The following is a 72,089-nucleotide window of genomic DNA, read 5'->3' as shown; positions in this document are numbered from 1 at the left end:
TCAGCCCAGATTTCACCACTTCCCTCTCCAAACCAGTCTGATCCCACAACAGACACAGCAATCCCACAATTCAGCTGTCTACAGAGCACACTGGCAGCTCTCATATCCCAGCATGCATCACACACTGTGCCCCATTTACTGAAGTACTGACGTTCAACTCGACCAGAACAGACGTCAGGACCGTTGACCAGTCTGAGGTCAGTGTAACCTGGACAAAGAACAGAGAGTTTAGTTAAACAGTATATTCAAATAAATGTTTAAAAAAGCTTCTTTGTGATTATCTCAATAAGTTGAAATCTTTCTGCTTCATTACCAGAACATAACAGTCCAATGTCATTCTCATGGGTACAGTTGTATTTGAGAGAAGATGATGTTGGACAGAAAGATATATAAGACTCATTTCCTCTGCACTGAATCTCTTGTATCCACATCTGAGCGTCTCCTTTTCCAAAAGCATCTTCTCCCAGCACCTGTACAGGAGCCCCACAGTCCAGCTCTCTACACAAAACCTCTGCATCCTGCTGGTCAAAGGCAGCGTCACACACTGAGACCCACGACTGATCATCAAGTATCTCTAACCTCCCAGAGCACAGGTGAGATCCATTAACGAGTCTGAAAGCTTGATGACCTGTTAATATGACAGTGCACAGCAGACAAAGACAAATGCTTGATAGTTAAATACAATAAACATATAAACAGTTTTCCAAAAAAAATATTATTTATGTCACAACAAATTAATGGTCAATCAGTTAAATTATTCACCCGAACAGATGACACCGGCATCATAATTGTGAGTACAGTCATGTACGCCCCATCCTGTTGACCCACAGTTCTTCAGTGTAGACTCTGATCCAGCACATAACACAATAGTCATCCAGATTGGTCCTGATCCTTGTCCAAAATGAGCATCACTCAGAGCATCTACAGGTTCTCCACAGTCCAGCTCTCTACACACCACTGCAGCTTCAGTCATATCCCAGCCAAGATCACACACTGTTCCCCACTGACCTCTATGAAGAACCTCCACCCTACCAGCACAGCGACTGCTGCCACCAACCAGCCTCACATTCTTTTCATCTAAGTGACAGAAAAATACAGATAGAGACTGTAGGTGCACTGGTAAAGCACACTGGCTCACTACACATTTAGACACTGATTTTTCAATTCACGGTGATAGGTGCTTGTGTCATAAAATTTCACCACTGGTATTTTAACAACACACAACATCTTTCAGACATTTTTTATGCTGTTTAAAATATGTTATGAAATATACTTTGATTGTTGTTATATATATATATATATATATATATATATATATATATATATGAAACATTTTAGCCAAATTATAATTATAAACAATTACTACACTGTTCACTACCTATCTACTGATGTTTATACTGACATATAATTAAATAATGATTTTTCTTTTCAAATCTTCTATCACATGTCATGATGATATTGTGTTGGTTTGTGCGATTTGTTTTGAACCTAACAGAATTTCCATTAAGGGGAATGTAGTGAGCATCTAGTTTTTGGAGTGCATTGTGGGATTTTTAGGGAGTGAACATTCCAGTGAACTTGAAGGATTTTGTGATTGAGACAGACCTTAAAATGGCTGGATCCTTGGTCAGTGTTCTGACTGTGAAATATGAAGCTGACTGAGATGCGCCCTATTAGTAAAAGGTATGATATTACTATATTATTTTAACTCACCAGCACAGATCAGCCCCTGGTAATGATCATGTGAACAGCTGTTTTTGTGTAAGGATGTTGGACAGAGGTGAATCTGAGACTCATTTCCTCTGCACTGAATCTCTTGTGTCCACATCTGAGCGTCTCCTTTGCCAAAAGCATCTTCTCCCAGCACCTGTACAGGAGCCCCACAGTCCAGCTCTCTACACACAACCTCTGCATCCTCCTGGTCAAAGGCAGCGTCACACACTGAAACCCACGACTGATCATCAAGTATCTCTAACTTCCCAGAGCAACTTGAGTTTCCAATAAGCCTGACACCTGAAGTAGCAAGAGATAAGAAACGTTTCTATTTTGTTTATCTAAAGGTGTGTAATTCTTGTCATTATTGTTCTACCATAAAGCACCACTTATTAATGTGAAAGGAATAAAATAGTCAAATTACTCAATTTCTCATGTCAATCCATATCATCTGACTTTCTTTTTTATGGAACATAAAAGGGGAATTTTACAGAATATCCTGGTACTCTTTTCAATATAATGAGAGTAAAATAAGAAAAAGAAAAAAAAAACATTGTGTGCTCTACAGAACAAAGTCATAGAGTTTTGAAAAGACACAAAGTAAATGATGACTGATTTTTCATTTTTGTTTGAACTTTCCCTTTAAGGCAGTTGAATTATCAGTGATGTAAAAACAGTGCAGGGTTTGGAGCAGTTTACCTGAGCAGATTACTCCTGCATATTTAGTATGATCACAGTTATAAAAACCCCAATTTACTGTTCCACAGTTCTTCAGTGTAGATTCTGATCCTAAACATATCTTGCGATTTGTCCAGATTGGTCCTGATCCTGGTCCAAAATGAGCATCACCAAGAGCATCTACAGGTTCTCCACAGTCCAGCTCTCTACACACCACTGCAGCATCAGCCATATCCCAGCCAACATCACACACTGTTCCCCACTGACCTCTATGAAGAACCTCCACTCTACCAGCACAGCGACTGCTACCATTTACCAGCCTTACTCTCAAATTGTCTATAAAATAAATAAAGAGGGAGTGAAGACATATGGACAAAAGGAAATGAGGAAAAAAGCCTCACAATAAGAGAAAAAACTATGATAAAATTTACTAATATTTACTATAGAATTTGGGAACATTAAATATGATTTCAGTTTATTTAAAAAAGGCTCAAACCTGCACACACCAGTCCAACATCATTTTCATGTGAACAGTTGTTTTCATGTGATGGTGATGTTGGACAGAGGTGAATCTGAGACTCATTTCCTCTGCACTGAATCTCTTGTGTCCACATCTGAGCGTCTCCTTTGCCAAAAGCATGTTCTCCCAGCACCTGTACAGGAGCCCCACAGTCCAGCTCTCTACACACAACCTCTGCATCCTGCTGGTCAAAGGCAGCGTCACACACTGAAACCCACGACTGATCATCAAGTATCTCTAACCTCCCAGAGCAGCGAGAACCTCCAACCAGCCGGACTTCTGAAAGAACAACACAGGAAAAAAAAAAAAAATTAAAGTTAAAGAACTTCAATAATGAGTCAGTCATATAATCAATATATCAATCAACGAGAAATCATATTTTCCTTTATCTTCTGAAATAAAATATATATTATGAAAACATATTATAAATGTCAGCAAAACTTTTTCCTAGTCCAAAAGGACTTGAAAGTAACCTACAAAAACAGCTCATATACAAAACAGTGAATAGTTATTGTTACTGTAAATGCATTACATGACTGCCCACATTTCAACATTTTCATGTCAACAATGTTTATGAATGAATCATATCAGGGAATTACATTAGAATGTTAGAAGCAAGTTAGAAACAAGCTTCTAAATGTTATTTTTAACAAGGTCTCTGATTATTTCAGTCTGACCTTAACAGTTTGTGCTGTCAAAAAGAAGCTGGAAAATGGTCACAAAAAATGAAATTATGACTGCTTTTGGTGCAATTGTTTTGTACATCAAGACAGGATTTTTAGCTTTAGCTTACCTGAACAAATGACTTGAGCGCTCTTATCAAGACACACATTAAGATCAGTTGGTTGTATGAATCCACATTTCTTAAGTGTAGACTCTGATCCAGTACACATTGCATTTTTCATCAAAATAGGTTTTGATCCCAGTCCAAAATGAGCATCACCCAGAGCATCTACAGGTTCTCCACAGTCCAGCTCTCTACACACCACTGCAGCATCAGCCATATCCCAACCAGCTCCACACACTGTTCCCCACTGACCTCTATGAAGAACCTCCACTCTACCAGCACAGCGACTGCTGCCATTTACCAGCCTCACATTTATTATGTCTATGAATGTAAGAGAAAAGGCTATTGTAAATTTAAATTGTTATAATAAAATGAAATGAAATGTGCTTTGTTGTAATTTGAACTGTTACCAGCACACAGCAAACCAATGTTGTGCTCATGAGAACAGTTGTTTTCATCTAACGGTGATGTTGGACAGAAGTGAATCTGAGACTCATTTCCTCTGCACTGAATCTCTTGTGTCCACATCTGAGCGTCTCCTTTGCCAAAAGCATCTTCTCCCAGCACCTGTACAGGAGCCCCACAGTCCAGCTCTCTACACACAACCTCTGCATCCTGCTGGTCAAAGGCAGCGTCACACACTGAAACCCACATCTGATCATCAAGTATCTCTAACCTCCCAGAGCAGCGAGAACCTCCAACCAGTCGGACTTCTAAATAAGACAACACAGATCAACAAAAGCATGGCTTATTTATGGGGCTTCAAGATAATGATTTGTACATCAAAGCCATTTTATTTTTAGTCTTATAATGAATAAAGTAAAAACACAAAATAAAAACATAACAAATATAAATTAGAATACCCTGAATATTCTTTAAAAATTAGAAGCCAATCAGGAAGTGCATATGAATTTTAATGTAAAATACTTTACCTGAGCAAATGACTCCAGCATCTCTACTATGATCACAGTTGCTTTGACCCCATCCAAATGATCCACAGTTCTTCAGTGTTGACTCTGATCCAGTACACGTGACACCACTCAACCAGATTGGTCCTGATCCTGGTCCAAAATGAGCATCACTCAGAGCATCTACAGGTTCTCCACAGTCCAGCTCTCTACACACCACTGCAGCATCAGCCGAATCCCAGTAATCATCACACACTGTTCCCCACTGACCTCTATGAAGAACCTCCACTGTACCAGCACAGCGACTGTGACCACCAACCAGCCTCACATTCACACTGTCTAAATATTAAGCAGTAACAAATGAGAGATGAAAGATGAAGGGATGAGAGTTCAATTTACAGCATTACAAAGTGGGTCAACTGGGAAAATGGGACACATACGTCTGAATATTTAAAATGAATATTCAGAGTTCAATACAAGTTTAGCTCAATCAACATCATAGATATGTTTAACAAAAAAAATAATTATGCTGACTCCCTTTTATTAAAAAGAAAATTAGGGTTTAAATATTATAATTTTATAAATCAATTATCCTAAAATGCATTATTGTTTCAGCTGTTAAGAAGTAAAAACAATTACTGGGTTTATACCATTATGTTGTCATGGAAACAAAGTTTAAAACTGGAAATAACTTTGCCCAGAAAAGGTTAGTAATAATTTTTTTCCACACTATAATCATGTTAACACATATTTGTTTACGTCTTGTTTCTATATTATTAAGACAGTAAAGTTTACGTTGATTTATGTTAATTTTGATAACAAAATTATGTTGATTGAGCTTAAACTATATTGTATTTTTTTAATATATATTTTCCCTCTATATAGTTCTTCTGTAGCTGAGGTCTTGGCATTGTTTAAGACACTAAACATTGTAACCCTATAAAAGGCCTTGTTTGTTGTTGTCTTGATTGTCATGATCACAACTTCTTGACATAACATCATACAGCATTTATCCTGCTGGATTATGAATGAGTGATTGTTTTTCTTTTTTTATGAAAATGTTAATGGGACTTGCTCAAGCTAACATGTCTGTCACTAATATTTCCAAATCAATGTTTATCAAATCAGAACTCCAAATGTGTGATCAATTTTACGGCCACTCAACTCGAGGGACAGAGATGCCTGCATGGTTATAGAATAATGTTTGACGCATGGCGATTAAATCGTTTTCAACCAGAGAAAAGGTGATCAATGTATGATTTTTTAGATAACAGAAGATTGAGACAACATTTACAATGTTGATATCACATGACAAATTTAATTGCAATCAAAAGACAACAAGACAAAAAAACTACAATAATGACCTCTTAGGGTTTCAATTAATAAACATTAATATTGTTTTGATAATGATATATTATATTGAATAAAAAAGAAGACACTCATGTAAAACTTATTTATAGCTCTTTATAAATTGACAGAGAGAGAAAGAGAAAGAGATAAACTGCCTGTTAAACACAGGAGCACATTCAATATATTGTGACGATGTGATTACACGGGCATCTAAAAAAACACATTACAGTATAGTTTAATTTTAAGATCTTAAATAACATAGCATTTAACCCATCATTTAAAAAAAAAAAAAATCATGTGTACTTACCAGCTGTGATGAGTATTATAACTGAAGACAGTAAAATGAGTGTCAGGCATCTCTCCATCTCTCTCTGCTTGATTAATTCAACATCCAGTACAAGCTTCTCCGCACTGATGATACAGAAGTACAGGCGTCCTCTCTCAGCCCCCTTAATGAGAGAGAAAGAGGTTCAAAACCCTCCAATCACACTCGCTGTTACCTTATTAGACAGAACAGAGGAAATCATCAAACAACTTCAGTGACAAATCAGACCAGGCTTTTATGACTTTCTCCATATATATATATATAACTGTGAACTCCTCCTCCTCCCCACCCATCAAGACTGAGGGGATGCAGAAATACACACACACACACACACACACACACACACACACACACACACACACACACACACACTTGACTTACAGGAGACAGGAAACTCTCCAGTTTATTTACAGCATCAAAGCCCAACACCTGCAGAGAAGAGATAAAAGCACTGATAAATAACTGTGATATTATGTTAGCATGATATTAACACGTAATAAACTAAACTATTTAATTTAAATACCATTGCCAAATAGCATTTTTTTTAAGTTAAAAAGAGGCAGAAAAGACAATCTCCTTAAAATGTATATTTGTGAAACATCTCATCACTTTCTCATATTGCACCAAAGTGGTTTGTTTCAAATGGCCCACAAAAACCCTCTTCATTTTGTGTCCAGCAGAGTGAGCCTGTGTGCTTCATTACTAAAGCGCACTTGTAGGGGGAGACCAGGGACAGTTGCAACATGGGGATGGTTGTCCCCAACATGTAATTTTTCTCCAATCAGAAACAAGCTAGAGTGATGACACTCATACTGTACATGCACAGTTAGACCCTCCCCCCACTAAGAAGACAGAAGACATATTCAACATCTGCTGCTGCATTTATTGAACAAAACTTGTTTTGGAGGTATGAAAGTACATTTTTTCATGAGATATATTTTTGTCATACTGTTCCTGACATTTTGTATGAATTAATCAAAACTTACTTAGTTTGAATTATTGTTCTGTTGACTTCTAAGTGACATGGTTAGCATGTGTCAAAGTCAGTGTGTCTAGCAGGAATATGATGTTCTGTCATGGCTGATAGGTTTGGGGACGGCTGCAACAAGTTATAAATTGCATGTTTAATAAAGGTTTGTTGCATTGCAAATTGTTCAATTCTTCGTGTCTAACACTGAAATATGGAGAGATTGAATAGCATCTGTAACACCTGCACACTGAATCTATGTAGGACTATGTTCTACACATAAACAAAAAAAAACCTCAATAACTGTTATTTGATAAATATGACTAAATAAATAACTTATAGGCTACAATAATATTATTGAAATAAAATAATACTATAATATTATAGTAGGCCTAAAACAGTTAATATTTTCAGAATTATATGCTCATTGAGACAAAAAGCTAAAATTAATTAGAGAAATTTAAGGTATTTTTAATGTGTTGCAACCGTCCCATGGTTGTGTTGCTACTGTTCCCTGGGTCGGGGTCAGTTGCAACATCTGACTTCTTCCATTCAAATAAATACTGTGAACGATATGTCATATAATCATCTTTAAATGGTATGGGTAATTAGCAGACAGATGCAAGTTTAATATATACAAATTTGGTTGGTCTAGTCCAAATAGTCTCTGAGTAACTGAGAGAAATGCAAAAAGTGTTGCAACTGTCCCCGGTCTCCCCTATAGAGTGGTGAAGGGATGATGTATTTTTGTAGGCCAAAACCTACGGGTGACGTCACGGACACTACGTCCATATTTTTTTACAGTCTATGGCCAAAACCCAGAAACATATTAAGTCAATGTTTTTTTTTTTTTTAAATATGTTTCTGGTTAAATGCTTGAAATAAGGCCTGTGGTTAAAACAAGCTCAAGATATTTTCACGTTTTATTTAACAATATAAAATACATCAGTAATATGCTCTTGTGATTTAAAAAAAAAAAGCTTTTGTCTTTTAAAATGCTGTTGCTAACAAGTGGCTAAATGGGAGTAAATAACGGTTCTGTCTCTTTGGTTTATATTGTTCTTGGTTTTGTGATAGAGCCTGACACTCCTGTATTTTCTTGTCTTTGCCTTTTGCTCAGCACTCATGTCATGTTTGGTATCGCTTCTGTGTCGGGATTCGGACATTCATGCTGTGTGTCATTCATTCAGTGTTTGACTTCTGTTGTGAGTTCATGGAATGAGCATTCGCTCATCCTCGTGCTGCTGTCCGTGTGTTTTGTGCTTGTGAAAAACGCCACAACTGCTTTTTCGCAACTTTCAAAAAGAGTAAAAAATTAGAGAGAGATTGATAATGGCGGTCAGAAGAGAGAAATATGTCAACTTTACTGTCATAGTCGCTGTATTAGAAACACACTCACAGCAGTATTAACAAGAATATAATAGGCTACAAATAGGGCCCTTTTTTAAGGATCTAAGCGCATGGTCTAAAGTGCATGGCGCAAGCGCACTTAGTGTGTGTCCGAACCCACTTTTGCTAGTTTAACAACGGGAAAAATGGTCGATGCAACCGGTCCATGGTGTAAAAGGGTCTTCCCAATTCTCTTAATGAGTAATGTTTTACACTTGACGCCGCATTGCGCCGGGTATATAGGGCCCATAGTGTTATATGTAGCCTACATACATTTAAAGGGATAGTTCACCCAAAAATGAAAATTCTATCATCGTTTACTCACCCTCAAGTTGTTCCAAACCTGTATGAGTTTCTTTGTTCTGCTGAACACAAAGGAAGATATTTGGAAGAATGTTTGTAACCAAACAGATCTCGGTCCCCATTGACTACCATAGTATATTTTTTTCCTACTATGGAAGTCAATGGGGACCGAGATCTGTAGCAGAACAAAGAAACTAGAAACGTGTAGGCTATCTAACTCCACAGTTACTCTCGCACTTCAAATGATTGTAGCCTACTTTTTTTGTATTTTTGTATTTTCAAATTACTTGTATTTTAATTAAATACTTTTTTCACAGCAGTATTTTGTATGTTTTTTAAATACATTTGATGAGTAAGTAGGCCTATTTGTAATTTGTAATTAAATACTTTTTGATGTATTTGTGTCCATCTCTGCGTGCCGTGTAGCAAGCAGCTTGTGTTTTAGACTAGCTGTGTGTGTTCATGTTGTCATGTTTTGTGTGAACACGTGGCTTATGAGTGTTAGCTGCCTGTTCATGTCTTGTTTTGTTTGGGCACATGGCTGGTGATTGTGGGGGGTGATATTTTGAAGCCCAAAAAAATGCATCCATCCATCATAAAAGTAATCCATACGTCTTCGTACAGATACTGTAAAAAGAAATTCCAGAGAAAAGGTCTGATGGGGGTTGATCAGATGGGCTGCAGTGTTAATTTTGTGTGAAATTGCATTTGTGTTTTTTCTGAAAAATTAAATTTCATATTGTATTTAAGTCAAGCACTTTTCAAGTACCTCTTCGTAAATATGGCTATTTTCAAGGGTTTTCCAGGACTCCAAAAAGTCAAATTCAAGTATCAGTACTTTAAGCACCTTGTACGAACCCTGGAAGGAGTATCGTAAGCTGTCCTATGCGCTTCCACATTCGTCATTGTGTCATGAGTTGGGTCAGGGGTTCCTCTTCCACCGCAAATCGCTGCATACAGCCATCTTCTTACAAAAACCCATTGCTTCGCTTCAGAAGACCTTTATTAAACCCCTGGGGCCATATGGATTATTTTTTTATGATGAATGGATGCATTTGTGGGGGGCTTTAAAATCTTGTTCCCCTTTCACTACCATTATAAAGCTTGGAAGAGCCAGGGTGTCTGAAAGAAGATAGTCATATACACCTTGGATGGCTTGAGGGTGAGTAAATCATGCTATCATATTCATTTTTGGTGAACTATTCCTTTAAATCAAACAGAGGCATGATTAACAGACTAATGTTGTGTTTCAAAGAAGACACATGGTTTACTCGGATTAAGTCAATGAAGATCAATACACACACACACACACTATAATTGCAACTCATCTTTATCCATAAAATGGCTGTAAAATTAGAAAAGATAGAATGGCTGTAAAATTGTGCATCAATAAAAAAAAAATAACCATGTCATTCATTTAAAATAATTGTATAACATTATAATTTGAAGACTGTTTTTGAAACACGGTATCAGACCATCTAAAACAGTAAAATTTGAAACCCACATATTATTGGAACACATATTGTTAATGAAGCCGGAGAGGTCTGCCCCTCAGTTTAACAGTTACAGGTAATCAAAACAATCAAAAAGGTAATTAACGCAAAGTAAAATTAATTTATCTAATTAATCTAAACTAATCTAATTGAGAGGTTTAATTCAAGTCTTTTGAGAAAAAACTCACAACTGCAAATGTATAGGCTGCCTATCTCCCAACTCGGACTTTATAACTCGCAATTCTGAGTAAAAAAGGGCAGGATACGAGTTTATATCTCGCAATTCCAATTTTCTTCTCAGAATTGTGAAATATAAACTCCTAATTGCGAGGGGAAAAGTCATAACTGTGAGGTATAAACTCAAAATTATTATTCTAATATTTTATATAATAATTATTATTATTATTATTTCATTCCGCGGCTTCCACTGTCATCATCACTTCCACACAGAACTGTCTTTTTCTACCACCAGGTAGACTCCGCCCACAAAGCACGTCATTGCTGCTTGCAAACACTTTCAAAATAATAAATACATTAAAAATAATAATAATATATATAAATTTTACCCTGTTAAATATTTTATGATTAAATATAAAATTAATATAGACACAAGATGCGCATTTTGCCATGAAACTGTTTATCATTTATTTTGGTCACGTTTCTAAATACAACTGAACAACTATTGAAAAATATAGACACATTTTTTTAAAGATTATCTTCAGCAAGATATATCTAACCTTTAAAGACATTATTTTTTAATACTTTGAGTTTGACCCCACTAAAAACAAAGCTTGCTTTGTGATAAATTAAAAAAAAATTCTAGGCCAATTTTTTATACATAGGCTGAATGTAAATTCACCAACAACAAACCAGTTTTTCTTGTTTTTTGAAAGAATTTAAAATATACCTTAACACTATGTCATAGTCAGTTAATAAGAAAGAAAGTAAAACAACCTCAATTTGTAATTACTTTAATTTGTACACTCTAATTGATGTATAAAACAATATACCCTCATGGTCTTTTTTTCTATCTTCTCCTATTTTTCCTTTATTTTTTTAGCAAATCATTGTTAACTTTCTTTCCGGTGTTTCAATTTTGTGTATAGTATACAAAGTTGTATATCATTAATTTAATCTATGTACGGTTTGCAATTATATATATATATATATATATATAATTTTTTTTTAAAGGTCTATTTCTATTTGCTAACACCTTCTGAGGGGGGGGGGGGGGGGGGGAGATACAGAGTATTAACTCAGTATAGATAGGTATGTTGTTGTTGTAAGTTTGTAACTCTGAAGCTCTAAAAGAGAAACAAAGGAAGTTCTGCAAGAAGGGAATTTTCTAAACGGCAACAACATCCAAGGGTGTGTAAAATGAACACGGATCATACTTTACCACCAGGGTTATCAATTAATCCTATTTATAAGCTGCCTTTTCACACTGTACATTCCTATACTGTATATAGGCTAAAAAAAAAAAAAAAACAGTGCTTTTTTCCAGCAAATTTTTCTTATGTATAAATATTTGTATGAACATAAAAGATTGAGAAATAACATGAACTAATACAAAAGTAGCAGTCAGTATCTGGTGTGGCCAGCGGCTGCTTCAAGAGCATCTCACCCTCAACGACTGAGCCAGATTCGCCAGTTCTTGTTGTGAGATGTTACTCTGCTCTTCCACCAAGGAATTTACAAGTTTTAGGACACATCTGGGGGACATTGTGTCACACGTGGTTTGGCCTTGCAAGGCCCATCAGCTGTCCTTCCTGTCTCCCTATAGCACTGTCTTAGGCGTCTTAAATGACTGACATTGCAGTTTATTGCTCTGTTCACATCTGCAGTCCTCAAGGCTCCTGCAGCAGGTCTACTGTATGTTCACGCAGGTGACCAGAGACCCTGGGCATGTTTCTCCTGGAGTCAATGGAATGGCCTCTTTAGTGTCCTAAGTTATTGTAACTGTGACCTTAATTTTCAGCTGTAGTTTGTAATGTGATGATTAGCCTCATAGCTTGGTTGGCTTGGTTCAAACAGACTTTAAGTGCAGTGTGTAAAGCCCTCATGTTGTTTGCACAGTAGTTTCAGCATTTGAGGGGGAAAATGTCAAATGGTGAGAAAAAACAAGAAGAGACTGTTTTATTTTTACTTTTATAGTCCGAAAAGTCCATTCAGGATGCTAGAGGTAAAGTAAAGTATATGGTAAAGTATGAGCAATGTGAAATGTTAATCATGATTCACTTCACTCAGGGTTCAGACTGACCCTGGGATAACCATTTAAAGTGTGAAAAGCACTATTGAGTTCTGACTGGACAACAGGATTTCTGAAGAAAAACATTTTTACCTCACAACAAATAATGCGTTATATTAATTAATAAATAATTATAAAATATAAAAAGACAACATCATATTTGATATAAAGTATATTTCTCACTCTTTCACTAGCACTGCTTTAAAAACTGTTTTCATGTTACTGTTAAACACATGTACAAAAGCATTTGCTTTTATATGTAGTTGCCTAATTATTTGGACGTGATAACGAGGGTTGCTACAATGTCCTTTTCAACGTACCTTTACTATTACTGCAGCATTTTACCCACAAAATAGCTGTAAAACACTGATTAATCTGAAGAAGAACAGCTATTGTTCACTTTCTTACCAGCAGCTGCCTGAAATCACAAAACTAAAAGTGCTGAAATGTAAATATGGGGTTCACATTCAGTACTGTGACTCATACAGTATCTTTTGGGTAAGACATGCAATATTTCTATTCTACCAAGCATGTAATGCAATTGACCGTTCGCAAAGACCCGCCCCCCTTAGTTACTGTCGCTATGTCCGACAAGCTACGCCGTTCTCATGCCACACCATGTTCTCATGCAGTGAAAAATACATCGCGGAGTAGAGAGGAGACTGACAACACGCTGACAGACAGGACAGAGCAGGTTACTTTTCGGTTACGTTTGATATTAAACATATTAAACAAAGTCTCACCTTTCAAATTTGGTCATTTTTAAAAAGAAATTTTAACAATAAATACCGTTTTGTTGCTCTTTAATGTGCCGTGACAGATCGCTGTAGAGCATCAGTTAAAGCTGCTCGTGAACCGATCATCTCTTCCTTCTAGTTAATTTATAGCCTCAAATAAACATGAACAAACACAAAAAGGAATGTTGTTTTAACCACAGAAAGGCGTCAGTACACTCCGTTTTTCAAGTTCAAATCCTCCTATGTTAATCTACTAACTCTCCTGACTGCTTTGTCGGACAAAATGGCGGATGGCGAAGTATGATTGGTCAGATCACCTGTCAATCAAGCTCCCTGCGAAGGGTCAATTGTGTCCATATTCATTTATTAAAGGAGAACTCCAGTCAATTTTAACATTGAGCTCATTTTTTTGTAAATTTGGAGTGCTGTCAGTACAGAGAACAACGACAAAAATCGGTGTTGCCTACACCGTGTTATCCTCTTTTTAAAATTTGCACCCTGTTGACTTCAATGGGGCAAGTTTTAAACCTGCTTTTAGCCTCTTAACATCATTGATGTGTCATTACAAGTGCCCAGCCAATGCCCGGCCAATTTACATCCTGTTTTTGGTCTAAGTCCATAGTAGTCGATTGTCGAGTTCACGCGCGTGATCATACTAAACCTATGCGCGTGAACTCAACAATTGATTACTATGGACTTCGACCGAAAACAGGATGTAAATACAGATATGTGCGCTGGCTGAAATATCATTTTTATTCATATCTTTCACATCTACTGCAGTCAGATTCACACGCGTTCACTCTGAAGGAATCACTCACATTGGCTGGGCACTTGTAATGACACATCAAGGATGTTAAGAGCCTAAAAGCAGGTTTAAAACTTGCCCCATTGAAGTCCACAGGGTGCACATTTTAAAAAGGTTAACACGGTGTAGGCAACACCGATTTTTGTCGTTGTTCTCTGTATTGACAGCACTCCAAATTTACAAAAAAATTAGCTCAATGTTAAAATTGACTGGAGTTCTCCTTTAATAGCATCAATATTTGCTTAAGCATCCTGTTTCGGGTTGGATACAATGTTTTGATTCTTAAATAGCCAAATGATTAAGGCTTGGGGAAAAAAAACCCAAAACAATAAATGTTAAATAAGCATTAAAAAAGACCATTGTATTTCTTTATTTGTTTTAATTAGATACAGTTGTTCTCAAAAGTGTACATACCCCTTGCAGAATCTGCAAAAATGTTAATAATTTTAACAAAATAAGAGTATTATAAAGTATTATAAAACTTGCTGTCCTGATTAAGCTATTTCACATAACAGATGTTTTATAGCAGAATCTATTAAAATGTCCCCGTTCAAAACTTTACATACCCATGAATCTTAATACTAGCTGTTGTTACCTGAGTGAACCAGTGTTCACCTGAGTGTTTTTTTCATCATTCCCTTGTATGTCAATTGAACAATTAAACTGCCCACTGCTCTTCGGAAAAATCCTTCAGGTCCTGCACATTTACTTTTCCAGCATCTTCTGTATATTTGAACCCTTTCCAGCTGTGGCTGTATGATTTTGAGATCCATCTTTTCACACTGAGGACAATTCACAACTATTACTAAAGCTGCAAACATTCACTGATGCTCCAGGAGTAAACAATGCATTAAGTTCTAACTTTTGAAAAGGGGGATAATGTGTAAGTTTTTCTTATTTTGTTTAAAGGTAATATTTAATTTAGTACTGCATGCCTCCAGAAGCTATGCACAAGAGATACTTACATGTTTCCCAGAAGACAAAAATACAATTTACCCTGATCATAAAATTCTAAAAGTTTACATCCCCCAGCTGTTAATGCATCATGTTGCGCTCTTAAACATCAGTGAATGTTTTCACCTTTGTATGAGTCCCTCAGTTGTTCTCTCTCTTATGTTTTACCTTAGGTTGACTGCCCTTTTTAACGCTGTGCTCATTGTTTTCTGTCTTCCAGTTTGTATTTCCACAGCATGAAGGTAAGATTTTTTATTTTAAAATCTTCTGGTTCTATTGACATTTGTTATGACACCCGCTTCAAACATTATAATGCCCATGATAACTTTCGTTAACTCTACAAAAAGAAAATCCACTTCACCAGAAAAGTTCAATATTCTGATGGCTGGGTGCTTGTTTCTTTGGCACATAAGGTCTATAAACATCTGTTATGTGAAATAGCTTATTTAGGACAGTACTACATAAAAACAACAATACGTTTTTATGATCCCTGTTATTTTGTTAAACATATTAACATTTTTACAGATTCTGCAAGGGGTATGTAAACTTTTGAGCACAACTTTAAAACAGAACAGGGAAATGGCTCCAACTTCAAGTAAGGAATAAGGCACAAAATTAACAATGTTCAGAGAAACAAATTACATTAGCATTATTTTATGCATTTATCATGTTTGTTTTTAAGATTGTTAACATGTGTTTGTTAAAGAAAAGCAAAAAAATAAATCTAAATTTCAATCTCTATACCTCTAAATTTCAAAGCAATCCTTTTTACAAAATGCAAGCTCATCAATACAAACTAATTTAAAACCTAAAGTAGCGATTCAACCCAACTCTAGAAGCTGTAAAATGTCATGAACCGAGGCAGTGTGTGTGGCCATTGAGTCATACAGTCATGCCGTCATTTTTTGACAACTCCCCCACATCATCATAGTCTGTTATTAAAGACAAAAGCAAATATATCATGTTTAATGTTGTATTTAACATCTAAAACTGAGCCTATTAAAATCAGCAAATAATTAGTCAAAGATTAAAAAAGAGACGAACACTAACCCAACAGGTTTCTCTCTTCTTCATTACTGTTCTTCACATCTGTCACAGTGTCTGGTGGTTCCCTGGTTAAACACTAGAGGTCCTCAGTTTTCACAGTGTCTATGCATTCTCACTACAATTCCCATGATCCTGTCTGTCACTGATTGTTCATTGCCTTACAGCTGTTTCTCGTCACCTTGTTAGCACTTGTGTGTATATATACCCTGTCTGTTTCAGTGTTTGTCACGGAGTCCTTGTATATTGTCCCCACACTTATGTTGTTAGTTCGAGCCTGTTTCTTGTGTTTATCTTTTATGTTTTTGGAATGCCTTTTTGGATTATGACCTTTGCCTGGACTGGTTGTGAGTACGGATTACCCTTTAATAAAACACTGCTTTTGGATCTTACCTTTTCCCTGTGTGTATCGTGACAACATCATCATACTCCTCCTGATCTCCCTCTAATTCACATGTGAAATAAAACCTTACACTGTCATTTGTAATACAGCTTGTGTCACTGATGTCATTGATCTCTTTCCCTCATTACTGTGTGAGATTATTAGATTTACTCCAGATAAAGTCATGATTAATTAATGGTAAACTATAAACGCATGTTCAATATATTGTTCTGTAACTTACCCGTTACACCTTGAGAGTCCTGTCCATTAATGATGACATCATAATTGTCTGGCGGCACACACACACGCACACGCACAAAAACACAGACACACACACACACACAAAAACACAGACAGATTAAATGTTGCATTTTATCGGTACTGAGCATCAATTTAAAGGGTAAATTTACCTTCACCTTCTTTAATACCAGAGTTCTGTTCACTGGTGATGACATCATCATAGCTACCAGGTGTGTCTTCTACAAATTTAACATGAATCAGCCATCACACTAAAAACAAACTTGTACATGTATATTTTCTTAATTTTATATATATATATATATATATATATATATATATATATATATAATGTGTGTGTGTATGTCTCACGTTCTGGTTTCAGTCCATCAGTAATGACATCATCATAGTAACCCAGTGCGATTTCATTCGTCTTGTCTTCAAAAATCAAAACAGAATATTTTTAGGACTTAAGACTCTTGTTGGCCATGAGGACATTGCCATTTTGATCAATGAATGAATGATGCGACCAGTTTACAAGACAAAAGTGGGTGTAAATGTAACATCAATTAAAGGATTTTAGAGACAAATACACACAGAAACATACCCTACAACTATATGATCCTTTACCTCCCAAAACGTGTGTGTGTGTGTGTGTATAAAAACAGAGCTGCAGGTGCATGTCTGTTATCTGACACGTTCACATTTACAAATCAGCCAAAATATCCACATTCTTTGGATCATACAACACTAACCAATCATATAAAATAACGCACAAAAGGTCCCACAAATATGACTCAATGTGACTTACTCCACTCAGCCCTCTAAATAAAGTGATTTCTCTGTTGATTTCCACAAATCAGAACCTATGACACTCACCCCTCTGAGTGAAGAAACTCTGTCTATTTGTTGGTTTGTGATGAATCTCCTCATAAACGGCCTCAGTCGTCGTCCTGTGTCTCCTCTTAGAGAGAGCTGTGAGTGTAGACAGACAAACCTGCTGTCAGTTCACAACACATGACTGATCACACACTGAATAACACACAATATGACAGTCTCTGGATTTCTACTACCTCTCCTCATCACTCTGTTCTGCTGAATCAGTATAAGCAGTGTCACTAAGAGCAGTAAGAGCAAAACTCCCAGTACAACCACAAGCACAGAGAGAGACACTGGAGGAGTTTGTGGAGGAGTGACTGATGTTGAGCGCACTGTCTGAGAAACTGGAGGAGAAGCTGATGTTGTCAATGTTGTTGTGGCAGGAGTAGTGGACACTGACAAATCTGGCAAAACAGACACAGACAGATTAAAAATGATGCAAATATATAATTAGTAGCATTAACATGATGTAAAAATGACAACTATTGTTCAGTGTTTTGCAGTGACCTGCACAGGTGAGTCCAGCGTGCTCTTTGTGGGAGCAGTCAGTGTGGTTCTTCAGGGAGAGAGGACAGTCCCACAGGTGAATCTCATTCCCTCTGCACTCGACTCTGTTCAGCCACACAACACCTTCACCAGCACCAAAGACTGAATTCCCATCAGCCCTCAGTGCTGCTCCACAACCCAGCTGCCTGCAGACCACCTGAGCATCGCTGATGTCCCACAGATCAGCACAGACTGAACCCCACACAGCGTTATGATACACTTCCAGCCTCCCAGAGCACCGGCCCAAATCTCCACTCAGTCTGAGAGGAACATGATCTAAATCACACACAGAAACATCACTGACCAGCTTCAGCACACCAGTCACAACAAAACACACTGCAACTGTGTGGGATTTTTTAATGTGGAATAAACAATTATTTTGTGTTGAAATATAAACAATTTAAGATGAAAAAAAATATACACAAAAATCACACTTACTTGAACACTGTCTCTGGTGAGGAGATGGTGAGGTAGAACAAGTCAGATGACTCCGAATAGATTCAGAATTCTCATCCTCTGAGATAAAAACAATGATAATAATATAAAATGACAACATTAAAAGATTTTATATTGTATAAAATTTAAGGTGTTTAAGAACATTTTGGAGAAAAAATATAATCTATGAGACATAAAATAATCATATTTAAATAAACATGACCACTTCAGACCATATTAAATCAGTTACATATAATTTTACCTGAGCAGGTGATTTTGGCCACTTCATCATCACAGTCATTCTGTCCCCAGGGTGAAGATGGACACTGCCATAGAGTGGAATCATGACGTCGACATTTAAAATAATCAAGCCAATTATGAGACTTCAGTCCCTCTGAATAACTGGGTTCACTGCCAGATCTTCCACAGTTCAGCTCTTGACAGATCAGACTCGCTGTGTCTCTGTCCATCTGGTTCCAGCACACATTACCCCAGGATCCATTGTAGAAAACCTCCACATTCCCTTCACAGCCCTCAGTTAACCTGATCTCTTTAAACTCTAGATGGAAAAGTATGAGAATCAACTTTAACTTTCATCCAACCCCAATACATTTCTACCACTGAATGGTACATATAGCCTATATGGCTGATTGAAATATCTGGAAAAAACATTTTTGATTTTAAATGTTACTGAATAACAAATATAACAAAGCTTTTAATAACAAAGCTTTTACCTGAGCACACGACTCCTACATCCTCCTTGTGTTGACAGTCATGTTTCCCCCAGCCTGGAGAAGAGCAGTTCCACAGGGACGTCTCATTCCCCTCACACTCCACCTCATCCAGCCATATGGGTCCAGAACCAGGACCAAACCAGGCTGGTACCTGCTGGTTACTGAGGGCCACTCCACACTGCAGCTGTCTGCACACCACATGGGCATCTTTAATATCCCAGGAGTCATCACACACTGTCCCCCATGAGCCGCTGTGAAAAACCTCTAGCCTCCCTGCACAGTCTCCCCCAGAACCCACCAGCCTGATGGACCCGCGACCTGATATTCAGAGAGAGAAAAACACATTATTGATCACTAACAACTGAAGAATCTGCCCAGATGTTGTTGTTCTCACCAAGGCAGGTGATTGACAGCTGTTGTGTGGAGCTGCAGTGGAGAGTTTGTGGAGAGCTGCAGTTCTCCAGATGAGCTTCACTCCCAGAGCACTGGAAGCCCGTCACACACTCATGACTGTGTTCAGGACTGGATGAAGAGGAGCCGGAGAAGTTCAGCACAGAGCCACAGCCCAGCTGTCTGCAGACCACAGAGGATTCAGTGAGACTCCAAGAGTCCAGCAGAACTCTCCTCCAGACCTGATGGATGGAAACTTCCAGCTCCCCCTCACACTGTCTCTCTCCAGACAACCGCATCAGACCGTCATGAACAGCCAGAGAGGAACCTGAGGAGAAGATCTCATGTTTTACTAAAATATTGCAAGTCTGAGAATATACTTTACATCAAATTATACATTTTGCTGTACATTTTAAATAAATAACAGAAAGATTGTTATCTCTCAGTATGAAAAGAACATGAAATTACACATGTATTGAGATCAGTGAATCTTCCGGTAATATGGACTCACCAGAGCAAATGACTCCAACATCTTGTCTATGAGAACATTCAGCTCGACTCCATGAAGAGACGGAACATTCTGAGAGTTTTGTTTCATTCCCGTCACAATCAAACACATCAGCCCAGATTTCACCACTTCCCTCTCCAAACCAGTCTGATCCCACAACAGACACAGCAATCCCACAATTCAGCTGTCTACAGAGGACACTGGCAGCTCTCATATCCCAGCATGCATCACACACTGTTCCCCATTCATTGAGGAACCGAAGCTCCACTCTTCCAGAACAGGAGTCTGGATCTGATTCCGCCCTGGCGGTTCACGTAAGACACCACTGACATGTTGTCCGAGCGAACTAGCACATGGTGTCCCCGTAGAAGCGGTAGAAAGTGCTTCAGCGCTTTCTCGACCGCCAGCATCTCTAGACAGTTTATGTGAAGGCTTTTCTCCGTGTTCGACCATGGGCCGCAAATCGGACTGCCCTCGTGAGTCGCTCCCCAACCCATGTTGGACGCGTCTGTCGGTATCATTTTGCTCTTAATGACAGGGGTTCGGATCCAAGGTCCGACCGTATTGTTTTCGTTTCGTTTCTTTTGTATTGGTCTGTCTTTTAAATTTCGGAAGACTACCCAATAGCTGACAACTGATCGAGTAGCAGGCGGTAGGCTACTTATTACAGAAATGACAGCTTGTATGAGGATGTGTAGCAACTGTTTTAAGCCCGCTTACAGTGCTGTGTTCACGATATAGTCCATTTCGCTTTTTAAGACCATAAAGCTCTTTTAGCAGTTCCCAGGATAGTCCACGAAAGGAGGTAGAGCCTTCCTAAACTATTGAACTATTAAAACAAGAGATGACTCCAGCCCAAGCGAGGCCGACCGCTGCTCTTGACCATCATACAAGACTGCAATATATTTCACATATAAATTATTTATTATCACGCTGCCATTGCCGTAAAATGGAAATTAATATTGCTAACAGTGAATAATATATTTTGTACTAACTTAACAGTTCATTCTGATGTCATACAATATGACGATTATAAGATTATAATTTTTCTTTTTTTCTTTTTTGGTAACACTAAATTATTAATTTTCTGTATCAGAATCAGAATTTCTGGCGTTATTTTTAAGGGACCATTGTGGAAAAGGGGGCTAGAGATGGGAAATGTAATGGTCATTTTTTGCCACTATTAAAACAAGATGAAACATTGATTAAAATTAAGATACGAATCATACAAAACGAAATTCACTTTAAATAAAGTGAATTTCGTTTTGTATGATTTGTATCTTAATCTAAAAAATGCTGGGTTGTTTTAACCCAATGTTGGGTCAAATATGGACAAACCCAGCCGTTGGGTTACATTTTTAAAGTAACCAATGCAATTTGTCCATTTTTAAATTGCATTTTTGTCCATTTTTGATTTTGTCCACAATGCAATTTGTCCATTTTTAAACTGCATTTTTTAACCCAACGTTGGGTTAGTCCATATTTGACCCAACATTCGGTTAAAACAACCCAGCATTTTTTAGAGTCTTGGCAAAAAATGACGATTACATTTTCCATCTCTAGCCCCCTTTTCCACAATGGTCCCTTAAAAATAACGCCAGAAATTCTGATTCTGATACAGAAAATTCAGAAAATTAACGGAAAATTCGAATTTTCCTTAACCCTAAAACACAACACAATACAATACAATGCTTCAGTAAAAAATACATGGGAAAACTGTAAGAAATATCTTCTCGTATTATAGCCTAATACATGCTATTTTTTTGGACTGTAAATAATAAAGAGTTGTGAGATGTCTGTATTTCCATAATGGCTAATGCTAATTATTGTATTACGTTTTTCTTTTAAATGTGTATTTAAAAAAAAAAAAAAAATTGTAGCCTATTGTATTTTTCTAAAATTAAATCTTGGATTTAATTGTTTCAGTCAAACTTGGACTCAGCACTTTTGGAATTGCCTATTTACTGGAGTAATTAAAAACTTGTTTTTAAAAAAAGAGTAAAAAAAAAAGTGTTTTTTTTATTAGTCTTATTTAAATACCTTGAAGCAGCGGGATCTGCGGACCAGGGTTTCCGTTGTCCGGTAATTGCCGGACATTGGCCGGAAAAAAAATGAAATGTCCGACAAAATTAAATCTCTCCGGTCAAATTGTCCGATTAAAATTGCCTAATAATCCCGCCCCCCTAAAACAATCTGAATTTGAGAATAAGCCTAAAATATATAAAGCAAAAATACACCGACCTTTGGCTATGTTATAAAGGAAAAGGCTCTACCGTTTGAAAGTTATTAAACATTACATGGCTTGGTTGAATTCCAATGTGGAATGCGGTCTGTTATTTCTTGATATCAGACCGCTGCGAAGCACTTGCACAGGATTTTGATTGTAGGTGGGCCTCCAGAAAACTGGATAAGCCAAAAAATAAAAAATAAATAAAAACGGGTTCCCCTTCATCTCCATTTCAGCGCTTTTCTGGACACTGAGGACAGCGACTAAAATTATAGGCCTATTATTTTTAGTTTATTAACAGCAACAACAGCTGTAAAGATGAGGTTGACGATCGCCATCTCCGTAGTGAACGCGCCTATAGAGAGAAATGCACATCATGGATTACATAATCAGAGAGTAGCCTATTTCTTTTCGTTTTAAATTGTTAAAAAGACATTTCAAGCTTTCTTAAGATATATTTCATGTCTGTGAGGCCTACGCGCCGAGTTTCGTTAAATTAGGATGAGATGCGCTCCCGTTCACGAGCAATGCAAGTGACCGCGCGGGCGCCGTCATAGGCCTATCGTCTGCTATATTAAAAAATATTATTATTATTATATTAAATTTAGGCAATTGGTTGATAAAAAAAAATTAAAATTAAGATACAATTTATACAAAACGAAATTCACTTCAAAAAAGGCTTTCTACAAAACAAAAAACTTAATTAAGTGGTCAAGATCATGTCTGACCCGCTCCATTTCTCTCGATATTGCGCATACTATTTTACACGTGCGGTTCACTTTTCATAATCCACATAAATTAAAAAATAACATTATAATATTTTAACAAATATTAAACTAAATGAGCTTATTTAATGGCTACAACACGTATAGTAGACCTAGACTCTCTATTTGTACAAATTGCTGCACATTCATTTTATTCTGAATTTTGCACATAAGTTGAAAGGCATTTGTTTGTGCATGCATAGCAAAACATATCTGCAACATTTATCAAGTTCACTGATAATTATGCGTGCATTTATTAATTATTATCTTAATGAATAATGAAACAAGGACGAAGCATATAAACTGCGTTGTTTGTTTAGAATGGAATGGATCGCAAATAGATCCGAATGAAGAAACGTACAAAACCATAGTAGAAAATGGGTCTCGAGTGTTCCTGCAGAGAGGGGGTTCTCGCTGCAGAATCGGATCAAGACGAAGCAGCGAAGTCGCCTTGCGGAGAACAAGGTTACGCGGCTTATGCGCATTGCAAGTTGTGGAGAGACACTGGGAAGTTCGCTTGAGTAAAAACAATAGGCTTCAGATAGTTTATGTGGGGAAGGGGGATTGGTTTGTTAAACTATGAATGTGAAACTATAGTAAAAACAATTGGCGTTGATTGACGCCAATCGGACGTTCATATATTTTTCCGTCTATTTGAAAGTTAGGCTAATAAACATGTTGCATTCTATATGGCCTGATTATGTCATTTTTTAAGTTACATAGCCTGCCTCCAGTTTTCCTCAACTTGACTAATTAAGAGGCGATATTTGACCGGCATATTATCAAAATGTCCGGAAAACGAAACCACTGCCGGTCACTTTGACCGGCACCATTTTTTTCTAGCGGAAACTCTGCTGCGGACGTCTCGTTCAAGCCATACAAAAATAAAAAAAAGTCTGGTCTGGTCATATAGTGATGTGGACCATTTCTGCAGTTCAGCACTCTATAGCCTAGTCGAGTCGCACCATGTTTATTTATACCACTTTATACAATACAGCATATTGCTTTAAAACCACAAATATCATAACTTCCTAGAGGCTTGCTGTAATAGAGACATGCAAGACATTCATTAAAAGCAGAAAGACATGCTGTTTCGGCCCCAAAGGCCGCGGAAACATGGTTCGTTTGTTACTCACTTTAATCCAAACCCGATGTTCTTGGTTTGCTTCTTTTTTTATTAAATCCAGGCCATTTTTTGATGAAACGTTGAATAAAATTAAGATACAAATCATACAAAACGAAATTCTGTAATAAAGTCTGTCTACAAAACAAAACTTAATGAAGTGGTTAAAATCTTCATGTGTCCCGTCATATTGCGCATGGATGTAGGCTAGGCCTATAGCTCTTACTCATGCTGTTCACTATTCATAATCAACAACATAAATGAAATAAAATAACAATAGCCTATTATAATATTTAAACATAAATGTGAAACTGGCAAAGAGCGGATATTGAGAGGGGAGTCACGGTGAAAAGTATGGGAAAAAGTAATGGGAAGCGCGTTTTGGTTCACCCTCCGCCTATCAGGAAATTCATATGCTACACAAAACGAAACTTTGAAACATTATATTTATAAATGACTATCACTTGGAGAATAGCCGCCTTCGATGGTGAGTAGCCTACTGTACAGTGAATGTTTTTGTTACACATCAATAGGCTACAGAATAGGGCTGCACAATATTGAAGAAAAATGCGATAACTCATTAAATAATGCGATATTCGATATGCCATATGATAATCCTTAAAGTGTGTAACAAATTATCTTTAAAATATATTTAAAATGATATAACCCATGTACGTGTTTCACATTCTTTTTGTGACAAGAAAACATCCCTACAACTTCTAAAAGTGAACATCAGTGTTTTACTGTAGCATAAGAAGTGTTATTTTAACATCAGTGTAAACCACGGGGTTTAGGGGTTCAAGTTATCCTACATTAGGGTTATTTAACAACAGAAACTGAATAATCAAATGTAAAAAAAACAAACAAACATTAGTTTCACTGTTTGAATTAAATATAGGCATACCGGTATACTGATTCTTATTAAAGCTACAACAGTTATTCAGCCAAGAGCGAGTGATTTTATCTTCGTCTTTGGCTCATGACCCCAAACATTGGGTTAAAACAAACAATACGGTCGGACCTTGGATCCGAACCCCTGTCATTAAGAGCAAAATGATACCGCTGCCTGTGCACGCAGGCCAATGCCCTATTGAACGTAGTAAGATTGCTGGGAAATCTAATGTATTTTACAGACATGAATGTAAACAGAGGCTAAAATCATACCCACATATGATAAAGGAAAAAGAAGGATACACGCGCCCAATGAAGAAATAAAAAATATGACACGATAAAAGTCCAAACACTAGTCCTAACAAAGTTAGAAAAACAGAACCGATCATTCAGATCGACAATCTACTACATATGTCTGTCCATTTGCTTCATTAGATGGGCTGAACTTTGAAGAAAAGGGAGGGGCTGATTATAATATTATACAAAACGCCGCTTTTTACGCCGTCTTTGCCAGACAGAAGCGCCGCAAATTATGGCGTATTATGGATGGCCTACGGCGTCAGAAACGGCGTCATTGGCTGGATCAAAAAAACGCCGATAATGACGGCGATTTTGCTTTGCAAACGGCGTAATTTGCGGCGTTTGTACCACAGAACGCCGTACTTTGCGGCGTCTTTTCGTCTTAAACGCCGTAAACACCGGCGTTTTGAGAATGAAAGGCGTTTCGTTAGTGGCGAAATTTGACCCATTTGGCGTTCCATAAGCGACAGCTTGGTCGAAAACTTCAAGTCGAGCCCGCAGGGTCGACATTGAAAGTTCCTCGCACTCGGGGCAGCCGCCCGTAGAGAGTGCGGTGGCGGCGTGCTCGCGGCCCAGGCAGAGAGCGCAGAAGAGATGGCGGTCTCCGTTGCTGAGCGGGGCGCGGCACGAGCCGCAGGAAAAACGAGGTATTTTGACAAAAACGCCTCGTGCTCTTTTAGAACAGCAGTAATAAAAGGATATGTCGCCGGATAGCGTAGCAGGCACGGATGGCTGAAGGCGGCCGGCTTCCTCAGGCGCTGTCCTAAGCTTGCTGGTCGCTGGTTTCGACGGCGGCGGCTTCTCAAGATCCAGCGATGCGAAGAGCTTCGTTGAAGACAAGAAAATCAGAGTTCAGCCTGTGAGCCCTCAATATATACACACTGGCCACACCCTTCTTGACGGTTAGAAGGGTGTGGAGGGCGCGAAGCGCCCTCATTGGGTGTGACGTCACGCCGGGCTCACTGGTAGGCTTAAGCAGTTGCCGCCTGGCAGCCAATGAGCACGCTTAAACAGCTTGCTTTGGTCTGCCTGCCGCTGCACTGCGTTGACAATAAATGCAAAATTAAGGATAATTTTTTTGGCTTCAGATCTCGAAGAAAGAGAACTTTCCCGAAGCGTAAGCTACTTACGCAATACGAGAGAACCTCTCGTAAGAGAACCATAATTATCAGTGAAGATAAGCATGTTGTTCACCTTGTGACCAGCAGAGAGAGCCAGTGAACTACATTTCTGCTAAAGCACCTTGTTTTGCAAAATCATACTTCCACAGAAGTGACAGGCGTTGCAAAGACTGCATTTACACTGCAGGTCTTGATGCCCAATTCCGATTTGCTGACTATATCTGATTTTTTTTGACGACCCGCTTACATCATCTTTTAAAAGTGATCCGTATCTGATATTTGCATTTACACTATACACTGCCAAAACAACCAAATGTAGACGTTCAGGCCCGGAAAATGAAGTAAAACAGCTCGATATGCAATGGATGCAGAAGCAGACAAAATTATTATAGTGATGCGCGAATCGCGGTTATATCCGCGGGGGCTCTGTATATATTATAACTCGTGGCCTCAAGATAGTATCTCGTGGCCTCAATTAACTCGTGGCCTCAAGATAGTAACTCGTGGCCTCAAGATAGTATCTCGTGGCCTCAAGATAGTAACTCGTGGCCTCAAGATAGTAACTCGTGGCCTCAAGATAGTATCTTGTGGAGCTGCAGAGAAGAGATAAAAGCTCTGATAACTGTGATATTAGTGTATAGGCTACATATGTTAGCATGATATTAACACGTAATAAAGTCAACTCTTTAAATTAAATACTATTGCAAAATAGCAATTTTAAAAAAAGTAAAAAGGAGGCAGAAAATGTATTGTGTGAAACATCTCATCACTTTCTCAAGATAATTCTCATATTGCACAAAAGTGGTTTGTTTCAAATGGCCCACAAAAACCATAATCGTCAAAGTGAAGGTGAGCTTGTTGTTCATCTTGTTTCCAGCAGAGTGAGCCTGTGTGCTTAATTTCTGCTAAGCGCCCTTGTATAGAGTGGTGCAGGGATGATGTAAACTGGGTAAACCCATAGACATAATAGAGAGTAGAAGCTGCATCGACCGCTACTGCCTACTGGCGCTGACGCGCCATGGGGCCGCCATCTTGGACCGGTCACCCGCTCCATTCAGTGTAATCTGTTTGGCAGGTGCAATGAGCTGTTAGCGCATTTAATTAATCATACCTCACTGAATACCGAACTAGCTGGCTATGAATTCAGTACAGTAATATCAAAGATCCTTTCTCCTTCTCAACTCTCTGGTAATATTCTATTCACAAAATACAACCAATAGTAAGTTAAATCTTGTGAAAAGTAATCCCCAGAGCCCTGTTTGCGATGGTCGGCCGATTTGAGCAGGAATATGCTGCACAGTGCTCGGCATCTTGTTTCTTCTGCTGCTAAGCAACTAGGAGTATGACCGGTTCAAGATGGCGGCCGCATTTCTTGCGCCCAGCGGCCAATAGGGCGTCTACTCTCTATTATGTCTATGGTTGAAAATACATAGCAGACTCCCCAGACCAATGTTCAATCTTAAAAGATTGAGCTTGGTCTGGTGATAGCCAGACTAGGGATGATGTATTTTTGTAGGCCAAACAGGTAGACACAGAAACATATTAGCATTTTAGCACTTTCGGTTCCATCAGCCTGAAGTCAATGAGTTTTTTGAATAGGTTTTTGGTTAAATGCTTGAAATAAGGCCTGTGGTTAACACAAGCTCAAAACACAAAAACACAATATTTTCACGTTTCATTCAACAATATAAAATACATCAGTAATACACTCTTGTGATCTTTTAGAAGCTTTTACTTGTCTTTTAAAATGCTGTTGCTAACAAGTGGCTAAATGGGACTACAGAGGTTGTCAGGGACATTAAAGACTTAAAGGACGCACTATGTCAGGAGCCAATTCTTCAGAGTCCTGATTTTGGGAAACTGTTCACAGTACAGACTGATGCCTCACAACATGGCATTGGTGCTGTAGCCTACTCCTTCAAGAGGAACAAGGTCAACTCAAGCCAGTTATATACATCAGTAGGAAACTCCTGCCCAGAGAGGTAAACTAAATCCACTGTTGAAAAGGAGTGCCTTGCTGTTAAGTGGGCCCTGGACTCTTTAAGGTATTATTTGCTTGGATGAAAATTCCGGTTGGAAACTGATCACTGAGCATTGGCCTGGTTAGGCCGCATTAAAAACACAAATGCTCGCAGTGGTTTCTGGCCATGCAACCGTTTGATTTTGAGGTGCTGCACAAGTCAGGGTCACAAAATTACTCTGCAGACTTTCTCTCGAGGACACCACAGGCGGTGTCTGGAGAGGGAGGGGGAAATGTCACAGTGAGGCTCTGTGACTAGAGACTCTTATTTTGTAAAAGGACTCTTATTATGACCGTGGTCTCAGAAGATACATGCATACATACAGTTTTCATACTAACATAACACATTATCTGTTTTGCGCAAATTTTAACACCAGTTAACACAGATATGTGTGTGTGACTGATTGTGTATTTAGTGTTGTTCCTGTCCTCACCATGCCCTTTTTCTTTAGTTTAACATTTACTGAGTCATTAATTTCACTATGTTAATTTATGTATTGTGTTAAGAAATCAAACAAGACCGGTAACCATGTTAAATGTTTGTTGTTTTCAATTAACCACTTGCATAATATAAATTGTCATACTTGCGTACTGGAACATTTTCCCATACCAGCAGACAAAACCCGGTCACAGTAACTGCCACCATTTTTGAAGATCTCTTTCCCGCCAATAGAAGGCACAGTGTGGGGGAGATTTGTGTTCTGTTTGATCCTTCGTTAAACATTGTTAAACATTAATAATTAATTGAGTTTGTTTTGTTTCCAATGTTTATATATTTTTGTATTATTCTAACAGTTTATCTCTTTGTTACTGTTAAATCTATTTTTTTGTCTTTCTTAAATTTCTTTATTACCTTTAATCACTAAATGGTTTAGTCCAAGTAAGAGGGGCTTAGCCTTTTTAAGAGGGCCTCTCAGTGTTGTTAGTGTGAGTTGGTTTGTAGTTGTTGCTCTGTTTTGGGTCAATTTATTGGCATAGCCAAAAGTTTGTTTGCGAATAACTTTGAACAGTTTATTTTATTTTTGTTTCGTCTTTTTGGGATTTTCACTGTAAATACCACTTGCACTCTATTGGAATAAACACCGAAATTTTGACTTCATTTTTACGCCTCCATCTGCCGGTACATTCAGAGCAGTGGTGCTGCTACTGTTTGAAACATCTTTGGGGCCTCTTTGTGGCAGTTGGCACACCTGTCTCTGTTACAAGGTCTGTAGCTAGTGACTGCAGAAAGTTAGCGACTTCTCCGCACTGTACGTCTGACCTCGCTCTGATTTTACCTGGCCTACCACTTGAGTTGCTGTTGTTCCCAATTGCTTCTACTTTGTTATAATACCACTAACAGTTGACCATGGAATATTTAGTAGTGATGAAATTTCACAAATGGACTTATTGCACAGGTGGAAAGCTACCACGGTACCATGCTTGAATTCACTGAGTTCCTGAGAGCGACCCATTCTTTCACAAATGTTTGTAGAAGCAGTCTGGATGCCTAGGTGCTTGATTTTATACAACTGTGGCCATGGAAGTGATTGGAACACCTGAATTCAATGATTTGGAGGGGTGCCCCAATACTTTTGGCAATATAGTGTAACCCCACTGCTGATGAACGGGACTCCTCCTCCACCTTACAGAGACACTTTACTGAGGAGACACACTCATGATAAACTCACCCAGCCGTCATGAGAGTGAATGTGGGAAACACTTCAGTGTACATACAGCGCCAGAGTCTGACACCTGCAGAGAAGAGATACAAGCACTGATAACTAACTGCTGACCACAAACACTGAGACAGAGAGACATATCAAAGTACTGCTACAGAATAACAGTTTACAATATTTCATAGAACTTTATTGAATTTAGCATTTTGTGTACAAAAAAAGTTTGCAACATTCCCCAATTTCACAATACAATAATAATGACATAATATCCATGCACATAGCCAGTCTGATTTTAATTGCTAATTAGAAAACATTAAAATTAATAAATAAAATAAAAACATTAAAATTGGATTCAAATATAAAACAAGTACATAAAACAAATGAACAAGTACAAATGTACATGCTGTGTATGTCTGACTGTAAAAAACCCTCTGCGGGACATAAAGTGAACAAACATGCTCTTCTGCTCAGTTCAAAGAGTCATTACATTCTTTTGAGGGAAAGATCCTTGATCACAGCTGCTGTTTGTAAACTTATTTCCCAAAGTACATTCCAATGTTCTTTAGCTAAATATATATTTCCACCATCAGTGGGTCTACATTCAAAAGAAATATGATATTTTTTATAGGTTGAAGATGCTGTGAAATATTAAAGACTGGAGCAGTGGAAGTTAAAGCATCCAAAATGTTACATAAAAGATTGGTGGACAGCAGTGGAAACTTGTATCTAAGACACTTAAACTCTGCAGAAAACTTAAATGCTTTAAAAGATTTGATGCAGTGATTGTGGTTTCAGTTATAAAGTCCCTCCCTGTTTTCCTGGCTCCTCCTCCACATCATCATAGTCTGTTATTAGAAAACAAGAGCAAAATAATTTATCAATATATGCTTTAAAAAGCATTACAAATGAACACATCAAAATTGGCAGTCAAGTTAAATGAACTATCATGATCGCAGAAATTTATATTTGAAAGTGATTATAAAAAACTAAACGTAAACGTTCAGTATAAGGTAAAAAGGTGTCAGTAACGTACCAAACATGTCACTATATTCCCTGATATTCTTCACATCATCATACTCCTCCTGAACACCCTCTGATATAAATGTTTCTATTATTAATTATATGAGTATAAATGCCACTATAATTTGACAATAAGACAATCAAATAAACAAACAAAGAAAAAAAAATGTAATTTGAGAGTAATTTGAATCCCACACCTGCTTTATCATTGGAGAATTGTCGTACAATGATGACATCATCATAATTTTCTGGCAAATCAAAAGAGACAAATAAACAAAATAATGAAAAATTAAATGCATCCATTAAATGTGCACAATTTGGGATTTTGAAACAGTGCAAATGTATAATTATGCATATAAATCTATATTGTTAAAACCTGTAAATGATAATAAGAAATAAACCTGTATCACGAGATCTCAGTCCAACAGTGATTATATCATCATAATTCTCAGGTGTGATTTGCTGCTCTTCTAAATGAGTTAACAGCAAGGAGGAAATAAACAAAAACTGCTTTTACTATACAGAGGCCCAATAGTTCATTTAATTTAGTGAAATGAGTTCAAGTCACTGACCTTTATTTGACCCTTCAGTGGTGGAGATGTCATTATAGTAGTCAGGTGAGGCTCCTCCTGCAAAATTTGCTTTAAAAAGAGTAGATGAAAGAAACAAAAGATTAAATAAATCCTTATCTGAATTATTACATGATGCTGAAAGGTTTATATAATTTAAACTCAGTAACCTGCTAAGTGAATGTTTTTAATTAATTTACTGTAACATTCATTCATTTCTGTATGTAGAAGATAAGATTTGAGTTATATTGATTTATATTTGAGTCCTCTAACCTGAAAGAAGCTCATCAGCATCTTCATACCCAGAATGCTGTTCTTCTGAAAGGACACTTCCTATTATGGAGAAGTAGATTCATCGGACACACACGTTCACAATCGAAAATCAGCCAAAATCTCCACTTCCTTTGAATCTCAACACTAACACTGTATAATTTCAGATAACATACAAAAGTCCCTCAAATGGATCTATGTGATTAACTCTACTCTCCGCTATGAATAAAGTGATTATGATCTCCTAAAATCAGACTCTATGACATTTACTCACCCCTCTGAGTGAAGAAAATCTGTCTATTAGTGGGTCTGTGATGAAGCTCCTCATAAACGGCCTCAGTCTTCGTCTTGTGTCTCCTCTTAGAGAGAGCTGTGAGTGTAGACAGACAAACCTGCTGTCAGTTCACAACACATGACTGATCACACACTGAATAAGACACAATATGACAGTCTCTGGATCTCTCCTACCTCTCCTCATCACTCTGTTCTGCTGAATCAGTATAAGCAGTGGCACTAAGAGCAGTAAGAGCAAAACTCCCAGTACAACCACAAGCACAGAGAGAGACACTGGAGGAGTTTGTGGAGGAGTGACTGATGTTGAGCGCACTGTCTGAGAAACTGGAGGAGAAGCTGATGTTGTTGTGGCAGGAGTAGTGGACACTGACAAATCTGGCAAAACAGACACATACACATTCGATTTCATGCAAATACAGAGATATTATTCAAATGACTACAATTGCTCAGTGTTTTGCTCTGACCTGCACAGGTGAGTCCAGCGTGCTCTTTGTGGGAGCAGTCAGTGTGGTTCTTCAGGGAGAGAGGACAGTCCCACAGGTGAATCTCATTCCCTCTGCACTCGACTCTGTTCAGCCACACAACACCTTCACCAGCACCAAAGACTGAATTCCCATCAGCCCTCAGTGCTGCTCCACAACCCAGCTGCCTGCAGACCACCTGAGCATCGCTGATGTCCCACAGATCAGCACAGACTGAACCCCACACAGCGTTATGATACACCTCCAGCCTCCCAGAGCACCGGCCCAAACCTCCACTCAGTCTGAGAGGAAGGCGTTCTAAATTGCACATAGAAGACAACACATTAATATCCAGAAGAGTACTATTCTGGTCACATGACTGTTATGATGTTCTTTGCCATCAAATTAACAAACGCCATCATACCTGAACACTGTCTCTGGTAGGGAGATGTAGACCATGTCAAATAGCTTTGAGGGGATTCAAGACTTTTATGTTCTGGATTCACAAGTTAGAGCATTATAAACATTATTCATTTTTGTTAATGTTTATTAATAAACATGCTAATGTTAACTAATGAAACCTTTTTGTAAAGTGTTACCAAAAAAAGGATATGTCTCCATAATGCTGACAATTTACAGTGTTGCAATGACTGTCTTTTGGCAGTGTCGCAGCTGTCAAGAGTTCAATGTGAGTAGATGACATGAAGCGGCCTGAGTTAAACTACACTGATAACAGGTGGGCATTAATTTCCCAATACAGCTGCAGATCGCAGTGAAGTTCAGTGGGATTTTTGTCCCCAAAATGATAAGCAGCAGTCATATACCTTATTTGGGGAGTATTTTAACTTATGGTGCTGCAAGCCATGCTCCTTTTGTCTCATCTGTATTTGGCACAGAATGCAATTCATACATGTTTGTGGGGTAGTGCTCAAAACAGAATTCCTTAATTTTTTTGGCTTGACCCTGAGCTTATTTGTATTCTTAGTAGTGTTTAAAAAGTTTCTGTTTAATTAATTCAGTTGCTGTTTTTATCTAGTATTAACATGGAGACCAGAAATAGGACAACGGAAGTTCGAATCTGTCATGGCAACACTTCAGGTGGAGAATATATTATACCTTACCTGAGCAGGTGATTTGGGCCACTTCATCTTCACCACAGTCATTCTGTCCCCAGGGTGAAGACGGACACTGCCACAGATTTGTATCATGTTGTCGACATTTTACTTTATCCAGCCAGTTACGAGCTGATTCCACCCTTGTTATAGAATTGGAAAAAGCACCAGATCTTCCACAGTTCAGCTCTTGACAGATCAGACTCACTGTGTCTAATTCCATCTGGTTCCAGCACACATTACCCCAGGATCCATTGTAGAAAACCTCCACATTCCCTTCACAGCCCTCAGTTAACCTGATCTCTTTAAACTCTAGATGGAAACATGAACACAACCTAATAGCTTTCATCGAACTCCATTTATTTCAACTACTGAATTTTACATATATATATGGATGACTGAAATATACCAAATAATATTTTAGATTTTAAATGTTACAAAATAGTTTTGTTTTTTAGTTGTGTTCACCTGAGCACACGACTCCTACATCCTCCTTGTGTTGACAGTCATGTTTCCCCCAGCCTGGAGAAGAGCAGTTCCACAGGGACGTCTCATTCCCCTCACACTCCACCTCATCCAGCCATATGGGTCCAGAACCAGGACCAAACCAGGCTGGTACCTGCTGGTTACTGAGGGCCACTCCACACTGCAGCTGTCTGCACACCACATGGGCATCTTTAATATCCCAGGAATCATCACACACTGTCCCCCATGAGCCGCTGTGAAAAACCTCCAGCCTCCCTGCACAGTCTCCCCCAGAACCCACCAGCCTGATGGACCCGCGACCTGATATTCAGAGAGAGAAAAACACATTATTGATCACTAACAACTGAATAATCTGCCCAATGTTGTTGTTCTCACCAAGGCAGGTGATTGACAGCTGAGCTTCACTCCCAGAGCACTGGAAGCCCGTCACACACTCATGACTGTGTTCAGGACTGGATGAAGAGGAGCCGGAGAAGTTCAGCACAGAGCCACAGCCCAGCTGTCTGCAGACCACAGAGGATTCAGTGAGACTCCAGGAGTCCAGCAGAACTCTCCTCCAGACCTGATGGATGGAAACTTCCAGCTCCCCCTCACACTGTCTCTCTCCAGACAACCGCACCAGACCATCATGAACAGCCAGAGAGGAACCTGAGGAGAAGATCTCATGTTTTACTAAAGTAAGACTTGTGTTTCAACAATATAAAATAGTGTTTATATATTATATAGAGTTTTTCAGTAGTGTGTCAAATAAGTTTACCAGAGCAAATGACTCCAACATCTCGTCCATGAGAACATTCAGCTCGACTCCATGAAGAGACGGAACATTCTGAGAGTTTTGTTTCATTCCCGTCACAATCAAACACATCAGCCCAGATTTCACCACTTCCCTCTCCAAACCAGTCTGATCCCACAACAGACACAGCAATCCCACAATTCAGCTGTCTACAGAGGACGCTGGCAGCTCTCATATCCCAGCATGCATCACACACTGAGCCCCATTCATTGAGGAACCGAAGCTCCACTCTTCCAGAACAGGAGTCTGAACCGTTTACCAGTCTGAGATCAGTGTAACCTGTGCAAAGAACTTTTGTCATTACAATGCCTATTAAAAAGAAAACATATAACATGTAAACCAATCTTGTTTGAGAAAATTCTTTACTTTATGTGTGCAATATAATGTAAAGCGTCGTCAAATATTACTTAACCATTCAGTAACAATGAAAAAAACACTTAGGGAAAGAAAGTTATATAATCAGTAAAAATAAAAACAAATAAAGAGACACTTAATATTAATACTTTACCATAGCATATCAGGCCCACATTATTGTCACTGGTGCAGTTGTGTTTGTGTGATGATGATATTAAACAGAATGAAATCTGAGACTCATTTCCTCTGCACTGAATCTCTTGTGTCCACATCTGAGCGTCTCCTTTGCCAAAAGCATCTTCTCCCAGCACCTGTACAGGAGCCCCACAGTCCAGCTCTCTACACACAACCTCTGCATCCTGCTGGTCAAAGGCAGCGTCACACACTGAGACCCACGACTGATCATCAAGTATCTCTAACCTCCCAGAGCACAGGTGAGATCCGTTAACGAGTCTGGAAGGTTTATGACCTGTTTATATTACATGAACCACAAATTATTTTTTCAACACAATACACGGCAACACAAATTCTTGGGCAACAGGTGGAAACAACAAGTGTGGAATGCAAAGCGTCATTTACCTGAACAGATGACCCCGGCATCCAAACTGTGAGTACAGACATGTATACTCCATCCTGATGATCCACAGTTCTTCAGTGTTGACTCAGATCCAGCACATAAAATAGTATTCACCCAAATTGGTCCTGATCCTGGTCCAAAATGAGCATCACTCAGAGCATCTACAGGTTCTCCACAGTCCAGCTCTCTACACACCACTGCAGCATCAGCCGAATCCCAGAAGTCATGACACACTGTTCCCCACTGACCTCTATGATGAATCTCCACTCTACCAGCACAGCGACTGTTACCACCAACCAACCGCACATTTTTTTCACCTATATGTGACAAACGAAATAAATCAGGAGACTGTGAATAAAAGTAGGATATTTAATAGATATTACTCACATATTATTTTAACTCTTACCAGCACACAGCAGCCCCTGGTCATCATCATGAGAACAGTTGTGTTTATTTGATTGTGATGTTGGACAGAGGTGAATCTGAGACTCATTTCCTCTGCACTGAATCTCTTGTGTCCACATCTGAGCGTCTCCTTTGCCAAAAGCATCTTCTCCCAGCACCTGTACAGGAGCCCCACAGTCCAGCTCTCTACACACAACCTCTGCATCCTGCTGGTCAAAGGCAGCGTCACACACTGTGTACCAGGTGTTTCCATGAAAAATCTCCACTCTTCCAGAACAGTGAGAATCTCCAACAAGCCTGACACCTTAAGCAAAAGATTTAAAAAAAAGAAGAAACTACTTATATAAACTTTATCTATTTGTGTAATTCTTGTCATTCATTTTCTAGCACAGAGAATCGTGTAAAAAAAAAGGAATGAGGTAAAATAATAATTAAATAACTAAATAATTTATCTCTCTTATATCCACTCTTTTCAACATACTGAAAGTTAATCAAGACTGGGCTTGTCGACTACCAAATTGACGAACGAACGAGCAAACGAATAAATAAATCACCATTAAATATCATGCATTACTCACACAAAAGCTTCTAGATGTCATTTTATAAAATAAAGCACATGCCACATGGACCATCAAAAAAACAAAAACAAATTCAAATTTTGTGTTATACCGATGAAAGTCCTTCTGGCTTGGACCGAATTCAGGGTGAGCAAAAAAATAAAAGAACTTTCATTTTTGGATGAACTATCCCTTTATGATTGGTAGATCATTAAAGGGGTCATGCATTGGGAAATGACAAATTTCCTTGATCATTTGATAGATCATTGTACTGTAAAAGCATTGTGTAAGAATCGGAACTCAAAAATTCCTTGTTAGTCCAAAAACAGCTTTTATTGAATCCAAGCTCAGAAAACGACTCGTTTGGAATTATGTTGCATTATAACCATTATGTAATAGTGCGATGAAAGACTGCCTCTGCACAATTAAATCAACGCCTACTTCTACATCACTGGGTCTTCGGATCCGCCCATTGGTGTGTTAGTGAGATGAGAAGAGAGATACAGGATTAATATCGATAGCTGTAATAGTAATAACGTAGTTCCATAGAGCAAGTTCCACATGTAATATGTATTTCACATGAAATATGTGGTTTGTCATTTGATGTAGGATAGTTCTGTAGTTCTGGTGTAAATAAGGGCTTATCAGTGTTGTCTGATAAAGAGCCACTTGGCTCAAACCGTCACCAGTGGTGAGAACATGAAATAAATATTTTTCTATGTTTGGAGCTATAGTGTGCCAACTTTTCCCCCCCAATTTTTTTTTTGTGGTTGAGCACCCTCATTGAGCTTTTTTACCCGTTAGATGTGTGCACTTCTGTTGAATTTATATGCAAGATGCTAGCCAATCATAGCAGTGGCCATTTACATTCAAGCCTCACAGCAGACACGCCCCTTCCAACACGCCCCTTTCATATCAGAGTGTTCAAATCAGGGTAGGAAATGGCCTTTGATTTCCAAATGATGTCAATTTTTGATGTAAAAATCATAATAACATTATCAGTGCACCTCAGGAAACATTATAAAATAATAAAAAATGCAGTTTATGACCCCTGTAATAATATATAATAAAAAAAATGGTGGGATTTGGAGCAGCTAACCTGAGCAAATGACTCCTGCATCTTTAGAGTGATCACAGTCATAAAAACCCCACTGTATTGATGCACAGTACTTCAGTGTTGATTCCGATCCAGTACATAACATAAGATTTGTCCAAATTGGTCCTGATCCTGGTCCAAAATGAGCATCACCCAGAGCATCTATAGGTTCTCCACAGTCCAGCTCTCTACACACCACTGCAGCTTCAGTCATATCCCAGTCCTCATGACACACTGTTCCCCACTGACCTCTATGAAGAACCTCCACTCTACCAGCACAGCGACTGGGACCACCAACCAGCCTTACTCTCAAATTATCTATATAATGAATAGCAAGAGCCAAGAAAAAGATATTGACAAGGGAATGCATCACACAGAGAGGAAAAAACTATTTTGAAGTTAATATGTATTCAACATTTTACGGGAATTAAATTTGATTTTACTTGCTTAAATTTGAAAAAACTGCTCAAACCTGCACACATCAGTCCAACACCGTTGTCATCGGAACAGTTCTGTTGGTGTGATGGTGATGTTGGACAGAGGTGAATCTGAGACTCATTTCCTCTGCACTGAATCTCTTGTGTCCACATCTGAGCGTCTCCTTTGCCAAAAGCATCTTCTCCCAGCACCTGTACAGGAGCACCACAGTCCAGCTCTCTACACACAACCTCTGCATCCTGCTGGTCAAAGGCAGCGTCACACACTGAGACCCACGACTGATCATCAAGTATCTCTAACCTCCCAGAGCAGCGAGAACCTCCAACCAGCCGGACTTCTGAATGAACATAAGAAAAGCTTTTGAATTAGTGAATGAAACTTACATCAGTTATTTTATTTTTCTTAACCTTTTAAAACAAAATACACATAAAACATAGGGAATTTCTTTGTAAAATGTGCCTTTTTCAAAAATAAATAAATTAACCTATATTAAAACTAAGCTACAAAAATGGCTCTTACCAAAAAAAAAAAGATTATTAATGATTTTGAATAATTATGGTTTGCTGACATCCCTGTTTTTTGTATGTTAATTAATGCATTATATACATACACTACAGTTAAAAAAATACAGTAAAAACATTTGGGTAGCACTTTATTTTACAGTCGTGTTTCACATGTACATACTGTGAATTTTTTTTAAAATCATAACTAAAAAAAAATGTTCTTGCAGGATTAACATTTATATGCTTTTGAGAACAAAATGTACCAACACTTTAGCCAAAGTTAGAGTGTTGAAATTACGGAAGCATTTGGACATGGCTAGCGGCTAACTAAATATAACAAAATATAACAGAAAAAAATCATGTAATGAGTCATGTTACCTTGGCCATGTACTGTACCTATTCTATATAAACTGTTAGAATATTCAATTATTATATAATATAATTCTTAGGCTAGGTTTTTCAATGTGGTTAGAGTAGCTACATATTGGCATCAGGGGTCGCCGACACAGTCAGAGTGGCAGTGGCAGTCAGAGGATAATATTGGAGTTGTCGGGGACACCTAGTTTAAATTAAGTCAGGTGCATACTTCCTGTAGTTATTACAATAACATGGTAATAAGGTACTAGCCCTGAACCGACCCCTAAACTTCAGTATTTGCATTCTCTGTTTGTTCTCATCTATTTTATGTCCAAATGGTAAAATAGGCATTAAGTAACAAAAAAAAAAATCTCCACTCTATATATATATGACTGCTTTTGACAGCTGTTTTTCTATAACACCACAAAACATTTAGCTTACCTGAACAAATGACTTGAGCACTCTTATTAAGACACTCGTCATGAATACTCGATTGCATGGATCCACATTTCTTAAGTGTAGACTCTGATCCATTACACATTGGATTTTTTATTAAGTTTGGTCCTGATCCAAGTCCAAACTGAGCATCACCCAGAGCATCTACAGGTTCTCCACAGTCCAGCTCTCTACACACCACTGCAGCATCAGCCAAATCCCAGCCAACTCCACACACTGTTCCCCACTGACCTCTATGAAGAACCTCCACTCTACCAGCACAGCGACTAGTACCATTTACCAGTCTCACATTCCTTTGGTCTGTAACATAGAGAGACAGAGAGCGAGAGAGTGAGAGATTGGTCTCTTGACAAATTTATGACACTAAAAATATCGCACCACCGTAACACCAAGCCATTTCAAAAGCTCTCTCATTGATTAATAAAAATGAATCATAGTTTTTGTCAAGTAGCATAAACAGACATTTTTGATTTTGCCAAAATGAAATTAAACATCTGAAATCAAAAAATAAATGAATGCAATGAGAAAACCTAATTTAAAGATTTCAATCAAATTATTAATGTAAAACTGATTTTAAAGAACCACCGGTAACACTTTATATAACTCATTTATAAATACCATTAGTCAATGATGAACTGAAAATTTACAAAACATGACTATATGTTTATAAATTATTAATAAGTGATGTACTAACATTTTATGAATGTTTTGTTAATGTTCAGTTATAAGTTATTTATAAATTATTACCTGATTGTTATTATAAAGTGTTACCCCCACCCCAACCTTTGAATTGCATTCATTTATCAGTTTACTTTATCCACTTTTTGATCGTGCAGAATCGAAAGTTCATGCTTTCAGACAGGTTTGTTGCTGATTAGTCGCTGATTTGTCTGCTTCCAAGCTCTGGTCACAAGGCTACTCTTAACAATGAATCTTATCCATCTTAATGCACAAAAAACAACAAACATTGGAAAATTAGAAAATACACTATAGGATAAGAGCACTCATACCAGCCAAATGCTGTGGTCACATGTACTCACACTCATCACACTTTGCCCAATCACTCCCAGCATGCACTCAGAAAGAGAGAGTTGGAGAGAGGCAACATAATTAAAACAGCATTTTAATAAATAATGCATTTCGAACTAACTCCTACCAGTACAAAGCAAGCCAATGTTGTGTTCACGAGAACAGTTGTGTTTGTGTGATGGTGACGTTGGACAGAGGTGAATCTGAGACTCATTTCCTCTGCACTGAATCTCTTGTGTCCACATCTGAGCGTCTCCTTTGCCAAAAGCTTCTTCTCCCAGCACCTGTACAGGAGCCCCACAGTCCAGCTCTCTACACACAACCTCTGCATCCTGCTGGTCAAAGGCAGCGTCACACACTGAAACCCACGACTGATCATCAAGTATCTCTAACCTCCCAGAGCAGCGAGAACCTCCAACCAGCCGGACTTCTAAATAAGACACAGTCAACAAAAAACAAGGCATATACAGTATATTTATATATTCATTTATGAAGATCATAATTTGTCAACTCAATTTTATTTTGGTCTTTGAATGACTGAATAGTGGAAGGTAAATAAAATTTTAATTAACCTAAGTTTTAGAAACTGATATAGACACACAAATCTCTTACACAAATATGACTTAGAATATGTAAAATAGTTTACCTGAGCAGATGACTCCAGCATCTTGACTATGATTACAATTGCGTTTATCCCAACCCAATGACCCACAATTCTTCAGTGTAGACTCTGATCCAGTACACATGACATAACTCATCCAGACTGGTCCTGATCCCAGTCCAAAATGAGCATCACTCAGAGCATCTACAGGTTCTCCACAGTCCAGCTCTCTACACACCACTGCAGCATCTTTAAGGTCCCAGAAATCATCACACACTGTTCCCCACTGACCTCTATGAAGAACCTCCACTCTACCAGCACAGCGACTGTGACCACCAACCAGCCTCACATCCACATGGACTAAATATTAAGCAGAAGCAAAAGAAAGATGAAGAAACTAGAGAGAGTGCAGGGCTGGATATCTTTAGCTATTAAAATTATATTGTATAAAGGAATTGCAAAATAGGTGCCATGCATTATTCTTTTTTCAGTCAACATGAAGGACTGAGATGTCTGTATGGTTATACACTGATGAGCTAAAACATTATGACCATTCATAGGAGAAGCAAATATCATTGATCATCTCCTAACAAGGCCACATATTAAGGTCTATTAGATGGCAAGAAAATAATAAATTCTTGTAATCAATGTGTTTGATGTAAATAGGCAGGAATAAAGATCTAAGCGAATTTGACAAGAGCGACTGCGTCAGAATATTGTGGGATACTCCCGGTCAGCATGGGTGAGAATTTACCAACAGCGGTCCGAGGAGGGACAAACCAAAAACCGGCGACAGGGTGTTGGCACCCAAGGCTCACTGATGCACAAGGGCAACGAATGCCATCCTGTCTGGTTCAAAAGAAGGTCTACCATGACACAAGTCACACAAAATGTTAATGAAGGTTAGGAGAAATGTGACAACACTCTGCTGCGTATGGGGCTGTGTAGCATCAGACCAAAAAGCGCCTACAATGGGCATGCGAGCATCGGAATTGGACCTTGGAGCCGTGGAAGAAGGTCGTCTGGTCCGATGAGTCCTGTTTTCTTTTACATCACGTGGACGGCCGTGTACGTGTTCACCGTTTACCTGGGGAAGTGATGACACCAGGATGCACTGTGGGACAACGACAAGTTTGATGCTCTGGGCAATGTTCTGCTGGGAAACTCTAGGTCAGGACATAATTGTGGACGTAATTTTGATACGTGCTACCTACCAAAATATCGTTGCAGCCTATTAAGCAGGTGGTCATGTAATGTTTTGGCTCATCTGTGTATTGCGATGATGCAGTTAACATGCAGTTAAATAGTTTGCAGCTGACCAGAGAAAATGTGTACAAAATGACAAAAATAATAATGCATGCCTCTTAGGGTTTCTGTAGAAAAAATCCTTATTATCCATTATTATTATATTATATTATCCATTTGTCATTTGAGACACCACATGACAGTCAAGCTTAATTTTAAGTAATTAAAATACAAAATAATCTTTAAAACAGTTAATCTGTTTCATTTCACGTCTACTTACCAGCTGTGATGAGTATTATAACTGAAGACAGTAAAATGAGTGTCAGGCATCTCTCCATCTCTCTCTGCTTGATTAATTCAACATCCAGTACAAGCTTCTCCGCACTGATGATACAGAAGTACAGGCGTCCTCTCTCAGCCCCCTTAATGAGAGAGAAAGAGGTTCAAAACCCTCCAATCACACTCGCTGTTACCTTATTAGACAGAACAGAGGAAATCATCAAACAACTTCAGTGACAAATCAGACCAGGCTTTTATGACTTTCTCCATATATATCTAACAGTCAGTGCTGATGAGCTCCTCCTCCCCAACCATCAAGACTGAGGGGATGCAGAAACACACACACACAGCTTATAGGAGACAGGAAACTCTCCAGTTTATTTACAGCATCAAAGCCCAACACCTGCAGAGAAGAGATAAAAGCACAGATAACTAACTCTGAACACTGTCTATTAGATATGTTAGCATGACATTAACAAGTAAGAAAAAAGCTATTAAAAATGTAAATGTTTACCAAGAGCACAGTGCACAAGTAAGCCTTTATTAAACTAACGAAAGGCAGAAAAGACCCTTAAACTACTTCTCCTTAAGTTAATTTTGTCAAAGCTTTCATATATATATGTATGTATCAAAAACATTCTTGTAACTATTGTGAAATTTACCTAATTTAACCAAAAGTGGTTTCTTTCAGGTGGCCCACAAAAACCATAATTATCAGTGAAGATAAGCATGTTGTTCACCTTGTGACCAGCAGAGAGAGCCAGTGAACTGCATTTCTGCTAAAGCACCTTGTTTTGGGTATTGATGATCCATATCGAGACACTTTAGTAAGGATGCACACACACACACACACACACCTGCCAGAGCGGGCTGCTTCTTCATCAGGACGGATTTTTGACGGATTTATCACATTAGCATTCAACCACAGAGTTACGCTAGCCGTCACTGTTGTTCTGCCTCTGGATATAGTCCAATCAGCGTGATAATATATATTTTTTTACAGTCTATGGTGATAACTGATCAAACTTTAAAACACATGAAGTTTCCAGCTATGCAAACATAACTAATGCAGCAATATTAACTTCTTAAGTAAGGAAAATTCCTTAAATTTTAAATGGACAAGAAAAAACATGTTAACTCTTTCTACAGCATGGCAAGAAGACAAGTACATAATCTCATTATATTTGATCAGTATATAATTTTTAGTATGTAGTAACTTAGTAAAAAGTATCAACCATTTTGGCATATTTTTAAAAACATGTTCACTATATCATATACTATATATCATTCACCATAGCAAGTATTTAGGCCTACAGCAGCAGCCATGGGCATGTGCGTTAAATGTGGCAATGCGTTATTCACACACAAGATGCGGCAAAACACTTCTTATTCTAAAGACAGGCGGACAAGGGAGACTATGAGCATTTTAGACTGCAGTGTGTTAGTCTTGTCTTCCAATAAATGGCAGCAAAACACATATTCCAGAAACGAGATAAGCGTCTTGTTCTTGTTTTACGGCAGGAGAGAGTGTCTCCATGTTGATCTCTTACTGGAACCAGAATTGTTCGGTTCTTTCTCATAATGAAAATTCTGTATGATTGTTTCTGGTCGAACAGAAAATTTTATTGTGGTTAAATATTTTGGTAAAAAGCCTGATATTAAACAATTTTAGCCCTATCAACAGTCATCAATATATTAATGATTGATTGAGGGCAATTATGTGAATGATGAAACAAGTGGAGTCCACCTGAAACAAAAGTGTGCAGATGTAGCATGTGAATGTTTGACACACACACACACACACACACACACACACCTGAGCATATAAGCAGCGCTGAACACCACGTCAAACTCAGAACTGTCCAGCTCTGCAGCTTTCTGAGCCATTACTGCTGCCTCTCCCAGACGAGACTCTTCACACAGAAACTGACCTGAGAGAGAGAGAGAGAGAGAGAGAGAGAGAGAGAGAGAGAGAGAGAGAGAGATCAGGATGGAAAACAACTCAAACACACCAAGCCAGAAGACCACAGGTTTAACAGTCGAAGATCAGATATACAGAACAAGCAGCCAAAAACACAGAGACGCTAGAGCAAAGAGAGTGAGAGTGGAGGATGGAGGATACGAGGCAAAATAAACCTTTGCTGCTTCAGGATTTAGTAAGATTACTGATTCATTTAAAGGTACAATATTTTTTTTTTTTTTTTTGCTTTAAAAATGGCAAAAATCACTATATCCATGTTATATATATTTTTTAATTGTGTACTTACATTATCCCGACTGTTTCCAACAACTTTCAAACCAGGAGAAATTTGTAATTTAATTCGAAGACACGGACCGTTTCTTTATTTCCGTTTTGTCACCGTCAATGGCGTCATATCCGCGTTCTCCCTGGTTTCCGCTCGTACTGCCATAGTAACCAGAGCTATGAACCAGAGCCCTCTGATAGTAACCAAGGCGACAGACGTGGACAACTCTGTAGTTCGTAATGTCTATCTGCACACTGTTGTTGTTTCGTTCAAACATTATGGACCATGGCAAGCAGACTTTGGATAAAAAAGGAGAACTAAAACGAGAATCAATATCAGCGCGGTGTTTTCGAGATGCTAGAGCTCCACATCCGAGACTTCGACCGCTCCTACATGTACTTTATTAAACAGGTGAGCACATTTACATAAAACTAATCAATGTTATATAGTTCAACAATGATAAAATGTTAGAATATGATCTGTATGTTATTCTAATGTTGATCTAGCTTACTGCTAGTCTCATACAGACAAACTAACACATAGAATAACATAAATTTCAACACATTCAAATGCAGTTTAGTGTGATAGTGTAATGTTAGACCAAGTGAAACAGCGCTGCGTTACCTCACAAGTTTAATTTGTCTAATAAACTGACCTGTGAGTAGTAATTCTGCACTTGCGTGTAGTTCGGTAGAATGAAATGTCCATATTCCATTTATATCCGCGGGACTTGCGTCGCGTGTGGAGCTGATAGCTGTCTTAGCAATCCCGACCTGCTTCATATCACAGTCATGATAAAAACATCGATGTATTTACTCATCCATAAACATTATTAGATCGGTCGGCTTGACATTGACGACAAGATCCATAATTCTTAGCAAATGTTGCGTCATCAAACTACGCCTTTGTTATTGTAAGAGGTTAGCGACCCCTAGCGGCGAAAAAAATGCTTTAACACAGTCCTGCTCTCTACACACCATCCCAGCAGCTTTTGTATCCTAGCCATCTGATTGGTTTCTCAAGGATCATCAAAGGTGTTGATCCAAGAACATGTACTTGAAATCAGGTTCACCAGCACTTGTTACTGATGTGACTGGCTTGTCGGGAACTTCTCACTCACCTTACAGTCTAGATGATCCCACAAAAGTGCAATGGGGTTAGGATCAGGTGTATCGGCCAGTCCATCCTGTCAGTCCTCCTGATGACTGCTTTGTCCCAAATAGTTTTTGCTGTGTTAGGACCACCCATTGGCCCAACGACAGAATCCAACAAGGTGGGCGAAGGTATAATGCATTTAGGTCTTTTACATGCGCTTCTGTAAAGTTTACTTAATGTATTAGAATTTAGTTTCAATTTTACTTCAGCTCCATTCTTAAAGGAGAAGTTCACTTTCAAAAAAACTTTTGCTGATAATTTACTCACCCCCATGTCATCCAAGATGTCCATGTCTTTCTTTCTTCAGTCGCAAAGAAATTAAGGTTTTTGATGAAAACATTCCAGGATTTCCCCCCATGTAATGGATTCTATTGGGACCCAAACGGTAGAAGGTCCAAATGACAGTTTAAATGCAGCTTCAAAGGGCTTTAAACGATACCAGACGATGAATAAGGGTCTTATCTAGCGAAACGATCGGTCATTTCCAAAATAAATAAAAAAGTTTAAGTTTTATAAGCACAAACGCTCGCCTTGCTCTGTTCTGTGATGCGCGTTCGTGACGTCACGTAATACGCAATTACGTTGAAAAGGTCACGCTTGACGCGTTTACAAATGTGCGGAAGGAGGACCATATACACATTTTCAAATGTATTTGTGTCAGTTTATCGTTTAAAATGCCCATTTCGTGTGCGTATCCTGGGTGTTTTAATATTAAAAAGCCAAAAAGAACATTTTCTTCAGGACAGAAATTTTTCAAGCGTGACCTTTTCAACGTAATTGCGTATTACGTGACGTCACGAACGCGCATCACAGAACAGAGCAAGGCGAGCGTTTGTGCTTATAAAACTTAAACTTTTTTATTTATTTTGGAAATGACCGATCGTTTCGCTAGATAAGACCCTTATTCATCGTCTGGTATCATTTAAAGCCCTTTGAAGCTGCACTTAAACTGTCATTTGGACCTTCTACTGTTTGGGTCCCAATAGAATCCATTACATGGGGGGAAATCCTGGAATGTTTTCATCAAAAACCTTAATTTCTTTGCGACTGAAGAAAGAAAGACATGGACATCTTGGATGACATGGGGGTGAGTAAATTATCAGCAAAAGTTTTTTTGAAAGTGAACTTCTCCTTTAATCTATCTCCAGTTCCATATCAATATAAAGTTTAGACTGAGATTATTACTAATTTTAGTTTTGTTGTTAATTTAGATATTTGATTATTCTAGTATCCCCTTACTCTTCAGTTATTCATTTATTAGGGACCCGAACGCCGGCCGGATTACGTGGATCTTCACGGACACAAACACACCAGTCTGACCTTAATCATTAGTCTTAGTTGGGATTAACTATTACCTTTTTAGTCAGTTGCCTACTTCTCGCTTGTACAAAAAAAAGTGTGGTTTATTTATGTAAACTCAGCAAAAAAAGAAACGTCCTCTGACTTTCAACTGTTTTTACTTTCAGTAAACTTAATGTGTGTAAATATTTGTATGAACACTAAAAGAGTCAACACCATAAGACATAAACTAAAAATGTTTCACAGACATGTGACTAACAGAAATAGAATAATGTGTCCCTGAATGAAGGGAGGCTCAAAATCAAAAGTACCAGTCAGTATCTGGTGTGGCCACCAGCTGCTTGAAGTACTGCAGTGCATCTCCTCCTCATGGACTGGACCAGATTTGTCAGTTCTTGCTGTGAGATGTTACCCCACTCTTCCACCAAGGCACTTGCAAGTTCCTGGACATTTCTGGGGGGAATGGCCCTAGCCCTCACCCTGCGATCCAACAGGTCCCAGACGTGCTCAATGGGATTGAGATCCGGGCTCTTCGCTGGCCATGGCAGAACACTGACATTGCTGTCATGCAGAAACTCACGCACAGAACGAGCAGTATGGCTGGTGGCATTGTCCTGCTGGAGGATCATGTCCGGATGAGCATGCATAAAGGGTACCACATGAGGGAGGAGGATGTCTTCCCTGTACCGCAAGGCATTGAGATTGCCTGCAATGACAACAAGCTCAGTCCGATGGTGATGTGATATACCGCCCCAGACCATGACGGACCCCCCACCTCCAAATCGATCCCGCTCCAGGGTACAGGCCTCGGTGTAACGCTCATTCCTTCGGCGATAAACACGAATCCGTCCATCACCCCTGGTGAGACAAAACCGTGACTCATCAGTGAAGAGCACTTTTTGCCACTCCTGTCTGGTCCAGCGAAGGTGGGTTTGTGCCCATAGGCGGCGTTGTTGCTGGTGATGTCTGGTAAGGACCTGCCTTACAACAGGCCTACAAGCCCTCAGTCCAGCCTCTCTCAGCCTATTGCGGACAGTCTGAGCACTGATGGAGGGATTGTGTGTTCCTGGTGTGACTCGGGCAGTTGTTGTGGCCATCCTGTACCTGTCACGCAGGTGTGATATTCGGATGTACCGATCCTGTGCAGGTGTTGTTACACGTGGTCTTCCACTGCGAGGATGATCAGCTGTCCTTCCTGTCTCCCTGTAGCGCTGTCTTAGGCGTCTCACAGTGCGGACATGGCAATTTATTGCCCTAGCCACATCAGCAGTCCTCATGCCTCCCTGCAGCATGCCTAATGCACGTTCACGCAGATGAGCAGGGACCCTGGGCATCTTTCTTTGGGTGTTTTTCACAGTCTGTAGACAAGTCTCTTTAGTGTCCTGCGTTTTTAGAACTGTGACCTTAAATGCCTACTCTCTGTAAGCTGTTAAGGTCTTAACGACCATTCCACAGGTGCATGTTAATTAATTAATTATGGTTAATTGAACATGCATGGAAAACATTGTTTAAACCCTTTACAATGAAGATCTGTAAAGTTATTTGGATTTTTACAACATTATTGTTGAAATACACAGTCCTGAAAAAGGGACGTTTCTTTTTTTGCTGAGTTTAGTTATTATTAACTTGCTAAGTCGTTGATAGACAGAAATGAAAAGGTCTTCAGATGATGTGCCTACTGCCTACTACTCCATTCATTCATGAGCCTTTAGTTTGACCTATCCTGGACACGTATTTGAGAAAACACCAGACTCCACCTATACTGATTTCAGAAGAATACAGAATCAATCAAATATAACAACAATTTATTTGTCAGGTAAAAATGTATCATGCCTACAACACAATTAAACAATTATAAGCCAATTCAGAAATGATAAATACACAACATCACTTGCTCAAAGATATATCTAAGAGTGAGAAACATTCCTTAACATTCCATGTTATGCTCTATACCCATGTTATTTTAATCATAAGTTGGTAGATAATGCTGTCAAAATGCTGTCTAAAATGATTTTCGCTTTCTCTGACTTTTTTTTAAATGTGGTAAATATAGGATGAATAGGAAAGATTCATCCAAAATCCAAAACCATAAGGCACTGGATCTTTAATAGCAATATAAGAAACTCCCAGTAGCTCCTATGATTTCATGAAAAGATAAAGTGGGTGTGGTCAGTGAGTCATATGGCCCCACCCCCTTTATTTGACTCCTCCCCCACATCATCATCATAGCCTGTTATTAAAAACAAAGTCAAATTCACATTCTCTGTTGTATTAATTTCATTTAGGCTTAGTTTAGTTGAGAAACATAAAAATGTATTAAAAATAAATTTAAATCTCACCTAACCGTTTTTTCCCATCTTCATTGCTGTTCTTCACATCATCATCCTCCTCCTGATCTTCCTCTGATACACATGTAAAATAAAACCACATTATAACTTGTAATACACTTTTAATACCATAGATCCCTCAGATTCTCCTCATGACAGTCTGGGTCTATTAGATTATGATGCAGTGAGATCCAGGCAGACGAGATTATGTCTTGAATTATTAAGGAATAACATATTTTATTAAAATGTAACAAATACGTTTCAATATAAGATAGAAAAGTAAATACAAGTATTAATATCCAAAAGAATTGTATCTAAAAGATAAGATCAGAGTATAGAGAAAGAAGGACCCAAAAGAAGTATAATATTTGCAGAATGAAAGGAGAAAAAAGAAAGCTCAGGAGAGAAAAGAAAGAAGAGGCAGAAGAAGAAGCCCAGAGTCTTCTGAAACGAAACATTTTATTTGCAGTGCGTAACAGGAAAGGACGAAAGTACCTATTGAAGTTCTTCTCTTTTAACCATTTAATGATGGACTCAAGACAACATGTACCCTGCAGGTCTGATTAGGTCATGGTCTAAGGGACATGGAATAATTTAATAAGCAATTGTGGTTTTGCACCTTTAAGACCTTTAAGAGAATATTGCAGATTTTGCATTATCTCATGTCTGCAGAGATGGAAAGAGACTTATTTTGATACCACGTTACATCACGTAATCAATCCTGATGGAAAATACAGACGGTCAACAGGATGAACCAATCAATGTATGAAAATATATGAAAATCAATGAACATGTAAAATAATAATCATGCAACACGACGAATATAACGATTACGCAAATAATGGTTAATGAGCATAGCAATCAATGACTAGAATTCATAAAGAAAAGATGAATAAGATGCATAGAAAGGAAATATTTATTTTAAAAAAATGAATAAAAGACATCAGTAAAAATCTTTGATCTCGGTGCATGTTTTTTTTTTTTTTAAACATACCCGTTCAGATCTCCCGTATTTTGGTATCCAAATGTTGACAGGTATGCTTAGGACAACTTTGATTAACTTTTTTTGATCCACTTCAAATGTTGACTACTAGATATAAAAAGTAATAAATAAATAATTTTATGGTACACAGGAAGATCCTTTTGTTAAATCTTAAAATACTTTCATTTAATAATAGTTGAAAGGAACTGTTTGGCCCTTTAACTGAGAGATAAAATACCTGCACTGGTGAGTGTGACGACTGTGGACATCAGAAAGATTGTCAGACAGCTCTTCCTCTTCCTCTGCTCTTCAGGACAAACTTTTCATCTGCTCTCTTAGCAATTCTGAAGAAAAAGAGACTCTTGTCTGCTTTGGTGAGAAAGATAAAGGTAGAGAGAGGGGAGGGGCTTCTGACGACCACCAATCACACTCAGTTAAACTTCAAGAGAACAGAGACAACGACAAATCAGCCAATATATCTCCATATATATCAAGAGAAAGCCACTGTTGATGAACGGGACTCCTCCTCCACCTTACAGACACTTTAATGAGGAGACACACACATGATAAAGTCACCCAGCTGTCATGAGAGTGAATGTGGGAAACACTTCAGTGTACATACAGCGCCAGAGTCTGACACCTGCAGAGAAGAGATACAAGCACTGATAACTAACTGCTGACCACAAACACTGAGAAGACAGAGAGACATACAGTATCAAAGCACTATTCCAGAATAACAATGTACAAGATTTTATATTTTTTATTGAATTTTGCATTTTGTTTACAAAAAAAACAACATTTGAAACATAATGTGTAGCAACATTCTCCAATTTCACAATGATAACAATTATAATGACTTAATATCCATGCACATAGTCATTCTGATAAACAGAAAATGTTAAAATTAATTAAAAACAATAAAATTGGACAGAAATATAAAACAAATGTATGCATGATGTGTATGTCTGACTGTAAAAAACCCTCTGCAGGACATAAAGTGAACAACATGCTCTTCTGCTCAGTTCAAAGAGTCATTACATTCTTTTGAGGGAAAGATCCTTGATCACAGCTGCTGTTTGTAAACTTATTTCCCAAAGTACATTCCAACGTTCTTTGGCAAAATATACTGTACATGTTCACCACCAGTGGGTCTACATTCAATAGGATTATGATATTTTTATAAGTTGTGAAATGTTAGAGACTGGAGCAGTGGAAGTTAAATGGTGAAGCATCTGAAATCATAATTATGTACAAACGGATTGAATGTTGGGATTTTTTTGTTCTTTTTTTTGTTCTCTCAAATTGCCATGTCTACATCATGTTTCATTGCATTGAGATCACAAAAACGTGTTTTGTATAAAAACTTTTGGAAAGAGAAGTTTAAACAGCATTTTTTCCTGTTAAACACTGATTCAATGTAATTGATTAAGTAGATTTCAATGCAAAATATTACATATGGTTACATAGGTGGATAGCAGTTAAAACGTATTTAGTATCTAAGACACTTAAACTGCAGAAAACTTAAAAGCTTTGAAAAGATTTGATGCAGTGATTGTGGTTTCATTTATAAAGTCCCTCCCTGTTTTCCTGGCTCCTCTTCCACATCATCATAGTCTGTTATTAGAAAACAAGAGCAAATTAATGTATCAATATATGCAACACATCAATATTGACAATCAAGTTAAATGAGCTATCATAATCACAGAAATTGATATTATAAAGCAATTCTAAAAATTAAACAAATTCAGTGTAAGGTAAAAAGGTGCCAGTAACATACCAAACATGTCACTCATATATTCCCTGATATTCTTCACATCATCATACTCCTCCTGAACATCCTCTATTATGAATGTGTCCATTATTAATTACATAAGTTTAAATGCAACTATAATTTGAAGACAAACAAACAAACAAACAAAATTTAAGAGAGTAATTTGAATCCCACACCTGCTTTATCATTGGAGAATTGTTGTACAATGATGACATCATCATAGTTTTCTGGCAAGTCAAAAGAGACAAATACACAAAATAATGAAAAATTAAATGCATCCATTAAATGTGCAAAATTTTGGATTTTGAAACTGTGCCTATGTATAATTAACTAAACCCTTATTAAATAAAATATAATTAAATAAAACCTGTAGAAATGATAATAAGAAATAAACCTGTATCACGAGATCTCAGTCCAACAGTGATTATATCATCATAATTCTCAGGTGTGATTTGCTGTTCTTCTAAATGAGTTAACAGCAAGGAGGAAATAAACAAAAACTGCTTTAACTATTCAGAGGTCCAATAGTTCGTTTAATTTAGTGAAATCAGTTAAAGTCACTGACCTTTATTTGACCCTTCAGTGGTGGTGATGTCATTATAGTAGTCAGGTGCGGCTCCTTCTGCAAAATTTGCTTTAAAAAGAGTAGATGAAAGAAAAAAAAAATCAATAAATCCTTCTCTGAATTATTATGGGCTGAAGAGTTTACATAATTTAAACTCCGTAACCTGCTAAGTGAATGTTTTTAATTAATTTAACATCCATTCATTTCTGTATGTAGAAGATAAGATTTGAGTTATATTGATTTATACTTGAGTCCTCTAACCTGAAAGAAGCTCATCAGCATCTTCATACCCAGAATGCTGTTCTTCAGAGAGGACACTTCCTATTATACAGAAGTAGATTCATCAGACACACACGTTCACAATCGTAAATCAGCCAAAATCCCCACTTCCTTTGAATCTCAACACTAACACTGTATATCTTTCAGATAACACACAATAGTAAATGGATCTTTGTGATTTATTCTACTCTCCCCTATTAATGAAGTGATTATGATCTCCTCAAATCAGACTCTATGACATTTACTCACCCCTCTGAGTAAAGAAACTCTGTCTATTAGTGGGTCTGTGATGAATCTCCTCATAAACGGCCTCAGTCGTTGTTCTGTGTCTCCTCTTAGAGAGAGCTGTGAGTGTAGACAGACAAACCTGCTGTCAGTTCACAACACATGACTGATCACACACTGAATAACACACAATATGACAGTCTCTGGATCTCTCCTACCTCTCCTCATCACTCTGTTCTGCTGAATCAGTATAAGCAGTGGCACTAAGAGCAGTAAGAGCAAAACTCCCAGTACAACCACAAGCACAGAGAGAGACACTGGAGGAGTTTGTGGAGGAGTGACTGATGTTGAGCGCACTGTCTGAGAAACTGGAGGAGAAGCTGATGCTGTTGTGGCAGGAGTAGTGGACACTGACAAATCTGGCAAAACAGACACAAACACATTCGATTTCATGCAAATACAGAGATATTATTCAAATGACTACAATTGCTCAGTGTTTTGCTCTGACCTGCACAGGTGAGTCCAGCGTGCTCTTTGTGGGAGCAGTCAGTGTGGTTCTTCAGGGAGAGAGGACAGTCCCACAGGTGAATCTCATTCCCTCTGCACTCGACTCTGTTCAGCCACACAACACCTTCACCAGCACCAAAGACTGAATTCCCATCAGCCCTCAGTGCTGCTCCACAACCCAGCTGCCTGCAGACCACCTGAGCATCGCTGATGTCCCACAGATCAGCACAGACTGAACCCCACACAGCGTTATGATACACCTCCAGCCTCCCAGAGCACCGGCCCAAACCTCCACTCAGTCTGAGAGGAACATGATCTAAATCACACACACCAACCATCAATGACCAGCTTCAGCACAACATTTACAACAAAACACACACTGGTCTATGATTAGATTTATGAAATTGATCCATCCATCCTTCAAAGTGCTCATCATCTGTAGGGTCACAGAGATGCTGGAGCCTATCCAAGCATCTCGGACCGCAGATGGGGAACGCCCTGGACAGATGGCCAGTCCATCACAGGGCTTCATATACTCGCTCACACTTGAGGGCAATTTATTGTGTCCAATTCATATGCTGCATGTCTTTGGATTGTGGGGGTAATCCACTCAGACACGGGGAGAACATGATAACATAAAAAAAAACAGGGTAACATTTTTTTTTTGTGTGCAAATTTGTCAAAAAAACGTACTTGAACACCGTCTCTGTTGAGGAGATGGTGAGGTTGAACATATCAGACGACTCCGAGGAGACTCAGAACTTTCCTCCACTAAGAATAAAACATGAGAAAATGAATAAAACTGAAGTGAAAATTAGGATATAAAAGCAATAATATCTATGTTAAACGTATTAAGAATTCCACTTCAGCTCAGTTTAGTTTTTCAGAAACATGAGTTTACTCTCCACATTAGATATAAATATTGTATTTAAAGAAACATGACTACTGAGACCATCTTAGGTCATTTAAATATCCTCTCACTTGAGCAGGTGATCTTGACCACTTCATCTTTATTACAGTAATTCTCTCCCCAGGGTGAAGACGGACACTGCCATAGTGTGGAGTCATGTGGTCGACATGATACTATATCCAGCCAGTTAGGAGCTGATTCCAGTCTTGGTGTAGAAGAGGATTCAACACCAGATCTTCCACAGTTCAGCTCTTGACAGATCAGACTCGCTGTGTCTCTGTCCATCTGGTTCCAGCACACATTACCCCAGGATCCATTGTAGAAAACCTCCACATTCCCTTCACAGCCCTCAGTTAACCTGATCTCTTTAAACTCTAAACATGCAAAAGGATGAGAATCAACTTTAACTTTCATCCAACCCCAATACATTTCTATCACTGAATGACTGACTGAAATATCTGTAAAAAACTTTTTGGATTTTAAATGTTACTGAATAACACATTTTTCACACTAGTGTACCGTTTACCTGAGCACACGACTCCTACATCCTCCTTGTGTTGACAGTCATGTTTCCCCCAGCCTGGAGAAGAGCAGTTCCACAGGGACATCTCATTCCCCTCACACTCCACCTCATCCAGCCATATGGGTCCAGAACCAGGACCAAACCAGGCTGGTACCTGCTGGTTACTGAGGGCCACTCCACACTGCAGCTGTCTGCACACCACATGGGCATCTTTAATATCCCAGGAGTCATCACACACTGTCCCCCATGAGCCGCTGTGAAAAACCTCCAGCCTCCCTGCACAGTCTCCCCCAGAACCCACCAGCCTGATGGACCCGCGACCTGATATTCAGAGAGAGAAAAACACATTATTGATCACTAACAACTGAAGAATCTGCCCAGATGTTGTTGTTCTCACCAAGGCAGGTGATTGACAGCTGTTGTGTGGAGCTGCAGTGGAGAGTTTGTGGAGAGCTGCAGTTCCCCAGATGAGCTTCACTCCCAGAGCACTGGAAGCCCGTCACACACTCATGACTGTGTTCAGGACTGGATGAAGAGGAGCCGGAGAAGTTCAGCACAGAGCCACAGCCCAGCTGTCTGCAGACCACAGAGGATTCAGTGAGACTCCAGGAGTCCAGCAGAACTCTCCTCCAGACCTGATGGATGGAAACTTCCAGCTCCCCCTCACACTGTCTCTCTCCAGACAACCGCACCAGACCGTCATGAACAGCCAGAGAGGAATCTGAGGAGAAGATCTCATGTTTTACTAAAATAAGAATTGTGTTTTAACATGGTGAAAAAGAGCATAATGCTCTGAGTGTCAAATATAATTTTACCAGAGCAGAGGACTCCAACATCTCGTCCATGAGAACATTCAGCTCGACTCCATGAAGAGACGGAACATTCTGAGAGTTTTGTTTCATTCCCATCACAATCAAACACATCAGCCCAGATTTCACCACTTCCCTCTCCAAACCAGTCTGATCCCACAACAGACACAGCAATCCCACAATTCAGCTGTCTACAGAGGACACTGGCAGCTCTCATATCCCAGCATGCATCACACACTGAGCCCCATTCATTGAGGAACCGAAGCTCCACTCTTCCAGAACAAGAGTCTGAACCATTCATCAGTTTAGCATCTGTGTAACCTGAATAGAGAACATAGAGGTTAAAATAAAGTATAATTCAGCTGATAGAGAATATATACTGTTTTAAATACAGAGACACTGAATATTTATAATTTACCAGAACAGATCAGACCAACATTATAGTCACTGGTACAGCTTTGTTTGTGTGATAATGAAATTGAGCAAAATGAAATCTGAGACTCATTTCCTCTGCACTGAATCTCTTGTGTCCACATCTGAGCGTCTCCTTTTCCAAAAGCATCTTCTCCCAGCACCTGTACAGGAGCCCCACAGTCCAGCTCTCTACACACAACCTCTGCATCCTGCTGGTCAAAGGCAGCGTCACACACTGAAACCCACGACTGATCATCAAGTATCTCTAACCTCCCAGAGCACAGGTGAGATCCATTAACGAGTCTGGAAGCTTGATGACCTGTTAATATTACAGAAATGACAGTGCACAGTAGACAAAAACAAATGCTTAATAGTTAAATACAATAAACATACAAATAGTTTTCCAAACAAAATATTCTTTATGTCACAACGAATTAATGGACAATCAGTTAAATTATTCACCCAAACAGATGACACCGGCATCATAACTGTGAGTACAGGCAAGTACTTTCCATCCTGTTGACCCACAGTTCTTCAGTGTAGACTCTGATCCAGTGCACATGACTAAACTCATCCAGATTGGTCCTGATCCTTGTCCAAAATGAGCATCACCCAGAGCATCTACAGGTTCTCCACAGTCCAGCTCTCTACACACCACTGCAGCATCAGCCATATCCCAGAAAAAACCACACACTGTTCCCCACTGACCTCTATGAAGAACCTCCACTCTACCAGCACAGCGACTGTGACCACCAACCAGCCTCACATTCTTTTTATCTAAGTGACAGAAAAATACAGATAGAGACTGTGATTGCATCTCCGTAAGCACACTAGTTCAGTATATTGTGTACACAAATTCGGCACTGGTAAAGCACACTGGCTCACTACACATTTGGACACTGATTTTTCAATTCCCGGTGATATGAAGTGATTGTGTCATAAAACATCACCACTGGTATTTATTAACAACACACATAACATCTTTCTGACATTTTTATGCTGTTTAAAGTATGTTATGATATATACTTTGATTGTTGTTATATATATCTGAAACATTTTAGCCAAATTTTAATTATAAATATGTACTACACTGTTCACTATCTACTGATGTTTATACTGACATATAATTAAATAACGATTTGTCTTTACAAATCTTCCATCCCATGTCATGATGATATTGTGTTGATATTGTGTTGGTTTGTGCGATTTGTTTTGCACTTAACAGAATTTCCATTAAGGGGAACGTAGTGAGCATCTAGTTTTTGAAGTGCATTGTGGGATTTTTAGAGAGCGAACATTCCAGTGAACTTGAAGGATTTTGTGATTGAGACAGACCTTAAAATGGCTGGCTCCTTGGTCAGTGTTTCTGACTGTGAAATATGAAGCTGACTGAGATGCACCCTAATAGTAAAAGGTATGATATTACTATATTCTTTTAACTCACCAGCACAGATCAGCCCCTGGTAATTATCATGTGAACAGCTGTTTTTGTGTAAGGATGTTGGACAGAGGTGAATCTGAGACTCATTTCCTCTGCACTGAATCTCGTGTCCACATCTGAGCGTCTCCTTTGCCAAAAGCTTCTTCTCCCAGCACCTGTACAGGAGCCCCACAGTCCAGCTCTCTACACACAACCTCTGCATCCTGCTGGTCAAAGGCAGCGTCACACACTGAAACCCACGACTGATCATCAAGTATCTCTAACCTCCCAGAGCAACTCGAGTTTCCAATAAGCCTGACACCTGAAGTAGCAAGAGATAAGAAATGTTTAACTTTTGTTTATCTAACGGTGTGTAATTATTGTTGTTTTTCTACCATAAAGCACCAATTATTAATGTGAAAGGATTAAAATAGTCAAATTACTCAATCATTCATGTCAATCCATATCATCTGACTTTCATTTTTATGGAACATAAAAGGGGAATTTTACAGAATATCCTGGTAGTCTTTTCAATATAATGAAAGTAAAAAACATTGTGTGCTCTACAGAACAAAGTCATAGAGATTTGAAAAGACACAAAGTAAATGATGACTGATTTTTTATTTTTGGTTGAACTTTCCCTTTAAGGCAGTTGAATTATCAGTGATGTAAAAACAGTGCAGGGTTTGAAGCAGTTTACCTGAGCAGATTACTCCTGCATCTTTTGTATGATCACAGACATAAACCCCCCAATATATTGTTCCACAGTTCTTCAGTGTAGATTCTGATCCCGAACATAACGTGCGATTTGTCCAGATTGGTCCTGATCCTGGTCCAAAATGAGCATCACGCAGAGCATCTACAGGTTCTCCACAGTCCATCTCTCTACACACCACTGCAGCATCAGGCATATCCCAACCAGCACCACACACTGTTCCCCACTGACCTCTATGAAGAACCTCCACTCTACCAGCACAGCGACTGTGACCATCAACCAGCCTTACTCTCAAATTGTCTATAAAATAAATAAAGAGGGAGTAAAGACATATGGACAAAATGAAAGAATGAGGAAAAAAGTATCACAATAAGAGAAAAAACTATGATAAAATGTACTAATATTTAGTGTAGATTTTGGGAACATTACATTTGAATTCAGTTTATTTAAAAAAAGGCTCAAACCTGCACACACCAGTCCAACATAATTTTCATGAGAACAGTTGTTTTCATGTGATGGTGATGTTGGACAGAAGTGAATCTGAGACTCATTTCCTCTACACTGAATCTCTTGTGTCCACATCTGAGCGTCTCCTTTGCCAAAAGCATCTTCTCCCAGCACCTGTACAGGAGCCCCACAGTCCAGCTCTCTACACACAACCTCTGCATCCTGCTGGTCAAAGGCAGCGTCACACACTGAAACCCACGACTGATCATCAAGTATCTCTAACCTCCCAGAGCAGCGAGAACCTCCAACCAGCCGTACTTCTGAAAGAACAACACAAGAAAAAACTAAATTTAAAGTTAGAGAACTTCAATAATGAGTCAGTCATATAATTAATATATCAATAAACGAGAAATAATATTTTCCTTTATCTTCTGAAATAAAATATATTTATTATGAAAACATATACATGTCAGCAAAACTTTTTCCCAGTCCAAAAGGACTTGAAAGTAACCTACAAAAACAGCTCATATACAAAACAGTGTATAGTTATTGTTACTGTAAAAATCCAAATGCATTACATGGCTGCCCACATTTCAACATTTTCATGTCAACAATGTCTATGAATGAATCCTATCAGGGAATTACATTAGAATGTAGAGTTAGAAACAAGCTTCTAAATTTTATTTTTAACAAGGTCTCTGATTATTACAGTCTGACCTTAACAGTTTGTGCTGTCAAAAAGAAGCTGAAAAATGAAATTGTGACTGCTTTTGGTGCAATTGTTTTGGTGCATTAAGACAGGATTTTTAGCTTTAGCTTACCTGAACAAATGACTTGAGCGCTCTTATCAAGACACACATCAAGATCAGTTGGTTGTATGAATCCACATTTCTTAAGTGCAGACTCTGTTCCAGTACACATTGCATTTTTCATCCAAAACGGTTTTGATCCCAGTCCAAAATGAGCATCTACAGGTTCTCCACAGTCCAGCTCTCTACACACCACTGCAGCATCAGCCAAATCCCAACCAGCTCCACACACTGTTCCCCACTGACCTCTATGAAGAACCTCCACTGTACCAGCACAGCGACTGCTGCCATTTACCAGTCTCACATTTATTATGTCTATGAATGTAAGAGAAAAGGCTATTGTAAATAAAAAATGTTATAATAAAATGAAATGAAATGTGCTTTGTTGTACTTTGAACTGTTACCAGTACACAGCAAACCAATGTTGTGCTCATGTGAACAGTTGTTTTCATCTAATGGTGATGTTTCACAGAGGTGAATCTGAGACTCATTTCCTCTGCACTGAATCTCTTGTGTCCACATCTGAGCGTCTCCTTTGCCAAAAGCATCTTCTCCCAGCACCTGTACAGGAGCCCCACAGTCCAGCTCTCTACACACAACCTCTGCATCCTGCTGGTCAAAGGCAGCGTCACACACTGAAACCCACGACTGATCATCAAGTATCTCTAACCTCCCAGAGCAGCGAGAACCTCCAACCAGCCGGACTCCTGAATAAGACAACAGATCAACAAAAGCATGGCTTATTTATGGGGCTTCAAGATAATGATTTGTACATCAAAGCCATTTTATTTTTAGTCTTATAATGAATAAAGTAAAAACACAAAAGAAAACCACAACAAATATAAATATAAAATGTATTTATTATTGAAGTCAACATTTTAAAACTTCTTTAAAAATTAGAAGCCAATCTGGAAGTCCATATGAATTTTAATATGTAAAATACTTTACCTGAGCAAATGACTCCAGCATCTCTACTATGATCACAGTTGTTTTTACCCCATCCTGATGATCCACAGTTTATCAGTGTAGACTCTGATCCAGTACACGTGACACCACTCAGCCAGATTGGTCCTGATCCTGGTCCAAAATGAGCATCACCCAGAGCATCTACAGGTTCTCCACAGTCCAGCTCTCTACACACCACTGCAGCATCAGCCAAATCCCAGAAATCATCACACACTGTTCCCCACTGACCTCTATGAAGAACCTCCACTCTACCAGCACAGCGACTGTGACCACCAACCAGCCTCACATCCATACGGTCTAAATATTAAGCAGTAATAATGAGAGATGAAAGATGAAGGGATGAGAGTAGAGTTCAATTTACAGCAATACAAAGTGGGACAACTGGGAAAATGGGACACATACGTCTGAGTATTTAAAATGAATATTCAGAGTTCAATACAAGTTTAGCTCAATCAACATCATAGGTGTGTTGATTAACAAAAAAAATATTATGATGCCCTTTTAAAAAAAAAAGTAGGGTTTCAATTATCCTAAAATGCATTATTGTTTCAGCTGTAAATAGTTAAAAACAATTACAGGGTTTATACCATTATGTTGTCATGGAAACAAAGTTTAAAACTGGAAATAACATTGCACAGAAAAGGTTAGTAAGCAATTTTCTCCACGCTAAAATCCTGTTAACACAAATTTGTTTACGTCTTGTTTCTGTTATTGAGACCGTGAGTATTTTAAAGTTTATAGAAACCCTATTTTTTTTAAAGGGGGGACAAGAAGAAATGTATTATTTAAGTAAAAAAATATTTCACAAATTATGTTGATTGAGCTTAAACTATATTAAACCTGGTGTATTATTTTAATATATATTTTTCCCTCTACATAGTTCTTCTGTAGCTGAGGTCTTGGCATTGTTTAAGAGACTAACATTGTAACCCTATAAAAGGCCTTTAGTTTTTTTTTCTTTCTTTCATGATCACAACTTCTTGACATAACATAATACAGCATTTATCCTGCTGGATTATGAATGAGTGATTATTTTTCTTTTTTTTATAAAAATGTTAATGGGACTTGCTCAAGCTAACATGTCTGTCACTAATATTTCCAAATCAATATTTATCAAATCAGAACTCCAAATGTGTGATCAATTTTACGGCCACCCAACTCGAGGGACAGAGATGCCTGCATGGTTATAGAATAATGTTTGACACATGGCGATTAAATCGTTTTCAACCAGAGAAAAGGTGATCAATGTATGACTTTTTAGATAACAGAAGATTGAGACAACATTTACAATGTTGATATCACATGACAAATTTAATTGCAATCAAAAGACAACAAGACAAAAAAACTACAATAATGACCTCTTAGGGTTTCAATTAATAAATATTAATATTGTTTTGATAATGATATACTCTATTGAATAAAAAAGACACTCATGTAAAACTTATTTATAGCTCTTTATAAATTGGAGAGAGAAAGAGAAAGAGATAAACTGCCTGTTAAACACAGGAGCACATTCAATATATTGTGACAATGCAATTACACAGGCATCTAAAAAAACACATTACAGTATAGTTTAATTTTAAGATCTTAAATAACATAGCCCTTAAAAAAACCCCCAAAAAACTCTTTAATTTCATGTGTACTTACCAGCTGTGATGAGTATTATAACTGAAGACAGTAAAATGAGTGTTGGGCATCTCTCCATCTCTCTCTACTTGATTAATTCAACATCCAGTACAAGCTTCTCCGCACTGATGATACAGAAGTACAGGCGTCCTCTCTCAGCCCTCTTAATGAGAGAGAAAGAGGTTCAAAACCCTCCAATCACACTCGCTGTTACCTTATTAGACAGAACAGAGGAAATCATCAAACAACTTCAGTGACAAATCAGACGAGGCTTTTATGATTTTCTCCATACAGTATATACTGTATATATAACTGTCAAGGCTGATGAGCTCCTCCTCCCCACCCATCAAGACTGAGGGGATGCAGAAACACACACAAACACACACAAACACACACACACACACACGGCTTACAGGAGACAGGAAACTATCCAGTTTATTTACAGCATCAAAACCCAACACCTGCAGAGAAGAGATAAAAGCACAGATAACTAACTCTGAACACTGTCTATTAGATATGTTAGCATGACATTAACAAGTAACAAAAAAGCCATTAAAAATGTAAATGTTAACCAAGAGCACAGTGCACAAGTAAGCCTTTATTAAACTAACGAAAGGCAGAAAATACCCTTAAACTACTTCTCCTTAAGTTAATTTTGTCAAAGCTTTCATATATATGTATGTATCAAAAACATTCTTGAACTATTGTGAAATTTACCTAATTTAACCAAAAGTGTTTTTTTTCAGGTGGCCCACAAAAACCATAATTATCAGTGAAGATAAGCATGGTTTTCACCTTGTGACCAGCAGAGAGAGCCAGTGAACTGCATTTCTGTTAAAACACCTTGTTTTGCAAAATCATACTTCCACAGAAGTGACAGGCATTGTATATTTGATAAGGGGTGGGTGGATCCATATTGAGACACTTCTGTAAGGATGCACCATAGACAGTATAAGAAAGGGATGCACACACACACACACACACACACACACATCTGCCAGAGCGGACTGCTTCTTCATCAGGACGGATTTTTGACGGATTTATCACATAAGCATTCAACCACAGAGTTACGCTAGCCGTCACTGTTGTTCTGTCTCTGGATATAGTCCAATCAGCGTGATAATATTTTTACAGTCTGTGGATAACTGATCAAACTTTAAAACACATGGAGTTTCCAGCTATGCAAACATAACTAATGCAGCAATATTAACTTCTAAAGTAAGGAAAATTCCTTAAAATTGAAATGGACAGAAGAAAAAACTTACTCGGTTACTAACGTAACCTCTGTTCTCTCTAGAGAGGGAACGAGTACTGCGCAATATCTTACACTATGGGGAAATCTCTTTTCCGCGAGATACCGAAGCCAGAAATTATCCTTCTCAGCCAGGAAATTATTTTGGAATAATGTAAAACGCGTTGCAGCAGCATGCAGACATAGGCAAGATGGCTTGCGTGCCTATTGGCTGCCCTGCGGCAACTGCAGCAGCCTATCAAGAGGCCCCATCGTGACGCCAGAACCAAAGGGGGCGCTTTGCGCCCACTACGTTATGTCCCGCCGAAACAGGCGTGGTCTGGGCCTATAAATATAGCTCGACAGGCTGGTAATCTGGTTTTTCATCGCCGAAGCGAACCAGAGCGTGTTGCAGGCACGGCAAAGATACGCACTCGTTCTCGCTCTAGAGAGAACCGAGGTTACGTTAGTAACCGAGTAAGTTCTCTTACGAGAGGTTCTCTCGAACTGCGTAATATCTTACGCTATGGGGAACACAGTGTAAAACGCCGTGCATGCTGAGATCCAATACCAAAATCCCAAGGGCAAGCGCTCATATAGTACATGACCATCAGGGACTCACAGAGAGTACAGGAAGAGAGGCTAGAATAGCATCATTCCTGTAATAAACAGCATCCTATAAGGAGCAATTATATTGATAGTGTTCCACACAGCCAGGGCAAAAAAACTGATGAATGGTCAAAACGGCCTGGTCTGATGAATATTTTGGGTCTTACACACTGCCCATAGAGTTGCATGATCGATCAGCGAGCATCGCTCAAGCAGTTTCAGTAATCTGGGCCGATAGCATCGGGGCAGACAGTACTGATCCATTAGACCGAAAGCAGCCTAGCCTGCAAGGCAGGAACCTCTAGGTTATAAAACCTTATAAATGTAGACGGGGAGGCCCAGCCTGCCGCCATACAGATATCTTGCAAGGCAATCCCACTAGACCAAGCCCACAACGAGGCCATGCCTCTTGTGGAGTGCGCTCTGACACCTAACGGGCACTGCAGGTGTTACCGGTTTCAAATATATAGTAACGGCAGTAACAAAAAGATTATTTTTGTTTTACAGGGGTTCACTACTTTCACCTCTTGATGTCAGCCTGGAAAACAGAATCAGTTGATTAGTGAAAGAAAGAGCGAACCGCCATCTTCAGATCCAAATCTCAATATCTATTTATTTACAATTGTATCAAATCAGGGTATTAAACAGTAACATTCCCTTAATGTAACCATGTTTCAGTTTGTTAATGTCAATTTAAACATGTCAATAAAGTTCTCTTCATATATCAGTGTTCCTCTTTAAAACTCACATTCACAAAATACTGTCTTTGCAAAAATAAACATCACTCTCTTTAAAGTGCAATAATATCACAAGGATAAATCATGCTTGTAGCTATATAGTTATATATATTTATGGTTATTTGTTTTCTATTAAAATTCAGAAATGCATCATCTCACTAATGCAATTATGTGAATTAAACACTCTCTGGCTGTAAATGAATATTTAAATGACTTCAGAGTCACAACATGAATAATACACATAGGGAAAACTGTTCAACTCATTGTTAAACACAGATCAGACAGCTAACTGCTGCTGTAACTTCAGTATTAAATCTCTTTTAAGTTTTAAACAACGTATCTCTCTTCTATTAACCTTTACAGAATATTTATAACATGTCAGGATACCCAAAAACTCGAAATAAAGCCTTACTAGAGAGTGAGGACACTAATACACCGTCTCCCACATTCAGAGTCTCAATACACTCGCGTGTAACAGCCGCGAGCGCCATTGTTTACGCAAGCTTTCTTCCGCGATTATAAACGCGGCTCTCTCACTCGGCTTTACACATCAAACATTCAATAACAAACTCATCACAGTTATAATATATCTCTTACACTTTAGGAGGAAACAGTCCTTATTGTCTTTTTTTATTTACGGAGTACGAACCTGGAAAACAGAATCAGTTGATTAGTGAAAGAAAGAGCGAACCGCCATCTTCAGATCCAAATCTCAATATGAGAGAAAAGGGAAGCGTCTGTCACTTTAGGCGGCGCGGTGCAACAATACTCGCACTTTGGTTCCGGTTTCTTTGGTTCCCCCCTAATTAATATTGTTCAATACAATAAAAGTTGCGATTCTAATGAATGCTTTCAGATATTATAATGACATATATATCATATAAAATATTAATTGTGTTACCACATAAAGGTGTATCACACACTCCCCAACAAATAAAAGTGGCTCCTGACACAAGATATTCTGAACAATTTCACTCTGAACATTCACACATTTTTTTTTTCAAAACAAAATATTTCAAATATTTCAACTCTTAATTAATGTAACCTATCTGTCTAATAAGGTGTGTGCTAGATATCATTGGAGTATAGAATGTATGTATGTATGTAATTGTCTTTCATGGCTTCTCATCCACAGTGAGCTGGGTACACTACAGGTAGGTACGGATATGGTGGCATGGACAGGGGTTGGAAGTGGTGGAGGTATGACCTACTGAGACATTGGTAAGTACGCGGTACTTGCTGGATTTCAACTGCGCTCACAGTGGGCTGTGGGTGATAAGCGGGTTGACCCAGGGATGGGTAAGTAAACACACATTTCGGCCGTCTCTCTCTCATAGACTGTCTCAGTGGGACCTGATGTTCAGGCTGTGGTGTGAGGACGTCCTCTTGATGGACAGCATACAGTTCCTCTTGAACAGTTCCAGGTTGCTGTTGCTCCACACCCTGTTCATCCTCACTGGATGTCTCCTGTCCCTCGTCTCTAACACTTTCCCTGTCCTGTTCAGGTTCTGCATAACTCATTTCTCCCAGGTGTGTCTCACTCTGGTCGGATCTGTTTTGGCAGTCAGGATTCACCTGCGGCACAGGTAAATAACTCCCAGCTCTTAGCTTTTCCATCGGCATTCGCAACCAGTAACGAGGCACGCTTTCCTCTTCCTCAGGGTCACTTAATTCTGGGTCCTGTGTCTCGTGTATGGGTTTTGGGATGTCTGAGGCTCTCTTCTTTCGCTTTTGTGACTCAGCTGTGTTGGTCGTCGGGTTCTGAGGTGGCTCTACAGGTAGATCGTTGACTTGCAACAGGAGGTTCCTGTGTAGAGTGCGAACTGGTCGGCCTCCCGCCTCTGGGCTTACTTTGTAGACAGGATTATCTCCAACCTGTTCTCTCACAATGTAGATAATCTGCTCCCAGTACGGTCTAAGCTTTCCAGGCCCCCCTCGTTCACTCAGATTGCGTACCAGGACTCTGTCCCCAGGCTGAAGAACAACACCTCTGCTTCGTTTATCATAGTATGTCTTGCCTTTAGAGCTGGACTTTCGACTGTTTGAGTCTGCTATTCTGTATGCCTCCACCATTTTTCCAGCCCATTTCTCAGCATATCCTTTTGGTCCATTCGTTTCAGCTCCCTTATCTGTCATGAGACCGAAGAGGATGTCCACTGGTAGACGAGGATGTCGGCCATACAGCAAATAGTGTGGGGAGAAACCTGTGGCCTCGTGCCTTGTACAATTGTATGCCTGGAGTACATGGGGTAGGTGGTCTTTCCAATTCTCTTTCTCTTTCTCTCCCAAGGTGCGGAGCATCTGCAACAACGTGCGATTGAACCTTTCTGCAGGATTGCCCTGGGGGTGATACGGAGAAGTTCTTGAGTGGGCGACACCAGCTAAGTGCCTGAGAGTTCTGAAGAGTTCATTCTCAAACTCCCGACCCTGGTCATGGTGTAGTTTGGCCGGGTACCCGAATCTGGGAATGAAATCATTGAAAAGTCTGTCAGCAGCCGTCTTGCCAGCCTTGTTCCTGGTGGGGTAAGCTTGTGCAAATCGGGTAAAGTGATCAACCACAACCAGGATATACTCGTATCCACCTCGGCAGGCTTCCAGGTGAAGGAAATCGATACACACCAACTCAAGGGGCGAATTTGATGTAATACTTCCCATTGGTGCTCTTTCATGTGTGGCTGGCTTCTTCTGCTTAATGCAAGAGCACTTTCTGGTCACATACTCCTCTATATCTCTTTTCATGAAAGGCCAGTAGAACCGCTCCCTTGCTAGGGTCAGAACTTTTTCAACGCCAACATGGCACATGTTGTTATGCAGCTGGGTGAGTACTGTTCGTTTGTAGGTGCCGGGCAGGACCAGTTGTTGTCGACCTGCACTCTTCCTGTAGAGAAGGTCATTCTCTATGTGTAATCTGCTCCACTCTCTTAACAGCCTCCTTGCGTGTGTGTCCATTCTCTCTTTGTCATCCTCTGTTGGTGGTGTGTCGTTTTCCTTCAGCGCCATCACTTTCCCAATAGCGGGGTCTTTTCTTTGTTCCCTCACAAGCTCATCATGACTGACTTCCGGCAGAGTCTCAACTTGAGATTGGCTTTCGGATGTTAGGTTGAGGGCTGCCACCCAGGCCACATCTCCTTGTTGTGCTCTCCGGCTTCCTTCCCATACAGCACATACCGCCTCCTCCGATATCTCTTCCGAACATCCAACCATGAAGGTGTCAATGTCCAGTGGGCAACGTGATAAGGTGTCGGCATCGATGTTGGTTTTGCCTGGCCGGTATTTGATATCAAAGTTGAAATCGGCCAGTTGCCCCACCCACCGGTGACCAACTGCGTTCAGTTTGGCAGAACTCAGGATGTATGTGAGGGGATTATTGTCCGTGAAGACGGTGAAATGTGGAGCGTAGAATAAGTAGTCACGGAACTTCTCACATATTGCCCACTTCAATGCGAGAAATTCTAGCTTTCCGCTGTGTAGGTGATAATTTTGTTCCGCTGATGTTAGCGTGCGTGACCCGTACCCAATCACCCTCATCTTCCCATCCTGGTTCTGATAAAGAACTGCACCGAGACCTTTTTGGGAGGCATCTGTGTGGAGTGTAAAGGGGCAGTTGAAATCTGGATACGCCAGCACTGGGGGTTTGGTCAGCCGGTCCACAAGGTGTTCAAGGATCTGTTGGTGTTGCATATTCCACTCTACTGGAGTACGGGAGGACTGCTGATTGCCTTTTGTTTTTCCTCTTGACGGTTTGGTCGGAGGGGTGCTGGGCTTTGACTGGAGCAGGTCATAAAGGGGCTTGGCTATACGTGAGAAATCCTGCACGTATGTCCGATAGTAGCTCAGAAATCCAAGCAACTGCCTGACGTCCCCAACTGTCTGTGGAGTCTTGTCTTTCAGGGCCCGCACTGCTTCAAGGTCTTTGGGGTCCATTTTGACTCCTTCTGCTGACATCAGCCGGCCGACATACCGGACCTCCTTGCGGAAGAGCTCGCATTTCTCCGGCTTCAGCTTTACCCCATGTTGTTGCAAGGCTTGGAGGACTCTGCGTAGCACCTCCACATGCTCATCAAACGACCTGGAGAAGCACAACACGTCGTCAAGGTAAGGGATGCAGCATTCATCTCTCAGTGTGTCAAGCATACTTTCCATCCTCCTTTGAAAAGCCGCTGGGGCATTCGATAGCCCAAAGGGTATTCGAACCCACTCATAGAGCCCCCACGGAGTTATGAATGCGGTCAGGTACCTTGATCCTTCAGCAATAAAGCCTTGGTGGTAGGCTTTGCCCTGATCGAGGATCGAAAACCAGGCATATCCCCCCAGGGAGTCGGTGAGGTCCTGAATTCTTGGAAGAGGGTGACGGTCCGGCACGGTTTTGTTGTTGAGGAGACGATAGTCGACACACAGGCGTAAGGACCCATCCTTCTTTCTCACACAGATGACAGGAGCTGAAAAAGGTGACTGGGACTTCACGATCCACCCTTTAACCAACAGCTCCTGGATGTACTCCTTCACTTCCCTGTAGAGCGGTTTTGGGATGGATGCATAGGCCCTCTGAACTGGGATGTCATCCTTAGTCCTGATCTCCATCTGTAGGGAGGGGATGCACCCTATGTCGTCACTGTCACGAGCAAATGCTCCACATTCCTCGTAGAGCACTTCCTTGACTGCCTGTTGATGTTCAGGGCTGAGGTGACTGATATCAACAGGAGGAAGCCAGGACTCAGGTGGAGAGGTGCTGGGAGAAACGACAGCCTTGACCTCGACCGATGTCATCTTTCTTGGCGTGGGATCAGCCTGATGTGACTCTGGTGCATCAGCCTCAATGACCTTGATAATGTTTTGGATGGTTCCTAGAGTGGTTCTCCTCGGCAGGGTGATCTCATGCTTTGAGTGATTGGAGATGGGCACCTTAACATAAGGTCGTCGGGTGTTATTAATTTCCAAGAGGCCTTCTCCTACACTCAACTGCTCTAAGATAGCGCTTCCTTCTGTTGGTTCATATAGAACAATGGGGTTTGAGACATCAAAGTTTGGTGGTACTCTACACCATACATGGACTGTTCTGCCAGGGGGAATGATGGAATGGGTTTGGCCCACTCTTATATTGACTGGATCACAGTATGTTTTAGGAGGCACCTGGATGGAATTTACAAGGGCCTCCACCTGTTCCTCCTCTATTCCGAAGGCACTGCGGAGAAGGCTGACCACTGTTTTAACTGCATCGCCTGAGGACTCTTTCCTTCTGATGATCTCCTGGAGTACATTGGCTCCTAGAAGGGGCTGGGGCAATGGCAGTGGGCTGACCAGGAAAGGGGCCTGTATAGTTATATTTGGGTCTTCATTCCCGGCAAGATTAACAGTGAGCTCAACCCACCCAGTGTAAGGGACAGCATGGCCAGTGACTGCATAGACGCCAAGTTCTTCCTCTAAAAGCTCAGAAAGAGGTCTCAAGATATGAGTAGGAATGTGAGTGTCAGTCCATTGTTGGTCAATTATGCTCACTTGTGAGCCTGAATCAAACAAGACTGTAGCTGGGTACCCGCCAATCAAACATTTCAGCAGACTTTTTTTTCCAATTAAGGGTGCTTTGCAGGCGATGTTACTCTGGCTGGTCAATACATGTGAATTTTGTTGTTTGTTTTGCTTGGGGTGTCTTGTTATTTGTTTGTTATTTGTTAATGTTTGGGACTGAAGCTGCTCACCGGTCTCTGGGCGTCCCTCGACAAAGACCGAGCTCCGTTTCCCTGCACCCTGACTCGTTGAAGGCACCCCACTGCTCTGTGTCCTGCCTCTCCACACACAAAGCAATGGTTACACTCCTGCACATTCTGTTCTGTACATTTCGGACATCGAGATGTTCTTCCTCTCACCTGGACTATAGATTGTCCCAGCTGTGGTTGGAGAGGTCTGTTAGAGGTTGGCTGAGGAGGGGGGTAAGGCAATCGAGTATTTTCTGTCTGCTGCTCCATCAAAGAAGCCACCATGCGTGTCAGGGTCTCTACCTGAGAAGTGAGCTGTTGTATTGTCTGGCGATTTTCATTGTCTGATGGTGTCTCGTGCCTTGTTGTTGTTGTTAAGGTCTCCCGTCTCAACCTTGGCGCTGTGTGCTTGGGTCACCTTTTGTCGGGTGGGTTGGCCCAGTCGGCGCTGGTGCTCATTCTCATCACTTAGTATTTTCATGACCT

General features: G+C 39.3%; 1 protein-coding gene and 1 pseudogene across 2 annotated transcripts in view; both read right to left on the bottom strand.

Annotated features, from left to right (window-relative positions):
* LOC311082229 (scavenger receptor cysteine-rich type 1 protein M130-like) overlaps positions 1 to 3,915 on the bottom strand; it is a gene marked incomplete at both ends in the record, with an annotated part of 9,895 nt that extends 5,980 nt beyond the window's left edge. The window contains 5 exons of the mRNA XM_084112962.1: positions 1 to 208; positions 314 to 628; positions 2,413 to 2,727; positions 2,894 to 3,190; positions 3,705 to 3,915. The exon at positions 1 to 208 is cut by the window's left edge and continues 107 nt beyond it. Coding sequence (XP_083969088.1) covers positions 1 to 208; positions 314 to 628; positions 2,413 to 2,727; positions 2,894 to 3,190; positions 3,705 to 3,915 — 1,346 coding nt within the window. The remainder of the gene's footprint in view (positions 209 to 313; positions 629 to 2,412; positions 2,728 to 2,893; positions 3,191 to 3,704) is intronic.
* A 13,933-nt stretch (positions 3,916 to 17,848) lies between these two features.
* Positions 17,849 to 45,225, bottom strand: LOC311082228 (scavenger receptor cysteine-rich type 1 protein M130-like; annotated as a pseudogene). The gene is made up of 26 exons: positions 45,155 to 45,225; positions 42,902 to 42,980; positions 41,607 to 41,643; positions 38,903 to 39,205; positions 38,434 to 38,748; positions 36,779 to 37,081; positions 36,375 to 36,689; positions 35,950 to 36,264; positions 35,406 to 35,720; positions 34,631 to 35,296; positions 34,172 to 34,474; positions 33,475 to 33,546; positions 33,054 to 33,368; positions 32,764 to 32,964; positions 32,570 to 32,665; positions 32,029 to 32,085; positions 31,858 to 31,926; positions 31,654 to 31,704; positions 31,470 to 31,544; positions 30,449 to 30,512; positions 20,336 to 20,634; positions 19,790 to 20,152; positions 19,435 to 19,752; positions 18,963 to 19,259; positions 18,227 to 18,541; positions 17,849 to 18,123 (listed from the first exon to the last, which is right to left on the bottom strand). The product of its transcript is annotated as a scavenger receptor cysteine-rich type 1 protein M130-like (transcript).
* Between the last annotated feature and the right edge of the window lie 26,864 nt (positions 45,226 to 72,089).

This window comes from Abramis brama, assembly GCF_963993115.1.
Source record: "Abramis brama genome assembly, chromosome: 4".
Lineage (NCBI taxonomy): Eukaryota > Metazoa > Chordata > Actinopteri > Cypriniformes > Leuciscidae > Abramis > Abramis brama.
The sequence above is the reverse complement of the archived record's forward strand: the minus strand, read 5'-3'. Positions and strand labels throughout refer to the sequence as shown.